A 72,089-nucleotide genomic window follows, 5' to 3' on the forward strand; every position below is an offset into this window, starting at 1 on the left:
ATAAAACATGTTAGAATGTGTCCAAAGTTGTATTGGCCTCAAATGAGTACACAATTATAGAGAATCATGAAGGACGTACAATCCTTAATTAATGTATATGTACAAATCTCCATCAAGCATCTTTCAAGTAAACTTCCATTACATACTTTGTCTCAAGATCATGAATGGTGCTTAAAATCGTGTTACATGACTTGATATAAAAAGCTACATGGTTTTGTTGTATTTATATTAAACCTTAAAGTTTTGTAAACAGCCCTTGTATTTAAATCAAAGGAGTCCCCTTAGAGTAGGATGCACCCCGACTCAGATTTTAGTCCAATGAAATACCACAAAAAGTATACCAAAGTTTAAGAAAACTCTTGCCACAAAGGTTTAAGGTTGTCAGTGTGAACATAACTTACTTTAATAAACTCATTAAAAAACTTTTATAATCTTCTTATATTCAAATTAAATGAGACCCCTTAGACTAGGATGGACTCCGACTTAAGATCCACTCCTTCAAAATACCACAAAAAGTACAATATAGTTTAAGACAACTCTTACCATTAAGATTTAAAGTTGTTGAGCACATAAAATTTAATAAATTAGTTAAGAGACTTTCTTCTTCTATTCAAATCAAAGGATCCTCCTTAGAGTAGGATGCACTTTTACTTATGATCCACTCCAACAAAATACGATAAAATAGACACTAAAGTTTAAGAGAACTCTTGCCAGAAGAGTTTAATATTATCGTGAACATAAACTTTAACGCTTTATTAAGTGCAAATTTAAATACATTGGAAAATGTCTTGAGATATTAGCAGTATTGTAACATAATGATTTCCCTCCTTTGGAAAAATACCTTATAATAAACACTGTCAATAAGGGTTCACATCTATACATTTCTTTGCTTGTAGTTCTAAATTTCCAAGTACTACATTAGTTCAAAGTTATTGATCCTATGTAAGCTATTATCATTTTCAAAACACCTCCTCGATCAATTCATAAGCCTAGAAAAACCTGCATATTACACAAGTCGCTTGAGTTAGAATACAGATACATTATATTACATTGTCTATTGCGGTGGAAATTTGAAATAGAGTGGTACCTTTGTGTTACTTGTTGATATTCAAGAGACCATAATCGTTTAGAAATTTATTACTAAATTCCTTTGTAGATTGAGCCTTCATGCTAGTTCCTCTTTTGCAACCCAACCTTTTAACTAGTGAAATAAATTGTGGTGCCTTCATGCTTGAAATGTGTGGATGTTTGTTTAGTAGGATATCTCATATTTCATCTTTTGTGTGTTGAAATGAACTACAGCTGAGGTTTTGCATACTCCTTGCACCAATCTTAGCTCCTTTATCACCTCTTCGACCCACTAGTATCAACCAAATTTGCTTATTCATTACCCTAAAAAATGTCATATATTTGCTTTTGCAAGAGGAAGTCTACATGTGTTGAATCTTAATTGTGAACACATTATAATCTTTCCAATAATCAACAACACCATTAAGAAGGTTAAACCATTCATGGTCATTTGACACTAGGAGTTGGCCATAACGATTAATATTAGTCACTCTACGTACATCCTCAGCATCATTAAGCCACATGAAGTAAGGCACTAATTCCCCTAGAAGAATGTTGTCATTCTTCTTAACTATATCAAACTTAGATGGGAAGATGTAATTACTACTGAGAGTATCACTTATTTATATGGAAAGTCATTAACAAGAATGGTCCTCCTAGCCATATCACATTCAAAGGTTTTAGACATTCTCTCTAATGGCTTAAACATCACCTCGACACCTAGACTGCCTGGCCTAAATAATTTCTTTTTATCATAAGTGTAACAAGCCTATTAACCCCAAATGGAAAAAAGAAAATATTTTCCTTATTTTTTTTGCAAAGCTCTCACCATTTGAATACCATGATCCTCCATTGCTGTTGACTAGAACTCAAGATGACATCTTTCAAAAAGGGTTTCCAAAAATTTTATACATCCAGGTTGGAGTATAAAATATCTCTTTGGAGCATACATAGTGGATTGATGCAACATTGATGGTTAAATATAACATTTCATTAGCAATCCATTCAAATCCAACACCACTGTCAACATTGATTTCTTAGACATGTCTTGTATTGTACAACTCTCATTATCGCCTATAATCAACTCCTCCACAATTTTAGTAGCATTTTCATATGTAGGAATATTGTTGAAGCTTTTTAGCATTGATCTTTCATCATCATGAATGTCTGATATTTTTGTTCAATTCAAATGTTTATAATGTTCATATCATTTGCAACATTAAAATACACCAGTGACACTTCATTATCACTCTTGAGGTTGTACGACCGTGGCTTGAGGTGCTAAAAAGGGCACGGCCGTGTCTTTAGGATGGAATGCCCATGTCTTTAAGATGCAGCGACCGTGTCTTTAGGTTGGTACGGACGTGGCTTGATGATTTTTGGTTTTTTTTTGGTACCCTATAAACAAAAGGGGGTGTCATAAAAGGGTTGATTGTTTTGATTCCTACTTGCCTTTTTGGAAAAATGCCAATATCTCCCTAATTTAAAAGTCAAAAAATATCCCCCCAAAAGGGGGTGTCATAAAAGGGTTGATTGTTTTGATTCCTACTTGTCTTTTTGGAAAAATGCCAATATCTCCCTAATTTAAAAGTAAAACAATATCCCCCCTAAACAAGGAAATTTGAATTTTCCTCTAGACTAAAAAAAAATGACTCACACCTTAAGCGTCTCACACCTTAAGGCCTCACACGTGGGAAAAACAAAAAGCCCACACCTTAAGCATCACGCCTTAAGGCTTCATGTGCGCAAAAACAAAATGGCTCACGCCTTAAGGGTCTCACACCTTGCGGCCTCACGTGCAAGAAAAAAAATGGCTCAAGCCTTAAGGGTCTCATGCCTTGAGGGTTCATGGCATGAAACCCTTAAGCATCTCATGGCGTGAAAGAGTCCCTGTGCCAAAAAAAAAATCAAATTTAATAAAATGCATGGTATGTTGAAGACTTTGGAAAACATCCCTATTTGGAGGCGTGTATCTCCTAAAACGTGAATCCAATGAAGGTACTTTAATGCTCATCAAAAAGTCGACATTGAGCTCTTCAAAATTGTTCTTGACCATGCAAGGTCAAAATTGATCGTTTTGGCCACCGACTAGCAGCCTCAAAATTCGACCTAGAAATCGCCCGAAACAGCACGAAAATGATTGCGGACCATATTCGGGCTACTTTTTGAGGGTCTAGATGACAAAATCACGAAAGGCTCAGAGAGACAAAGTTGTTGTACTCCAAAAGTACTACAACTCTCTCATACAGAGTTTTTTCAAATTCCTTTTGGAACACCTTCATAAGCGGGCTGCCTGCGAAACAAAAAATATTCCCCAAAAAAATATCGTGTTCTGAAAGTGATGGAAAATAGGTTTGAATTCTGTAACCTTGATCCTAAGATCAGAATCAAGGGTCTTAACTTAATTTCAGATTCGGTGGGTGATTTGAGTGAATTTTTTTGAATTGGTCACGTCGTCTTTTCTTGAAACTGACGAAGGAGTTATGTCTTGGTCATAGTCTGATTCAGGGTTTGATTCTGGAAAGGTTCTCCTGAACTATCTTTCTCGAAGGGTAATATTTCATTTACTACTTTACTGAATTTCATTCATTGAGTATTTTGCTTAACTGACTAATCATGAATTCCTATGACGAATAAATTAATCATTTATCTAAAATTCTGACTTCGATAGTTTTTTTGAATTTTCTCATTACTATCCTAGAGAATATGAAACGGTAGAATTTTCTCTCACAGAGTATTTACTTATTCACTTACCAATATTCATGGGATTTGAACATAGGATTAAAGAGAACTCTTATTTTGATATAAAAAATCTGTATGCATCTATTTATGCATAAAATCCAACTTCTATGGAAATCACACTTTTATATAAAAGAAAATCCTTTTATGCCTCTATTTATGTAAAAAAATAAAATTTGATGAAAGTAACACTTTTATAATAAAAAGAATCTTTTATGCATCATTTTATGCATGAAAATCAATATTGATGAAAGTAACACTTTTATAATAAAAAAAATTCTTTTATGCATCTATTTATACATAAAAATAAATGTTGATGAAAGTAACACTTTATAATTTAAAAAAATTCTTTTATGCATCATTTTATGCAAAAAAATTAATTTTGGTGAAAGTAACACTTTTATATTTAAAAAATTTCTTTTATACATCATTTTATGCATGAAAATCAATATTGATGAAAGTAACACTTTTATAACTTTAAAAAAAATTATGCATCTATTTATACATAAAAATCAATTTTGATGAAAGTAAAACTTTTATAATAAAAAAAATCTTTTATGCATCATTTTATGCATAAAAATCAATATTGGTGAAAGTAACACTTTTATAATAAAAATTTTTATTTCCATTATGCATCTTTCTATGCATAGAATTTAATTCTAATGAAAATCACACTTTTCTAATAATAAAAAATATCCAATATGCATCTTTCCATGCATAGAATTTAAATATAATGAAAATCACTCTTTTATAATAAAAACATAACCAATATGCATCTTTCTATGCATAGAATTTAAATTTTAATGGAAATAACACTTTTATAATAAAAATATTTTCATTATGCATTTTTTTATGCCTAGAATAAAAATTACACTTTTAGAATACACAAATGGTGGGGATTACTCTTTTTGAATAATAAAAGATAAAACTTATTTCACAAAATTTAAGAAAATTTCACCATAACCTCCTTTGTATGGCTGACCATTTTTCAATTTTTTATATCCTCAAGTTACTTAAAAATTATCCCAAATGGTTTAAAGAATTCTAAACTAATCAAATTCCACTTTTTAAAGAGAAACAATATGAAAATTTTAATTCTAATAATTTGATTACTTATCTAGGATAAAGAAAGACTAAATTTAAGAATGAAGAGAGGGGAAAAGCCTTTCCAACAAGGCATAACATCATTTTTTCATTTTAAAGAAAACAAAAATTAGAAAACCATTAAAAGAAATAAAGAAAAAGTAGGATTTCTAGCTTACTTGAATTTCTGTGAGCTTTCCTTTGACTTGATGGTTTGAGGGATCTACTCTTGTTTGCAACAAGAGTGGCCACCAATTCTTTTGAAGAGGGAAAGGTCAAAAACTAATGAATTATCAATAAATTCATTGTTTTTGGCTTCTCGGGTGGAGTAGAGTAACAGTGCATAAAACACTATTAAGCTTCTACAAAGGAAGAGGCTTCTATTTATAGGAAAAGTGAGCTTCAAACCAAGCAAACTGATTCTAGAAATTTCCAAATCAATTTGGTCAATTTTTGACCATTTTTGGGTCAGTTTAGCTTACTTTTTGGAACGAGACTTGAATTAGGAGAGAGGAGAGATGAAATATCTCAATATTTGAGAATTCAAAACTCCACCACAAATGTGAAATAGGCGCCCTCCTTCATGAGGGGGAATCCCCACTCTTGGAGGTGTCAAAATTTTATTTTTTTAGTATTTTCTTTGGTCCTTAGTCCACTCTTCATCTTATGTGAGTATTTACTCATTTTTGGGGGGATTTTCTTTATTTCTTCAATTTATCTCCTCCATACATTCGGATGAATTTGATTGGCCCCTCAGAACCTTAATTTAAAATTTTCAGAAAATCTGGACCCTTAGGATAAGGCCTTTTGAACAGATTATAATGCACCTTTTGAAAATCTTTTTGAACTTCTATTTCGAGGAATTTATTTTAATAAGAAGAGATATTTTTTCATCCAAAATATCTAAAATCTGAATAATCTCTCTCTAGAACATTTTCTCTCTCTAAGCCAAAATAGGTAGAAACAAGATCTTTTATTATTCTAAAGAGGGAATTGATTAGAGGGGGAAGATAATGGACATCTTGAGGGGCTGGGGAGGAATCTTACACATGCACATACACACATAAACCTTGGCAGCACCAATGCTGTCCACATAGCCCAAAATTTTTATGTGTGGCAATAGCTTCTCGTACTCAAAAACACTGTTTACAAATGCTGAAAACAACCTGGCGCCACTTACAAATTCTGCAAAATGCGTCCAAAATAGTCCTCCACTTTTCTGAAACATTTATTTTGTTCGTATTATGCATACAAGATCATCCACATAGCATTTGAGCTCAACTATGTGCAAACAGCCCACTTTGCCTTGTTGTGATGGGTTTTTTTCGAGCCTTCCAATCTTTCAAAACACTGGGAAATGATCATATCAAGTGTTGATGATATGCAGTAACATCCATACATCCTCCATGTGTAGCATGTAAACATCATTCAAGTTTATTACATGCTAAACACATGCCAATTGGTGTACTCTATTTTGATAAAAACCTTTAAACAATGATTTACAGTCACTAATCCCACTCTAATCACTTCAAATGAGATCCAAATTTAGCTCCTAGGAATTCAATAGCTCCATATGATATTGCTCCACCTCTGTGGTGTAAGAGGAATTAATCCAATTTTGAGTAGTGAGTGAGTAGTTGCCAAATCGCTAAGCTCTGGTCTGCTAATTACAAGCTTAATCCTTTGTTAATCTACTCCAAATCATCTCCAATCTTTTTTTATCACAAATTAACTCTTGGAAGGCTTCTCCAAGCTCACATACACACAATTGTTGAGCTTCATATGTATCCAACCACATAATATAGCTTTGGGAGGCATCAAACAAGTGCAAAATGGTTAAAATCTACTCCTAGAACCTATATTTCCAGCGCCATTTGCTCCTATGGGAGTTTGGAGAGTTGCTAATCACCAATGAGATCATATATGGCTTAGCAATGGTCCTAGGTATGCTCCCCACACATCAATGCTTGCAATTTGCATATAAATGGGCTCCAGTGGCTTCGATTTTGAGCATGGATCCTCTATTTTTGTGAGGCTTCCAAAATAGTGATTTATCCTCTTTTGCAATGCATCAAATGGCTTTAAATTGATGGTTGTGCTTGCTCCCGAGTTGCTATTACATATCACAATGCCACATACATGTGTCCTTCACCTAATACATGCATTTTCCTCTTTCCAATCAAGCCCTCAAGCTTTCCATTAAAGCTTGCAAAAAAACCAAAATTTTCACTTACTTTGGGCAACTCACATCCTACTTTGCTTGTGTCAAATCACCTGCAATCCACTCAAGGGGGTTTAGCTTTGATTACCCGTGGTTCTTAGCTTTCAGATGGATGTGCTCCTAGCTTCTCTTTGCTCCAAGCTCCAAGCTCCAAGCTCCAATGGATAGCTCCAAAACAGAATTTTTCCCTCTTCTTTACTCACCACAAAACCCTAATAGAGAGCACCACGCTCTGATACCATGATAAAATACTGATAAAGAGAGAGAGTACACACACAAGAGAGAAAATCCTTATCCATTAATGTAACCCTAAGCAAAGAGGGAAGCCATATCTACTCTCACACAATGCATCATAGAAGAGAACTACACACCACACACTAAATGTGTTGTGTTCACACACCAAATAACCCTAGTCGCCGAAGATACCCACACGTATGTCGGGGATGATATTGGAACAAGGAGTAAGAGTTGTTTTCTGAATTCGGGCATGGATCTGGTTGATTGAACTTGCTTGTCCTCAACGGATGAGTCCATGGCTCTTTTATATGGATCCGTTTGTTGATCTTGCTGATCTTCAACGGAGATTCCATTTTTGAATTTGGGTATGGATCTGGTTGATTGAACTTGCTTGTCCTCAACGGATGAGTCCATGGCTCTTTTATATGGATCCGTTTGTTGATCTTGCTGATCTTCAACGGAGATTCCATTTTTGATCTGTGAATATATTAACAGTTATTATGAGCTAGGAACTATCAAAAAGGCCCCTGAGTGGACAAGTGGTGAGCGTTCTGGTTGCCAATGATGCCATAGGTACACCGATGAAGGAATGATTGAAAATAAGGATTCAACCAGAGATTTTGAGGATTATGATCAGTGACACAACGGTTTCATTAAAAGATTATTTTTAGAAGATGATGATTCTGTGAAAATGGCAATTTCACATTGGGTGTGTAAGTGGTGTGATTAGTTTTAAGTTTGCATGAATATCCGGCTACTAGGGACCTAGGAACTCTTTCCCTGGTACCCGGGACAAAACCTAACCAAATTCTTAATTGGTTCCCATCACTATAGTGGTTCGGCGGTTGGCTAATCCATGGGACTGGATGGGTTCGGGTGGACTGATGGATCCCTAAAATGAGACTCAATTCTGTTATGGTACGATAGATGAAGTAAATCCCGTAAAAAAATTATTCTATGGCAAAGAATCAACGGCTGTGCCTCTCAATGAGGAAAAAAGCGTTGGTCTGTATGATCGAAGTGCAAACTTTTCCTTGATGTGACTTTGATACTACGGGTTTGGTCAGATCAGTTCAGTTAGTTAAGGCTTTTGACTACATTAGAGAAAAATTTATCCTGGAGGAATAATCCATGCTTTCTGGGCAAGGGAAGTTTTTTCGAGTTTGGTTTTGGAAGAACCGATGGATTAGTCTCTTGTCTAGATATCTGTGGGCGAGGCCCTGAGTATTGCACCCTACCCCACACAAGAAGTGCTACTTTCGCTGCTAGCACCCCTGAATTCGTTGCGCGGTGGGGATAGGGATCTTACAGCTAGTATCAGAGCAAATTGGCTTGTAAGGATCAATCGAGAAGCCAAAAATGTCAAAAATTTATGAAGAAGTAAACGGTTATAATTGTGTGAAAAAATTCATACGAATTAATATTCAAACTGAAATTTGTAAATTGGTAATTGGGTCTTCAGATGGAAGTACCGCAATTGTATGGAATTATTGACTTGCTTAAGTCCTAGACATGATGGTATTTCCCTTATAGTTCTAAAGGACCATGACTACCCGTATATACCGAGGGTATAACTGTAGCTCTTTATTGGCAGTATATACGAGTAAATCTAAGACTTGAAATTATAAGCATTAATACTATCCAGATGATGAATTGGAATGTGGTTGATATGATTTTAAATTCTGGTTGAGAACTTATGAGTTGATTTGGATTCTATTTGAAAAATGAAGATTCTTGAATTTTGGTTGAAATGTATTAAACTAAGCAAAACCACAATGAGGATGAATGGGACGAGTCCCTGTGATGATGTTCATAACTCGAATGACGTTAATGACTTCAACAAATCAATATGAGATTAGTGGATTGTGCTGACAGATTTGCTACTGTTAACACTTGACCCAGTGGATCAAGTTAAGGGATGTCAAATTAAAAATCTGTATAATTGAAAATTTCCATGAAGGACTGTTCAGATAGAAAATTCGGTATAGTGGACCATTATCGTGATAAGGATTTGAATGATACAATCTCAGTGAATTATTATCTGATAATGAGTTTTATATAAGGGATCTTTATCCCAAGATTCTGTTGGGTTCACCAGACTATAAGGAACCCCAAAATCAGTTGGAGCTTAAGTAAAAAAGTTCTTATCTAATTTTGCAAGATGAGGACATCTCGCGTTTTTTAAGTGGGGTAGGATGTAAGATTCCTCCCTCCGGCTTTTGAGGTGTGCAGGTGTAAAAACCTCCCCTTCTGATCTTATAATTATTCCACTCTCTAAAATAAAAGAAAGATCCTATTTTTTCCTGTTTTGGCCTAGAGAGAGAAAATGTCTAGAGGGAGATAATTCAAAATTGAGATATTTCTTAATATAAAAATCCTCCTAGTATCTGAAATGGTTTCCCCTGAAATAGATATTTAAAAAGAAATTTTCAATGTGCAATTGGAATAAATTGAAATCAGGTAAAAAGGACCTTAGCCTAAGGGCCCAGATTTTTTAAAATTTTTGAATTAAGGTTCCTATGGACCAATTAGATTAATCCAAATGTAGGGAGGAGATAATTTAAAGAATAAAAGGAAATCCCCCAAAAATGAGTAAATAATCACATAAGATGAAGAGTTGACTAAGAACAAGGTTATTAGTTAAAAAAGAAGAGAGATGAACATTTTTGACACCTCAGTGTGGGGAAATTTTCCTCAAGAAGGAGGCACCTATTTCACATGTGTGGTTGAGTTTTAAACTCACAAATAATGATATATTTTCATCTCTCCTCTCTCCTGCTTCAACTAGATCCAAAAAGTAAGCTAAACTAACCTAAAAATGGTCAAAAGTTGACCAAACTGATCTGGAAAATTCTAGAATCAGTTTTCTTGGTTAGAGGATCACTTTCTCATATAAATGAAGCCTCCCCCTTTGTAAATGGTTAATAGTGTTTTATGCACTGTTACTCTACTCCTCCCTAGAGCCAAAAAAGTGAATTTATTGATAATTCATTAGTTTTTGACCATTTCCTCTTCAAAAGAATTGGTGGCCACTCTTGTTGCAAACAAGAGTGGATTCTTCAAACCATCAAGCCAAAGGAAAGCTCACAAAAATTCATGTAAGCCAGAAATCCTACTTTTTCTTTATTCCATTTAATGGTTTTCTAATTTCTTTTTTCTTTAAAATGAAAAATGGTGCTATGCCTTGTTGGAAAGGCTTTCCCCCTCTCTTCATTCTTAAATTCAGCCTTTCTTTATCCTAGATGTGTAATCAAATTGTTAGAATTAAACTTCTCATATGGTTTCTCTTTAAAAAGTGGAATTTGATTAGTTTAGAATGCTTTAAACCATTTGGGATAATTTCTAAGTAACTTGAGAATGAAAAAAAATGAAACATGGTCAGCCATACAAAGGAGGTTATGGTATAATTTTTCTTAAATTTTTTGAAATAAGTTTTAGCTTTTATTATTCAAAAAGAGTAATCCCCACCGCTCGTGTATTCTAAAAGTGTTATTTTTATTTTGTGCATAGAAAAATGCATATTAGAAATATTTTTATAATAAAAATATTATTTTCATTAGAATTAATTTCTATGCATAGAAGGATGCATATTGGGAATATTTTGATTATAAAAGTGTTACTTTCATCAAAATTGACTTTTATGAATAAATAGATGCATAAAAGAGTTTTTTTAGTATAAAAGTGTTACTTTCATTAAAATTGAATTTATGCATAAATAGATGCATAAAAGAGTTTTTTTATTAAAAAAGCGTTACTTTCATCAAATTTTGATTTTATGCATAGAAAGATGCATAAAGAAATTTATTTTTATTTCAAAACAGTTATTCCTATTAATTTTGATTTTATGCATAGAAAGATGCATAAAGAAGAAATATATTTTTATTTCAAAAGAGTTATTCTCATCTATTTTGATTTTATGCATAGAAAGATGCATGAAGAGATTTATTTTTATTTAAAAAGAGTTATTCTCATTAAAATTGAATTTATGCATAGAAAGATGCATACAAGAATTTTTTTTATTTCAAAAGTGTTATTCTCCTTAAAATTGAATTTATGCATAAATAGATGCATAAAAGATTTTTTTTATTATAAAAGCGTTACTTTCATCAAATTTTGATTTTATGCATAGAAAGATACATAAAGAAATTTATTTTTATTGCAAAAGAGTTATTCTCATCAATTTTGATTTTATACATAGAAAGATGCATAAAGAAATTTATTTTGATTCTCATCAATTTTGTTTTTTTGCATAGAAAGATGCATTTATTGTCATCAATTTTGAGTTTATGCATAGAAAGATGCATAAAGAATTTTATTTTTATTTCAAAAGAGTTATTCTCATTAAAATTGAATTTATGCATAGAGAGATGCATAAAAGATTTATTTTTATTTCGAAAGTGTTACTCTCCTTAAAATTGAATTTATGCATAAACGGATTTTTATAAAAGTGTTATTCTCCACTAAAGTTGTTCTTATGCCTAAATAGATGCGTAAAGAATCTTTATATCAAAAATAAGAATTCTCTTACATTCTATAAATAGATGTGATAAGATGTGATATGAATCAGATAGATGGGGAATGAATGGATGGATGGATGTGATGAGAATAGAAGTAATGAGAATGAGAGGTAAATAGATGTGATGAGATGGGATGTGAATCAGATAGATGGGAAAGAATGGATGGATGGATGTGATGAGAATAGAAGTGATGAGAATGAGAGGTAAATAGATGTGATGAGATGGGATGCGAATCAGATAGATGGGAAAGAATGGATGGATGGATGTGATGAGAATAGAAGTGATGAGAATGAGAGAGGTAAATAGATGTGATGATATGTGATGCGAGTCAGATAGATGGGAAAGAATGGATGGATGGATGTGATGAGAATAGAAGTGATGAGAATGAAAGGTAAATAGATGTGATGATATGTGATGCGAATCAGATAGATGGACAAATGAATGGATGGATGGATGCAATCAGAATAGGAGTGACGAGAATGTGAGGTGAATAGATGTGATTAGATGTAATGCGAATCAGATAGATGGGAAAGAATGGATGGATGGATGTGATGAGAATAGAAGTGATGAGAACGAAAGGTAAATAGATATGATGATATGTGATGTGAATCAGATAAATGTGAATGAATAGATTAGATGTGATGTCATGTGAATCAAGATGGATGGATGTGATGAGAATAGAAGTGATGAGAATGAAAGGTAAATAGATATGATGATATGTGATGTGAATCAGATAAATGTGAATGAATAGATTAGATGTGATGTCATGTGAATCAGGATGTAAATGAATGATATAGGATGTGAATGAATGTGATATCATGTGAATCGGGATGTGAATGAATGATAAGGATTGTGAATGAATGTGTTAGCATGTGAATTGGGATGTGAATGAATGAGATGTGATGTGAAATAGATGTGATAAGATGCAATGTAAGCTGGATAGATGTTAATGTTTGCGAAGTGATGAGATGTATGGGTAGATGCAAGTAGATGTGATCTGATGAGGATAAATGAGGAAATAAGTGATGAGATAGAAAAAGTCTTAGATGTGATTAGATGAGAATGGGAATACTTATGAAATGAATGTGGATTGATGTGGATTGATGTGTGCGTAATGTGGATTGACGTGTGGATTGATGTGGATGGATGAGTGGATAATGTGGATTGATGTGGATGATGTGGATGGATGTATGGATGATATGGATTGATGTGTGGGTAATGTGGATTGACATGAATAGATGTATGGATGATGTGGATTGATGTGTGGATAATGTGAATTGATGTATGGATGATGTGGATTGACGTGTGGATTGATGTGGATGGATGTATGGAAGATGTGGATGGATGTGTGGATAATGTGGATTGATGTGGATGGATGTATGGATGATGTGGATTGGTGTGCATGATGTGGATGGATGTATGGATGATGTGGATTGATGTGTGGATAATGCTATTGGATGTGATTTGATGTGGGAATGATGTGATGTGATAGGGATCGATGAAAAAAAAATTATGAAGATGAGAAAAGATGGGGACTAATGTGAAAGGATGTAGAGTGATGAGAAAAAATGGAAATATCGTTGGAACTATATTTGTAAGTGAAATCTGTTTTTAAATGACTCTTTTATGTCAAGAATGGTGGGGAAGCATTTTGACCGTCTTGTGAATGAGGTCGTGGAGACCTATCTGTTAAAATTGTAACTGTTGTTGAGACGAAGACTTAACGAAGGACGTCTCACGTAGCAAGGTCTCGGTCGAGGTCTTGACCAGCCTCGGTTTGATTTAAATGGTGAGCTTCTGGTACAATGGATGAGGGACCAAGGAAGCGGCCTATGAGTGAAGCGCTAGGTGACCTGTGAAGGATCCTAGAGGGTGCTGACCATACGGTGCTCGAGCTCTGGGTCGCCGAAGATACCCACACGTATGTCAGGGAAGATATTGGAACAAGGAGTAAGAGTTGTTTTCTGAATTCGGGCATGGATCTCGTTGATTGACCTTGTTGGTCCTCAACGGATGAGTCCATGGCTCTTTTATATGGATCCGTTGATTGATCTTACTGATCTTCAATGGAGATTCCATTTTTGATATGTGAATATATTTTCAGTTACTATGAGCTAGGAACTATCGAAAAGGCCCCTGAGTGGACAGGTGCTGAGTGTTCTGGTTGCCAATGATGCCATAGGTACACGGATGAAGGAATGATTGGAAATAAGGATTCAACAGGATATTTTGAGGATTATGATCAGTGACACAATGGTTTCATTAAAAGATTGTTTTTAGAAGATGCTGATTATGTGAAAAAGGCAATTTCATATTGGGTGTGTAAGTGGTGTGACTAGTTTTTTAAGTTTGCATGAATATCCGACTAGGGGGCCTGAGAACTCTTTTCCCTGGCACGCGGGACAAGACCTAACCAAATTCTTAATTGGATCCCATCACTACAGTGGCTGGGCGGTTGGCTAACCCACAGGACTCGATGGGGTTAGGCTGAACTGATGGATCCCTAAAATGAGACTCAATTCTATTATGGTATGATAGATGAAGTAAATCCCGGATAAAAATTGTTCTACAGAAAAGAATCAATGGTTGTGCCTCTCAATGAGGAAAAAAGTGTTGGTCTCTATGATCCAAGTGCAATCTTTTCCTTGATCTAACTTTGATACTATGGGTTTGGTCAGATCAGTTCAGTTAGTTAAGGCTTTTGACTACGTTAGAGAAAAATTTATCCTAGAGGAAACGCCTGTGCTTTTCGGGCAAGGAAAGTTTTTTCGGGTTCGATTCTGGAAGAACCGATGGATTAGTCTCTTGTCCGGATATCTGTGGGCGAGGCCCCGAGTGTGGGTCCCTACCCCGTGCAAGAAGTGCTACTTCCACTGCTAACACCCCTGAATTCATTGCGCAGTGGGGACAGGGATCTTACAGCTGGTATCAAAGCAAATTAGCTTATGAGGATCAACCGAGAAGCCAAAAATGTCAAAATTTTTTGAAGAAGCAGTAAAAGGTTATAATTGTGTGAAAAATTTCATACTAATTGATATTCAAACTGAAACATCGGGATCTTTATCCCAGGGTTCTGTTGGATTCACCATACTATAAAAGGAACCCCAGAATCAATTGGATCTTAAGGAAAAAAGGTTCTTCTCTAATTTTGCAAGATGAGGACATCTCGCGTTTTTTAAGTGGGGTAGGATGTAAGATTCCTCCCTATGGCTTTTGAGGTGTGCAGGTGTAAAAACCTCCCCTTCTGATCTTATAATTATTCCCCTCTCTGAAATAAAAGAAAGATCCTGTTTTCCCCTGTTTTGGCCTAGAGAGAGAAACCCCTTAAAGCAAGCACCAAGAGCTTGGAGCTTAAAGCATTATATGGTTTAAAGCAGGCACCAAGAGCTTGGAGTGACAAAATAAGCAAGTATCTTATGAGCATTGGTTTTCATGTGGGAAACTCAGATTCTTCACTTTATGTGAAGAAGACACAGAATGGATTGGTTGTGATAGTCATTTATGTGGATAACTTGATTGTGACAGGTGATCATGGGAAAGACATTGAAGTTGTAACATTGTTGCAAGAAAAATAGGTAACTGACGAGGGTTACCTAAAAACATTCCCTCCCAAAATGTGTGAAATCTCAAAAATGGCTTAAAAACATGGTTTTTTGAAAACACATTTAGAATTCCATGTATAAATTTAAAAATTACATTAATTTTGCTAATTTTTTCAAGATTGAGAACACGTGTGACCTTCATAGATTTATAAACTGTTGTTGTTTGTGACATAAAAATAAACTTGACTTACAAAATGACATAGGAGTCTACATAACTTAAAGAAATATCAATCTTTTCTAAATAAAATTTTATTTTTTAATCAACTTTCTTGGGAAAAATTTTACCACTATGCATACACTATGCATAAATATTCACATTATTTGATAAGTACTCAAAAAATATTAGAATACATAACAATATAAGCTCTATAATTTGTGAAAAAATCTACAAACATCCTTGAGTCTATTTCCAGACCCAAATAGTAAATCCTTTAGTATATACTTAGCTTAATAGTTTGCATGACATAATTATTTACTCTATTATTTATCAGCAGCAGATAATAGTGGGCATGATATAAAACCAATGCTAAGAGTTTAAAGAGGTCAACTTATAGGTGTGCAAAGGTAGACTTGTATTCATATATATATGTAGAAGATGGTAACTATGGAGGCTTTGAGTAAACCTAAGCATGTTAAAAGAGTAGAAAATCAAAATATTTTTTCGGTAGGACAATCTTAGAGGCATACATCATATAGCCTGTGGTGTGAATTTCCACCCACATAGGCATTTGTTTTCAAGAAGGTAATTTTTGTTATGCAATATGGATAAGGGTGGCGGGAAGAAATTGTAGCCTATATCATGTACATATGTGGTGGTGGCAAAAATTTATAGTATGCATATGTTGATGTTTGATCCAGATAGCCATTATCATGAATGTAGGTGATGGTATATCTAAGAGTAGTGTAGGGATGAGCTCTAGTTATAATTATTTAAAGGACATACGAAGGATGTTGAGAGATGGTATGTCTAAGGGTAGTGTAGAATGAACTCTAGTTATATTTATTTGGAGGACATGCAAAGGATGCTGAGAGATGCAATCTTCGCTCGACATTGTCTTTGTGTACAAAGAGAAAAGAGAGGAGCTTAGGGCTTCTAGAGTGGTGGAAGAGAAGAGCTTGGTGCTTTCACGATGATGGTAGATTCAAGGTCCCCTATGTGCTGGAGAGCATACTACTACACATAGGCATGGCAAACTACAAAACATTTAGACACAAGATAAAGTATTTGATTTGAAGTAACAAGATCATACCTTCTCATTTTCATCAGCAACAAGAAGTTCATCTTTCCAAAGATTTATTCCTCTCCCCTCCAGTCCAGCCTCTTCTTTAAGCTTTCCCTTGTATAGTGCTGAGAGATTCATAGCTTCCTGTGTGAGCTGGAAGGTAGCTTCATCTAGCTCTTGGAACTTTTCAGCCTCCTTGAAACAAATAGTAAGGGCCTCTGCAGGATCAAAAGTTGTTTCCAAAGCCAGTAGTGAATGGTCATCCTCTATGCCAACCTCCTTGTCAAGCCTTGAAGCTTGGGCAATAAGGGAAATGGCATAGTCCTCCCTCAAATTGAACATACACTCTATATCATGGAGGAAAACATAATCTTTACCACCAATCAAGACACCTGGAAGCATGGGCACTGCATAGTTGCTGCTCTGAACATCAAAATCTTCAATTGGCTGTGCTGCCCTAAGAGTTTCAGTCCTCAGTTGAACAAGGTCAAGAGCAGTCACTTGCAGCCCCTCATCCTGGAGGTTGATATCTTCTTCCTGCTCTGCCACTTCTGTTGCCACAGGAACATCCTCTTTCTCCTCTACAGATGTGTCTTCTTCTTCAGTCTCCTGCCCTTGCTCTTCTAGAGAGTGCTGATGGAAGACAATGTACATAAGGAATGCCATGGTTTCCTCAAGCACTCTACACTTTCTGGTGTGCAAGTTACAGCTGAATTTATATTCCTCAGGCAGGCTGTCAAATCTTCTATTCATATGGTACCTCAGCCTGTCTCAGTGGAGACAATATGATTTATATGCACAAAAACCTTTTCACCTTCCACAATTCTTCCTGCCTCTGTCAGTTGTTTGAAGGTATCCCAATGGTCTGAAAGAAAATTTCTGTGATGCTCCAGTACAGAGCTCATAGTGAAATCCCTGTTGAAAATATTGTGGTATATGTGGAAGTTCCTCTGAGCCTTGCACTTGTGAAGAAAGTCAAATAGGAGCAAATCTGGAGATTTGTCCTCTTTTGGTTCCTTTTGTTTTGAAAGGGAAGACTCACCTTTCTGCTCCAGTCTCTTGCTTTTACCTGAACAAAAATTTATATATCATGAATTCTATATGCTAACATATGCAATCAGGGAATGTATAGGATATCACCAAACAACTCTCTTCATGACCACACATGAATCACCTGGTGATTGCTGTGGTCTAATTATAGTAGCAAAAAAGTTGGGACCTGAGAATCAACTGTTCCAAAGCAAAAACTTTTCTCATCATCAAGGAAGATATCCCCAAGGCCAAAGAAAGCAAAACAATGAGGAAGAAGTGAAAACCAAAAGGGACACAGGAATATGCAAGAAAACGCGCTGCAGGGCCATTTGGAAAATGTCAAGTGCTCTCCTCGCATTTTGTTGCAAATTCTCCAGTTCTATTGACATCCATCTCCAATCAAATGCTAGGATCATCTTACAGTGTCCTGGACAGTAGATGATACTAGGGAGAATTCCCCAGGGCCAAAGAGAGCAAAACAATGAGGAAGAAATGAAAACCAAAACTAATATAAGAATTTGTAGGAAAACGCGATATATAGGGCCATTTGGAAAATGTAAAGCACTCTCCTTGCATTTTGTTGCAAACTTCTAAGTCCTATTGATATCCATCTCCAATCAAATCCTAGGGTGATGTATCAGATTCCTGGGCAGTAAGATTCAAGTATTCTATGGATGGAAGAAATATATATCAAAAAACATTGAAAAGAATATAGATCTCTGACCTTTCTTTTCCATTTCCATGCTGTTGGAGTTGCACTGGTGATTCTTCTGCTCTCTTCCAGAGTTGAGCTGCAGCCTAGGTAACCTGGAGATCTAGCAGTGGTAGTAGTTTTTAGGCAGGTTGCAGTGTGGATGGAGTGTGTTGGGTAGGAAGTGATCAGAGGGGGAAGGAAAAGGATGATGGGAGGATGCTGGCAGGGATGAAAGATGGGGAGGGAAGAGTGTTAATGGATCTGATTATGAAATCATGATTGGCACAAGTTCCAAGGCAGAAAGTGCCATTCACACCTGCCAAGTTTCAAACTCCAAAAGATCTGGGTCCCATCCACAGGTGTGAAAAAATGACTACATTCCACACGTGTGGTATTTATTAGCTACTTTGTTTGTATTTTGCAATAATCTTTTCCCTCTTGTTTAATCTCTCCTATCTAGGCCCTCCCCTCTCAGCTCTCTTGCCTCTCTATCTCCCTACTCTGCACCATCAGCATCCTGACCAGTAGCACAGGTTCATCCCCAGCACAGGGTACTCATCACCAGCACAGCACACCTACAGATAGCTTCCAGGTCAGTAAGACACTCTATATCTTTTTCTTCTTGTTTAATAGTATATTAGGATAAGGTACTGAGTGATGTGATGTAGCTTAGATATTATGATAAATATTATATGCATTCCTTAGAATTTTTCCACTGCAACTACAAGCGGGAAGACTTTTGAATTGGGCTTGTTGAGTAAGAGATTGATCACTTTTTGCCTTCTATAGACTCAATCTATCTTGCACCAAGTTGCAAACACAGTGAAATGACTGAAGGCATGCTCCAGTATGCTGCCTCATGAATTTGTAGGAAAATGCGAGGAGAAGGCTTTAGGAATTTCAAACAGCCCAAATCGCATTTTGTTGCAAATATAAAACTGTTGCTTCATCCACCCCTATTATTGTGATTTTGTGTCTTTCTAGGCTATTCAAGGCTGTACACTCCTTGCATAAACTCAATCCATATTGTTTTTAGTTGTAAAGACAAAGAATTCACTGTAGGAATGTAATAGCATGGTACTTCAGGTATTTGCAGGAAAACGCGAGGGGGAGTTGTTAGGAATTTCAAATTGTCAAAATCGCGTTTTGTTGCAAATTCATAAATGTTGCTTCATCCACCCCTGTCATTGCCTTCTTGTATCATTCCATGTTCTCCATGGCTGTAATCTCTTTCCATTGCTTTGTATGCAGCTTTTCAGAGTGATGGCAAGAACCAAGTCAACTGCAAGGAGGGCTGGCAAGGGCTGGCAAGGAGGGCTGGCAAGGGGCCAGGGCTTGCAGCACAGCAGCAGCTGGGGCAGCTAGTGTGCCTCCACCAAAGGGAAGAGTTGCACATGGAAGGAAGGGGAAGCCAATGAGCTTGCTCCAGCAAAAGTCCAAGAGATTGAAACATGGTGCAGGTGTGCTAAAGGAGATCAGGAAGCAACAGAAAGCTATAGGCTTTGCAATCCCCAAGGTACATTTTCAGAGACTAGTGAGAGACTAGTGAGAGACATATGTGATAGCTGGCACCTTGGTTTCAGGTGGAACAGGACTGGCATTTGTGAGGTGAAAGAAAGAAAAAAGAACACTGCCTCTATAGCCCGTCACCTCCCAAACTTGGAATACAACACATGAACGGAGGCACCACCAGCCACCACCGGCTGGAACAGTTCTCACACTTCACCACCCACCCACGCTAGAATGACAGCATAAAACAAGGGCACCATACACAAAGCAAGCACCTAGTAATATATTCCCAGTTACAACATTTCATACAAGCTTCTCCCGACACAGAAGCCTTACTCACACAACCATAAACAAAACACTCAGACCTGTCTCACTGCTTGAGGATACACCACATCCCCAATCACCCGAACCTCTCGCCTGCCTGCTGTACCAACCACACCACAATGAACCCGGCCACTCACTCTCTTCAGAGGGCGCCCCACCAGCTAATCCTCAACTCTCTACAGCCCATCACTTCTGCATGTGTCGCCAACAGCAGCTACCCAAACACCTCTCTCTCTCTTTCTGTCTCCGTCTCTGTGCTGATCCTCTGTCAGCTACTTCAAACCCTTCCTCTTGCATCTTATCTGCAGTGCTTGTGGCCCACACCAGCCCACGCGCACGATCACTTGTCCACAGCCCTGTCTCCAGCACCTACCTGTGCTCCCACTTCCGGCTTCACCTACGCGGCCCTCTCTGCCTCTGCGTCGAAGCCCTCTTCACTTACTTGCCAGCCTATCTTCCAGTCGACTAGCAGCCCTCCACACCTTCAAATCAACCTGGTCTTCGCCTGCACAGCAAGTACATCACTTGCTCCTTTACTCCCCAGCTCCTCTGTCGCCAGCCCATTGCCCTTCACCAAGGTGGCTTCTCTCAGCAGCCCACCACTCAGTCACCAAGGACCTTCTTCTCTCGCACCTGCAGCAGCTGCGCTGCCTTTTTACGTGCCAGCTGCCAGCCTGCATCTCTTCGACCAGCACCTCCAGCTCACCCTTTGGCGCCTTCTGTGTTACCCACTGCAGCACCTTCCCTCGACGTGCTGTCTCTGTCAGCAGCTGCGCATCATCCGCCAGCCTGCTAAACCCAACTCCTCTGTCGCCAGCCCGTAATATCACAAGGCGACTCCCTCTTGCGCGCCTGGCTGCACACGCCCAAAACTGCTCTTTGCAAGGCTTCTCTTTCGCCAGCAATATCACTAGCTCTCTCTAGTTCCTTCATGACTGTCGCCAGCCTGAACCTTTAACGCCAGCAGCTCGCCCTCACAAAACCAAGGCGGCTCTCACGTCGGCCCTCCAGCAGCCACACTCTGCGCCCTAGCGCTTCCCTTGGCTTTGTCTTGCAGCTGCGCCAGAGAGAAAAAATCAACAAGGCGACCTTCATCTTTTTCTATCTCCTCGGCCGACTCCCATGCTTCGCCAGGCTTTCGCCAACCTTCCAGAGAGTACCATTTGTTGCGCTGGTCGTTAAATAAGCCTCCAAGTGGCTTTTCTTTGGTTGGCCACATCATTATCATTTATTCTTTCATTTTGCTTAAAACCTAATGGATGGCCACCCTTTATGCTTTCATACTCATGTCCTTTGCTACCTTGGCCACATCAATAGTTGCTTCCCATGCTTTCCACATATTCAAATGCAACTTAGTGCCCATTGTATTTGGGACCCGTACACAAATTCAGAGCCATCAAGTGGCTGATATCACATCCAACGGACCTCGTTCCGGACAGGCCTGCAACAAGCCTAAAATAAAAGCCATCCACCCTGTACACCTGGCAACGCCCTCCAAACCAAACTCTCCACACACGCCATGCATCCATATATACACGAGCCCAAAATACTTCTCAGAAAAACACCTGACACCATTCTTTCCTTATAGGAAATGGCAAAGGATTACTTAGAGAAATATTTTGAAGATGCAATGCTGGTAGCAGCCCATGCTCACAGGGTAACTCTGATGCCCAAAGACTTCAACACTTTGTCCAGAGTGAGATGGAGGTATGACAAGCTGGTCCATCCTGTGGAATGGCAGGACATAAAAATGAGAGACATATTATTAATTCCACCTACAAGAAAGTTGAAGGTAGATGAGGTTAAGGTTGTTGAAGTAACCCACTCAAAGAGCACCAGAGGGAAAGTTGCTTATGAGGAGTCACTCAAGCAGCAAATAAAAGAATCTAAATCTGCTATAGATGTGGAGACTGTATAGATGGAGTTGCAGATACAGAGAAGGTTGCAGGAGCTGGGCCCTAACATAGTTGTCCATATTGCGGATGAAACTTCAAAGAATAATTTTGACTTGACAAAACCATGCTTGGCAGCATTGGCTCATAAGAATGAGTATTGCTCAGATACTATCAATCTTGCAATGCTCTAGTAAGTGTCTTTTATTTTACATTTGTTTGCAAAACAATCCTTATTGTACCTCCTCCTTTACACCCTACCGTAATTATTGTTTGGTCCAATGTAGCATGATGAGAAGCTGGCTTAACCACGTTGTACAGCATACAATTCATATTATTGATCCTGCCATTTCCCTCAAATTAAGAGATCTAAAGGAAACTCCCATGGATATTTCCAATTGGTTCAAACACTGCGATTTTGATGTGGTCGATATTTTGCTACTTCCATACCATAACAAGTATGTGGGTGACTGCTTCTTTTGGGATTTTTCTTCAAGAGATTGAGAACTCTTGTAGCCTTTGATTTCTTAATGCTTTTTTCCTTATGCAATGATCACTGGAGCTTTGCTTCTATTGACATCCAGCAGAAGCAATGCCTTTTATTCAACTCTCTTAGAAACACACACAGAGAGCTGAAATTATAAGTGGCGTGTGTGCTATTTTTAACTTTAAACTTCATTTTTAGAGGTAGAAAGTCGTTCCCTCTATTGATGTCTATTTCATGCTATGCCTTTGAGCTTATTGAATAATTTTGTTTTGTTCAGATATTAACAGTTTCTAACATATCTTTCCAACTGTCCAGACATCACAACAAGATGATTCAAGTAGCTGTAGTAGCTGGAGAGTGCTGATTAGTGCCAAATATATACTTTCAAGCTATTTTGAGATAGGACAGCCAGAGCTTGTAAGAAAAAATAATTTTCATTTAGCTTCAAAATAATTGATATTGGTAAAAAGTGTTCTAAATTATCATATCTCATCGCAGATGAGAGAAGATTGCTTCAGCTCGAACTATGTATATAGTTTCAAAGCTGATAAAATTTGGAAGTTTTTGAAGTATGCCTTCCCCAAACCTATTATACCAGCTACTGTCGAGTTGGGTGAGAGCTATAAAGTCCGAGAAGGTGTCATACACCTTGATGACACAGATGATGCTGATGTGGTGCCACAGGAACAAGGACCTAGTGCTGATGAGGAGAAGCCACAAGAACAAGGACCTACTCTGCTGATGTTATTGAGGAGAAGATGGAGCAGCAGCAAGCAGATGCTCCAGGGACAGTAGAGGAGACAATGGAGCAGCACCAAAGAGACTGTACACGACAGGATGGAGCAGCACAAAATAGATTCTCCAAAAAAAGATGATACGGTGAGCTTGGACCATGTAGAGCAGCCTCTCGATCAGCCTATAGATAAATCAAAAATGGTTGTCAAGAATATGTTCTACATATATAATTAAACACTTCTATACAAAATTTTACTTTATTGAATATAATACCTTTGTTTATGGAGTTTGTGTTATCCTAATTTTCAAATTTTCAATGTCTTTGCATTTTATTGAACTCTCTCTTCTTTTGAGCACCTGCAAAAAAGCAATATGAAACAATAGGGTAAAGTAAACTAAGAGCAGTGCTTAATGAGACTAGAATAAGTCAGATGGTATACCTTCTTATTGTTGTAGATAAATAAAAAGTCCTTTGAAATAGAACCTTCTGTCTCAAACAAAATGTCATTACGCAATTGAGCTAGGGAGCAACATTGTCTTAATGAGATATTGACTAGCACATCACCATTCTCAACAACATCAATATCAAGAAGTTTATTTTCTGCACCAAAAGAATCTTCATCTTGATCCATTGGGACTAGTTTTGTACCTAGCATTCGACTGCGCTTATAATAAAAAGAAAAAATAACATTTTGTGATGCAACCACGTACTTCAGTTGCATAGAAGGTTGGACAACCTCACAAAACACTGAACTACATGTCTTCTTATCCCAACCTTTATCCAAAAATTGTGGCATGCATGCTAGACTTGTTGCTTTACCTCTGAACATTGTTTTTGAAACCTTCACTGGAAAGGTATTAAACAAGTCTACAAAAACTGTGAGAGGCATGCATAAAGAAATTTTTATTATCCTTGTGGCAATATTGGGCCTCAAAGCTTTCTGTACTTCTTTGAAAAGCTTGGCCCTATATGCCTTTGTAACACTAAAATGTGGGAGAGGCCAATCCACTGAATTCCATGCCGGAAGGTCTTGTTTTCTTAACACACCATGTGTGTTAGCATTGTCCAGCAACAACTGATAAAAATGATCAGTAGAAAATATACCCGATTGAGCTAGCTCTGTTGCACATCGACCTTGGTATTGTTGTTCTCCCATCGATCCATGCAAAACATCTATAAATCCCAAAATACAATCGATGTTTTGCCATGTCTCATACGATGAAGGGTATAAATCTGAAATAAAATAACAAAAGAATATCAATAAGCAAAGAAAGAAAGCTTTATCTTTAAAATCCATACACCTCATAAAGAACAAAACTACAATAGAAAAATATACAATTAGGCCTGTGTTTGCAGAAGATCATTTGGATAGTCTCGCAAGACAAGTTCTTTATGCATGTACACATGCTGAATCAAAACTTCTTTCACCGATATCTTCCCTCTGGTGATTTTAAAATCTCGTACTCTTCCCTTCCATGACGCCAAGAAAATGTTTTTTGTCTGGGGTCTCTTTCTTTTGCTAGGTTGCAATGAGCACCTATGCTCCTTTTGAAACACTAAACCTTTCCCAAGTTCCTTCCGTTTTGACTGTACTTGAATTTTGTACCGAAGAAATAGAAGAAGCAGGTCGATGGGGTAAAGATGTATGGTATAATTCTGCCTTCATAGCATTATCATCCACAGAGCATCTTCCACAAGAATGGCCATAGTTTTTATTCACCATGGAGACCTTCTGAATCTGTAACCATAGCAAAGTAATGTAAACAAGATAACAAAGTGAAGTTTCAAGAAAGAGAAAGTGGGCAGATAGAAAGAAACATCTTACTCTAAGCCAAACAGGATCAAGGGAGCAGTTTTGGAAAAGAAGAGGCTGCTGCACAATGAGGCAGTGGTGTAGAATGGTAGACCTTTCGAAGGAAAGGTAGCACAACATTTCCAAGTTCAAAGGAAGGTGGAAGCGTGAAGGCCCTTGTCAGAGAAAATGTCAGACTAGATTCTATCTTCATGTCCAAAGATCTTGTGAGAATAAAAAACCAATCTCCACATTAATGTAGCACGCTTGTACCTACATAAAATATTGTTTCTTTTATCTATTTTCTCTTATTTTTGTGAATTTCCAACGTTACGTTGGCCCTCTGTTGATTGGTTGGAGAGCTTATTTTTCCAAACCGTAAAAGGCCCCAAAATGAGCTCCCTTTTTTCCTAATGGATACTGTATCTCAATGTGTTCATATATGAGCATGAAACACAGGGTTCTTGGCGATGGCGATGCAACTTTGATTGTGACACTAAAGAAGAGTAGATCCAGTAGAAGGACAACCAAGCTCCTCCAATAATCTCCGCAACCTAATCGCCTCACATGCAACATAACAAATCGCATGATAGTATGCCTTTGTAGAGAAAAGCGCCATAGTAGGCTGCATTTATTGCTCCATGAAATGGCTCCAGACCCGAGTGAAACAAAACAATGAGTGGTCAAACGCCGAGTATCTAGATCTCCAGCCCAATCTGAATTAGACCATCCAACAAGAGTGCATCCTTGGCCATAGAAGATGCAAAAGTCCAGAGTGCCACGCAAGTACCGAAGAACTCTAAGAGCACACCACCAACTCTGTTGACGGGGTTTTTTTTTTGGAAAAAAGATCCTTTCATTAGTTATATAAAAATGCCCGTAGGGCTACAAAAGATCTCTCCTGCTCATAAGAGAAACAGAGCAGTGAATATAGCATGGCAGCCCGAGAGACTCTCCCTAGGTGCTGCAAAATACAAGCATTAGTACAAAGGACTGAGAGGCTAAATCATACAATAGGGGGGGAAGAGCCAAACATGTGGCCTGTAGTGCCAATGGGGGGATCGCATATGTAAGGTGTAGAAGGGGCCACAGCGCCAAGTGGTGTGAAAGGCCTGGCACCGCAAGATCGCCTCATCCGAGTCTCCTCGGCGGATGCGGTCATACTGTCCTCGCAGGGTGTGGATCAACTCCTGCCAAATCCCCCGTACAGTCTCTACTGGTGGCTCCAATCTCCCCTCAAAGGCCGTAAAGCCCCGGGCCCTCCAGGTGAACCAGATGGTGAGGCTGCTGAGGAGCTCCCATCGTAAATCCCTCTCCTGTGTCTAGCTGGCGGATGAGAAATCCGGTGTGCCGGAACCAGGCGAGGCTAGTCCCTAATAAATCTGATGGCCTGACTGCCCTGCTCCATCTCATAGCCCATAGCAGGCCTTGACGAAGTCGACCAAGCAGCGGCACCCCACGTAAACATACCCTCTGGAGAGAGGGGAGCCAGAATACACAGCATTCGCAGCCAAATCTGCTGCGCCTGAGGGCAATCCCAAAGGCAATGTCTCTGTGTCTCCATAGGGTGGCCGCATCGCAGGCCGCCGGAAGACCGCTGTAAATAAGCCAAGTGCCAACTGCTGAGCCCTTGTGGGCAACCAGCCACTGAAAAGTCGAGATCCTGTGGGCCTGTCGACTAGCCCTGAGCCCAAAAATCCTCCAAGAACTCCTGTGAGAGTCCCTGTAGCCGCCAATGCCCCGCTGCTGCTGGAGAGACCGTCCTCCTCGCCGTCAAGATATGCCGCCCCAGCCGAACAGTATACTGGAAAAAGGTAATCTCTGTGGCCTCAAGGGATGCATAAGGATCATGCCACTCGTACTCCCTGGGGTCTCACTGTAGTCGGGCCAAGGGGCGTGCTGCATATGCCCATATGCACCAATCCGGGAGCACATCAGCAAGGTCAGGGTCAATATGCCACTTTCGAGAAGCGACGGCCACTACCCAAATCCTCTCAAAGGTGCACTCTGCAACCAAAGGCGACTCCACCTCCACTCTCTGTAGTTTGCCCTCATCCTGAATCTCATAGTAGAGGCAACTGCCATCCTCAGTGCAAGCTTTGACAGCAATTAGGATCTCCAACTATGTAAAGGCTCCCATCCACCGTGGGGCCACTGGCTCGAGAGGCGTGAACCACTCCTCTGTGAGTGCCTCCTGAATATCATCCCTCATAATCAACCCCCCTCTGAAGTGACTCAGCCTCTCCACCTGGATCTCCTCTGGGAGACTGCAAAAGGCCTGCCAGTCTCCAAAACTACGAGCTGGGCCCGCTAAAGGCCCCCAGGCTAGACGAGGCCGAGAACCCAGCATATGACCCTGCTCTGTGCGAACCGTTGGGCTCTAGATGAGCGGCTGTCTGGCCCGCTCCTCAACACAAGAAGGAGGTCACTGAGAGAGCCCCGGTCTCAGCAGCTCCCAAGCTCTCAGGATACTCAAAGCAAATCTGTCCTCCCATCCTCTACTACTGAGGCCTGTCCGCCTCATCTCTATGAAGATCCAGTGAATCTCTGGTGCCCAAGTGCCCCCTGCTGGGGGCGCTCGAGCCTGCAGCAGCCGCTGCAAGAGGAGCTCTTTCCAAGGCTCAGCGCCTGGAAGCAACCCCCCGAACAATAAGCTTCCCCAATAAGGCTCTACTCTGATCGACTAGATCTATAATGCCCAAACCTCCCTGAGCCAGCGAAAGTGTAATAACTACCCATGCAACCTTTGCCCGAGCTGGCTGACCGTCCTGCCCAGACCACAGAAAGTTCCTGATCAGCTCTGTAACTGGCTGATGCAAGAGCTCGAGAAGATCGAGCAAGACGTAATGTACCACATGGTCGCTAACAGCACCTGATTTGCCACCACCACCCTCCCAGCCAAGGATAGTCGAGCTGTACTCCAATACAAAAGCTTCTTCCGAATGCTCAGAAGAAGCGGGGCAATGTGCTGCTTAGGTGACAAATCTAGGCCAATCTGGCATCCCAAATACCGCACTGCTGTGCCTGGAGGAATCCATCTAAAACCGAGGTCCGGGCTCCATGCCGGAGTGGGAGCACTACTGATCCAAAAGGCCACTGTCTTGCACCAATTGATCAATGCTCCCGAAGCTGCACTAAAAACCTGGAGCGACTGCTCTACCCGAAGAAGATTGGCCTCTTGGCCATGCAAAAATAAGCCCGTGTCGTCTGCAAACTCAGCATCAAGCAGGTCCTCCCTCCGGACTAGGAGCTGAAGTCCTCTCAAACCAACCTCCTCTGCCGTCAAATACATGCTCATAGCCTCCGCAAAGAAAAGAAAAAGAAAAGGGGCAAGGGGACACCCCTGACGGACTGATCTGGTTAGCTCAAAACTCGGCCCCCGTCCTCCTGCAATCAACCACCTGGCTGCGAGTTGTGGAATACAGAGCCGCCACCCCTCTGATCCATCCTTGCTCAAAGCCCAGGCGAAGCATAGTGCCCTCTAAGAAACCCCAATCAACTCTATCGTATGCCTTCTCAAAATCGAGAAGCATCACGACCAAGTCCTCGCCAAGAAATCTAGCTCGGGCCGTCGCCTCCCAGAAAGTAAAGATGTTGTCAAGGATATTGCGCTCCTTGACAAATCCTGTCTGAGTAGCATGAATCAACTCCCCTAGGAAGGGCTGGATCCTCAAACTCAAGGCCTTTGCTAAGACCTTGTAGACAGTATTGAGGATCGTAATAGGCCTCCAATGTTGAATATCATCTGATACTCCCTCCCCCTTGGGGATAAGATAGATCAAGCCCTCTAAAAAGCTCTGTGGCATCACCCCAGTGTCCAAAACATGCAAGCCCCTGCGGAGGCATGGCCCCAAAAGGTCCCAATAGCGCATAAAAAAGGCCGGCGTCAGTCCGTCCTCCCCTGGGCAACTATGTCGCGGCAGGACCCTCAAGGCCTCGACAAGCTCAATCTCTGATAGAGGCGCACCTAGAACTGTACGCATACGGTGTCGTGAAGTGTGCGGGACAGCCAGGAAAGTACGAGACTTCTAGCTGTGAGAGTGAATGTCAAATCTATCAAGGAAACTCACGCACAAAACTTCCCAAGGAGTATTGAACATCACTATTTCCAATGACAAGTACATGTGTCGATTCACCTCAATACATCCTTGAATTCATCCTGATGATTGCACAAAATTGCATACCAAGTGTTTGTTCCTTTACTCACTGACTTCTTTCTTGAAATCCTTTGAACCATTCACATGTAGGCATAACAAGGCCTTCAAATTTTTCCAATATACATGTGGCCAGTTACATCCTTTACATCCAGTGCCATCAAAACCGTTATGTCAAGATTACCAAAGATGTCGTGAAGTGTGCGGTACAGCCAGGAAAGTACGAGACTTCTAGCTGTGAGAGTGAATGTCAAATCTATCAAGGAAACTCACGCACAAAACTTCCCAAGGAGTATTGAACATCACTATTTCCAATGACAAGTACATGTGTCGATTCACCTCAATACATCCTTGAATTCATCCTGATGATTGCACAAAATTGCATACCAAGTGTTTGTTCCTTTACTCACTGACTTCTTTCTTGAAATCCTTTGAACCATTCACATGTAGGCATAACAAGGCCTTCAAATTTTTCCAATATACATGTGGCCAGTTACATCCTTTACATCCAGTGCCATCAAAACCATTATGTCAAGATGCTCTTTTTCACCTGAAAACCTGCCTTAAAATTCTAACATCTCACAAGCAAAAGATAGCATTCGGCATAGCTTTAACATACTCGTAATTTCCAAAATTCATTTGAGTAGAAAGTAAAGCCAATTACCCTCGACTTCAATGTATTTTTCACAAAATCTCCGAGCTCAAAATCCTTTAGCTTTTTCCCAAAGTCTTTCCATACATTTCCAAATTCTTTTTGATATATGGGATATACGATTCTCTCAAATCGTATAGAGTGAGAGTAATTTTAAAGGAAATAAATAAAATCACTTAACTGAAGGTTTACGTGCATGGAATTTCTTGATTCATTTCACTAATCGCAAGCTGCACGTCACCGACTGTTCGATGAAGGACATGAGAAAAAAAACGAAGAGTATCTCCTTCTATAGTACTCAGGATTTCCTCCAAATCTAACACCTACAAGGCACAAACAGTTTATGTATTCTTGAAATAAAAAAGACTGGTCGATTGGACACTGGTTCTCCTTCTCTGCAGATTTTTTCCTCACTGGTTCTCGCCGCCGTCTGCCTCCGGTCTTTTCCTCTTTTTCCCGCGGGGAAATCGTGCTTACACCACCCTTTTGCAGCTATTCATCCGGAATTTTCCCATTTAAAAAGCTGCGCTCGAATCTTCTTTGCCCATTATCTAGTAAATTCTAATAAAAAGAAATACATTTCTTTTTTTTACTCCACGTATGCTGCCACCCACACTCTAATGCTTTCCATTGTTTTCCTTTTTAATGCCACGCAATGTGCCCCTTAGTGTAATACTCCTAACCTTAGCATTAAGGTAAGGTGCTCAATGCAAGGTAGTTCATCTAATTTTCATTCCCCGGCATTCAATAAGTTCCTCGACACTGCAATGTCCATTGAATCTCCATTACTTTTGATGCCTTCGTAATTTATAAATCATCATATCGGCCATGTGATTTATAGAATCCCCAATTGTTCATTCAAGTATTTTCCCATGTCTTCATAAATACATTCCTTTGTGCATTGGCATACCCTCATGTTTGCATTCCATAAGATTCACTGATTTGACCCAATCGATACCATTTAGCAGAACCATCACCCTCCACACTCATATACAAAAACTCCTAGATCTGGCTCAGCCTCAGCTTGTCTTATTGAACCTCATTTACAATATGAACATATGTACATGGCATCATATAATGACTCGTCATGGCACATAACCTCATGCATCTGGATGTGTATTTGATGGCCTCACATGCACGGTTTCACACCATAGACGTGCCATGGCACGACATCCACCCCCTCTAAACTTGCACATCCTCTGGTATGTGCCAAATCATCATCAAGATCTACATATAGCTGGATGTCGTCTTCATCTTCTGCATTGTCAGGAAGATCATCCTCTTCCTCTTCAACCATATCCATACTACCACTGTCAAGCCTCTCATCTTGAGTCTCCTGTGAGTCAAAAGGATCACTATCATGCCTTCTTTTAAATATCTTGATCCTTTTGCCTGCCACAAGATTCTTTATTTCTGTTCCATCAAGCTCACACAGAGTATACGTGGCATTTCCATGCGTATGCTTGACAATGTAAGAGCCAAACCATCTTTTTGCAAATTTTCTTTTAACAGTGAATTGGTTGTCAAGGCTACTATCATACATTAGAACCCAATCACCTTCTTCAATAGGTTTTGGCCGGAGTCTGTGTCTACTATCAAATCTTTCTTTATTTTTCAGCCTTGCATCTTTCAAGCGAGCTTTAGCAAGCTCTACATCTTCAGGCCTCCTCTCCAACTGTCTTATTCGCAATGCAAGGAGGTCATCTCTGCTCAATCCTTCCACCCAGGGCAATACATTCCAAGTTAGAATTACTTCTTCAACTAGCATCACTGGCTTCTGACCATACATCAATTCTGCAGGCATGTATCCTGTCACTGAGCTATGAGTTGTACGGTCAGCCCACAAGGCATATGGTAGCAGCTTTGGCCACTCTCTTATTCTTTCTCTACATGCCTTAGCCAAATCTTTAATGATTGGAGGATGTCCTCGCTCACTTTTTCCATTGCCCTCAGGATTGTAAGCACATGTTAGGGACAGTTTGATACCAATTCTAGAGAAGAATTCCCTTGCTTCTTCAACATCTAGCTCACCCCTATCAGCTGTTATTTTCCCAACACAACCATATCGGCAGATCACATCTTCCAAGAGAAATTTGCATACTGTTTCCGTACTCTTTGTTCTAAGAGCACGCCCTTCTACCTGATTTGTCAAATCTTCTCTTGCAAGTGCTATATACCGCATCTGCCAAATTCCCAAAGGCATTGTAACTAGATCCACTACCCATTTGTAGTGCATGGCAGGTGGGTAGGTTGGTTGCAAGCCATCACGATGCCGCACATTTGAGTACATTTGGCATACTATGCATGTTTCCACATATTGGGAAATATCCTTGTACATTCCTCTCCACCAATATTTTTCCTTTATTTTGGTAAAGGTGGCCCACACACTTCTATGCCCAGCCCAGAGACTCTCATGGAATTCTTTCACAAGCTTTCCTTGAGTCTCTTTATCACATATGACTCTCTGTGGCATAGCATTCCTCTGCTTAGGATGCTTCCAGAGATACCCATCCTTTAGGAAATAACCATATGCTTTTCTGCAGATTCTCTTAAATTTTGAGTCAGACCAATTTTCTTGCCTTGTCAGAGTACTCAAATATTGACCAATAAGCAACCAATCCCCTTCATATATTTCCTCAATAAAAGACTCAAGTGCATTTGATAGGCAAATATGATCCCCTTTTGCATATGCTGTAGTATAGAATTTTGTACCCACATCATCAATGTCACTAATCATTTCTTTCTCATCTTCATACCTGGCTCTTGATAGCATATCTGCAACTGGATTATCTTTTCCCGCAATATGCTCAAACTCAGAATTTAGTGACTTGATATAAGCAATCCACCTAAGCATAGCAATATCTGGAGTGGTACAACTTGCTATCATCCCAAGAAGTGGCAAGCAATCAGTTTCCACAAGTACAGATGTCCCAATAAGATATTCTTTTTCACATTTTAGAGCAGTGACTATCCCCCATAACTCTCTCTTGATCTGTGGATACTTTCGTTGCCGAAAGCTTAACACCTTTGCTCCAAATCTAATTACATACCTATGATCATCCTCATCATCTTGCCCTACTGCCCATCCTATCCCAGTAGGACTAGTATCAACTGTAACAATTACAGGCCTGCCACAGTCATAATCTGCCTTTCTCAAAATGGGTGATGATTGGAGCAAATATTTCATCTTCCGCATAGCTTTAATATGTACTGCACTCCACAAAAATTTTTGATTTTTCCTCAAAAGTTGATAAAGAGGATCTGCTACATGTGCATAATGTGGGATCCAAATAACATAAAAGACACATGCTCCAAGAAATCTCCTCAGCTCTGTAACATTAATGCATGTTTCCTTCATTCTTTGTATTGCATCTATCTTGGCTGGACAAGGACGGCGTCCACTAGTACTACAAAGATGTCCCACTATTAGCACTTCACCAACTCCAAACACTAATTTCAGCCCAGATAAAGTAAGATTCACTTCTTCAAGCCTGGATAGAATCATGTCACAATCCTTTATATGATTTGCCACAAACTTGTGGCACCCTTTTGAATCCAAATCCTCATCTTTGTCTTTCTCATCACAGCCCTTTATTGGCACATCATCCAAAAATGGCATAGTTTTTTGTGGTATGAAGTCTCGTAAGACTTTATTCATTCCATTCATCATATGTGCCACTGAGTTGGGGGCTCCCTGTGGTAAGGTACACATCCTTACTAAGTGTGTGTGGAGAGAAGAGAGATGAACATTTTTGACACCTCAGTGTGGGGAAATTTTCCTCAAGAAGGAGGCACCTATTTCACATGTGTGGTTGAGTTTTAAACTCACAAATAATGATATATTTTCATCTCTCCTCTCTCCTGCTTCAACTAGATCCAAAAAGTAAGCTAAACTAACCTAAAAATGGTCAAAAGTTGACCAAACTGATCTGGAAAATTCTAGAATCAGTTTTCTTGGTTAGAGGATCACTTTCTCATATAAATGAAGCCTCCCCCTTTGTAAATGGTTAATAGTGTTTTATGCACTGTTACTCTACTCCTCCCTAGAGCCAAAAAAGTGAATTTATTGATAATTCATTAGTTTTTGACCATTTCCTCTTCAAAAGAATTGGTGGCCACTCTTGTTGCAAACAAGAGTGGATTCTTCAAACCATCAAGCCAAAGGAAAGCTCACAAAAATTCATGTAAGCCAGAAATCCTACTTTTTCTTTATTCCATTTAATGGTTTTCTAATTTCTTTTTTCTTTAAAATGAAAAATGGTGCTATGCCTTGTTGGAAAGGCTTTCCCCCTCTCTTCATTCTTAAATTCAGCCTTTCTTTATCCTAGATGTGTAATCAAATTGTTAGAATTAAACTTCTCATATGGTTTCTCTTTAAAAAGTGGAATTTGATTAGTTTAGAATGCTTTAAACCATTTGGGATAATTTCTAAGTAACTTGAGAATGAAAAAAAATGAAACATGGTCAGCCATACAAAGGAGGTTATGGTATAATTTTTCTTAAATTTTTTGAAATAAGTTTTAGCTTTTATTATTCAAAAAGAGTAATCCCCACCGCTCGTGTATTCTAAAAGTGTTATTTTTATTTTGTGCATAGAAAAATGCATATTAGAAATATTTTTATAATAAAAATATTATTTTCATTAGAATTAATTTCTATGCATAGAAGGATGCATATTGGGAATATTTTGATTATAAAAGTGTTACTTTCATCAAAATTGACTTTTATGAATAAATAGATGCATAAAAGAGTTTTTTTAGTATAAAAGTGTTACTTTCATTAAAATTGAATTTATGCATAAATAGATGCATAAAAGAGTTTTTTTATTAAAAAAGCGTTACTTTCATCAAATTTTGATTTTATGCATAGAAAGATGCATAAAGAAATTTATTTTTATTTCAAAACAGTTATTCCTATTAATTTTGATTTTATGCATAGAAAGATGCATAAAGAAGAAATATATTTTTATTTCAAAAGAGTTATTCTCATCTATTTTGATTTTATGCATAGAAAGATGCATGAAGAGATTTATTTTTATTTAAAAAGAGTTATTCTCATTAAAATTGAATTTATGCATAGAAAGATGCATACAAGAATTTTTTTTATTTCAAAAGTGTTATTCTCCTTAAAATTGAATTTATGCATAAATAGATGCATAAAAGATTTTTTTATTATAAAAGCGTTACTTTCATCAAATTTTGATTTTATGCATAGAAAGATACATAAAGAAATTTATTTTTATTGCAAAAGAGTTATTCTCATCAATTTTGATTTTATACATAGAAAGATGCATAAAGAAATTTATTTTGATTCTCATCAATTTTGTTTTTTTGCATAGAAAGATGCATTTATTGTCATCAATTTTGAGTTTATGCATAGAAAGATGCATAAAGAATTTTATTTTTATTTCAAAAGAGTTATTCTCATTAAAATTGAATTTATGCATAGAGAGATGCATAAAAGATTTATTTTTATTTCGAAAGTGTTACTCTCCTTAAAATTGAATTTATGCATAAACGGATTTTTATAAAAGTGTTATTCTCCACTAAAGTTGTTCTTATGCCTAAATAGATGCGTAAAGAATCTTTATATCAAAAATAAGAATTCTCTTACATTCTATAAATAGATGTGATAAGATGTGATATGAATCAGATAGATGGGGAATGAATGGATGGATGGATGTGATGAGAATAGAAGTAATGAGAATGAGAGGTAAATAGATGTGATGAGATGGGATGTGAATCAGATAGATGGGAAAGAATGGATGGATGGATGTGATGAGAATAGAAGTGATGAGAATGAGAGGTAAATAGATGTGATGAGATGGGATGCGAATCAGATAGATGGGAAAGAATGGATGGATGGATGTGATGAGAATAGAAGTGATGAGAATGAGAGAGGTAAATAGATGTGATGATATGTGATGCGAGTCAGATAGATGGGAAAGAATGGATGGATGGATGTGATGAGAATAGAAGTGATGAGAATGAAAGGTAAATAGATGTGATGATATGTGATGCGAATCAGATAGATGGACAAATGAATGGATGGATGGATGCAATCAGAATAGGAGTGACGAGAATGTGAGGTGAATAGATGTGATTAGATGTAATGCGAATCAGATAGATGGGAAAGAATGGATGGATGGATGTGATGAGAATAGAAGTGATGAGAACGAAAGGTAAATAGATATGATGATATGTGATGTGAATCAGATAAATGTGAATGAATAGATTAGATGTGATGTCATGTGAATCAAGATGGATGGATGTGATGAGAATAGAAGTGATGAGAATGAAAGGTAAATAGATATGATGATATGTGATGTGAATCAGATAAATGTGAATGAATAGATTAGATGTGATGTCATGTGAATCAGGATGTAAATGAATGATATAGGATGTGAATGAATGTGATATCATGTGAATCGGGATGTGAATGAATGATAAGGATTGTGAATGAATGTGTTAGCATGTGAATTGGGATGTGAATGAATGAGATGTGATGTGAAATAGATGTGATAAGATGCAATGTAAGCTGGATAGATGTTAATGTTTGCGAAGTGATGAGATGTATGGGTAGATGCAAGTAGATGTGATCTGATGAGGATAAATGAGGAAATAAGTGATGAGATAGAAAAAGTCTTAGATGTGATTAGATGAGAATGGGAATACTTATGAAATGAATGTGGATTGATGTGGATTGATGTGTGCGTAATGTGGATTGACGTGTGGATTGATGTGGATGGATGAGTGGATAATGTGGATTGATGTGGATGATGTGGATGGATGTATGGATGATATGGATTGATGTGTGGGTAATGTGGATTGACATGAATAGATGTATGGATGATGTGGATTGATGTGTGGATAATGTGAATTGATGTATGGATGATGTGGATTGACGTGTGGATTGATGTGGATGGATGTATGGAAGATGTGGATGGATGTGTGGATAATGTGGATTGATGTGGATGGATGTATGGATGGATGTATGGATGATGTGGATTGGTGTGCATGATGTGGATGGATGTATGGATGATGTGGATTGATGTGTGGATAATGCTATTGGATGTGATTTGATGTGGGAATGATGTGATGTGATAGGGATCGATGAAAAAAAAATTATGAAGATGAGAAAAGATGGGGACTAATGTGAAAGGATGTAGAGTGATGAGAAAAAATGGAAATATCGTTGGAACTATATTTGTAAGTGAAATCTGTTTTTAAATGACTCTTTTATGTCAAGAATGGTGGGGAAGCATTTTGACCGTCTTGTGAATGAGGTCGTGGAGACCTATCTGTTAAAATTGTAACTGTTGTTGAGACGAAGACTTAACGAAGGACGTCTCACGTAGCAAGGTCTCGGTCGAGGTCTTGACCAGCCTCGGTTTGATTTAAATGGTGAGCTTCTGGTACAATGGATGAGGGACCAAGGAAGCGGCCTATGAGTGAAGCGCTAGGTGACCTGTGAAGGATCCTAGAGGGTGCTGACCATACGGTGCTCGAGCTCTGGGTCGCCGAAGATACCCACACGTATGTCAGGGAAGATATTGGAACAAGGAGTAAGAGTTGTTTTCTGAATTCGGGCATGGATCTCGTTGATTGACCTTGTTGGTCCTCAACGGATGAGTCCATGGCTCTTTTATATGGATCCGTTGATTGATCTTACTGATCTTCAATGGAGATTCCATTTTTGATATGTGAATATATTTCCAGTTACTATGAGCTAGGAACTATCGAAAAGGCCCCTGAGTGGACAGGTGCTGAGTGTTCTGGTTGCCAATGATGCCATAGGTACACGGATGAAGGAATGATTGGAAATAAGGATTCAACAGGATATTTTGAGGATTATGATCAGTGACACAATGGTTTCATTAAAAGATTGTTTTTAGAAGATGCTGATTATGTGAAAAAGGCAATTTCATATTGGGTGTGTAAGTGGTGTGACTAGTTTTTTAAGTTTGCATGAATATCCGACTAGGGGGCCTGAGAACTCTTTTCCCTGGCACGCGGGACAAGACCTAACCAAATTCTTAATTGGATCCCATCACTACAGTGGCTGGGCGGTTGGCTAACCCACAGGACTCGATGGGGTTAGGCTGAACTGATGGATCCCTAAAATGAGACTCAATTCTATTATGGTATGATAGATGAAGTAAATCCCGGATAAAAATTGTTCTACAGAAAAGAATCAATGGTTGTGCCTCTCAATGAGGAAAAAAGTGTTGGTCTCTATGATCCAAGTGCAATCTTTTCCTTGATCTAACTTTGATACTATGGGTTTGGTCAGATCAGTTCAGTTAGTTAAGGCTTTTGACTACGTTAGAGAAAAATTTATCCTAGAGGAAACGCCTGTGCTTTTCGGGCAAGGAAAGTTTTTTCGGGTTCGATTCTGGAAGAACCGATGGATTAGTCTCTTGTCCGGATATCTGTGGGCGAGGCCCCGAGTGTGGGTCCCTACCCCGTGCAAGAAGTGCTACTTCCACTGCTAACACCCCTGAATTCATTGCGCAGTGGGGACAGGGATCTTACAGCTGGTATCAAAGCAAATTAGCTTATGAGGATCAACCGAGAAGCCAAAAATGTCAAAATTTTTTGAAGAAGCAGTAAAAGGTTATAATTGTGTGAAAAATTTCATACTAATTGATATTCAAACTGAAACATCGGGATCTTTATCCCAGGGTTCTGTTGGATTCACCATACTATAAAAGGAACCCCAGAATCAATTGGATCTTAAGGAAAAAAGGTTCTTCTCTAATTTTGCAAGATGAGGACATCTCGCGTTTTTTAAGTGGGGTAGGATGTAAGATTCCTCCCTATGGCTTTTGAGGTGTGCAGGTGTAAAAACCTCCCCTTCTGATCTTATAATTATTCCCCTCTCTGAAATAAAAGAAAGATCCTGTTTTCCCCTGTTTTGGCCTAGAGAGAGAAACCCCTTAAAGCAAGCACCAAGAGCTTGGAGCTTAAAGCATTATATGGTTTAAAGCAGGCACCAAGAGCTTGGAGTGACAAAATAAGCAAGTATCTTATGAGCATTGGTTTTCATGTGGGAAACTCAGATTCTTCACTTTATGTGAAGAAGACACAGAATGGATTGGTTGTGATAGTCATTTATGTGGATAACTTGATTGTGACAGGTGATCATGGGAAAGACATTGAAGTTGTAACATTGTTGCAAGAAAAATAGGTAACTGACGAGGGTTACCTAAAAACATTCCCTCCCAAAATGTGTGAAATCTCAAAAATGGCTTAAAAACATGGTTTTTTGAAAACACATTTAGAATTCCATGTATAAATTTAAAAATTACATTAATTTTGCTAATTTTTTCAAGATTGAGAACACGTGTGACCTTCATAGATTTATAAACTGTTGTTGTTTGTGACATAAAAATAAACTTGACTTACAAAATGACATAGGAGTCTACATAACTTAAAGAAATATCAATCTTTTCTAAATAAAATTTTATTTTTTAATCAACTTTCTTGGGAAAAATTTTACCACTATGCATACACTATGCATAAATATTCACATTATTTGATAAGTACTCAAAAAATATTAGAATACATAACAATATAAGCTCTATAATTTGTGAAAAAATCTACAAACATCCTTGAGTCTATTTCCAGACCCAAATAGTAAATCCTTTAGTATATACTTAGCTTAATAGTTTGCATGACATAATTATTTACTCTATTATTTATCAGCAGCAGATAATAGTGGGCATGATATAAAACCAATGCTAAGAGTTTAAAGAGGTCAACTTATAGGTGTGCAAAGGTAGACTTGTATTCATATATATATGTAGAAGATGGTAACTATGGAGGCTTTGAGTAAACCTAAGCATGTTAAAAGAGTAGAAAATCAAAATATTTTTTCGGTAGGACAATCTTAGAGGCATACATCATATAGCCTGTGGTGTGAATTTCCACCCACATAGGCATTTGTTTTCAAGAAGGTAATTTTTGTTATGCAATATGGATAAGGGTGGCGGGAAGAAATTGTAGCCTATATCATGTACATATGTGGTGGTGGCAAAAATTTATAGTATGCATATGTTGATGTTTGATCCAGATAGCCATTATCATGAATGTAGGTGATGGTATATCTAAGAGTAGTGTAGGGATGAGCTCTAGTTATAATTATTTAAAGGACATACGAAGGATGTTGAGAGATGGTATGTCTAAGGGTAGTGTAGAATGAACTCTAGTTATATTTATTTGGAGGACATGCAAAGGATGCTGAGAGATGCAATCTTCGCTCGACATTGTCTTTGTGTACAAAGAGAAAAGAGAGGAGCTTAGGGCTTCTAGAGTGGTGGAAGAGAAGAGCTTGGTGCTTTCACGATGATGGTAGATTCAAGGTCCCCTATGTGCTGGAGAGCATACTACTACACATAGGCATGGCAAACTACAAAACATTTAGACACAAGATAAAGTATTTGATTTGAAGTAACAAGATCATACCTTCTCATTTTCATCAGCAACAAGAAGTTCATCTTTCCAAAGATTTATTCCTCTCCCCTCCAGTCCAGCCTCTTCTTTAAGCTTTCCCTTGTATAGTGCTGAGAGATTCATAGCTTCCTGTGTGAGCTGGAAGGTAGCTTCATCTAGCTCTTGGAACTTTTCAGCCTCCTTGAAACAAATAGTAAGGGCCTCTGCAGGATCAAAAGTTGTTTCCAAAGCCAGTAGTGAATGGTCATCCTCTATGCCAACCTCCTTGTCAAGCCTTGAAGCTTGGGCAATAAGGGAAATGGCATAGTCCTCCCTCAAATTGAACATACACTCTATATCATGGAGGAAAACATAATCTTTACCACCAATCAAGACACCTGGAAGCATGGGCACTGCATAGTTGCTGCTCTGAACATCAAAATCTTCAATTGGCTGTGCTGCCCTAAGAGTTTCAGTCCTCAGTTGAACAAGGTCAAGAGCAGTCACTTGCAGCCCCTCATCCTGGAGGTTGATATCTTCTTCCTGCTCTGCCACTTCTGTTGCCACAGGAACATCCTCTTTCTCCTCTACAGATGTGTCTTCTTCTTCAGTCTCCTGCCCTTGCTCTTCTAGAGAGTGCTGATGGAAGACAATGTACATAAGGAATGCCATGGTTTCCTCAAGCACTCTACACTTTCTGGTGTGCAAGTTACAGCTGAATTTATATTCCTCAGGCAGGCTGTCAAATCTTCTATTCATATGGTACCTCAGCCTGTCTCAGTGGAGACAATATGATTTATATGCACAAAAACCTTTTCACCTTCCACAATTCTTCCTGCCTCTGTCAGTTGTTTGAAGGTATCCCAATGGTCTGAAAGAAAATTTCTGTGATGCTCCAGTACAGAGCTCATAGTGAAATCCCTGTTGAAAATATTGTGGTATATGTGGAAGTTCCTCTGAGCCTTGCACTTGTGAAGAAAGTCAAATAGGAGCAAATCTGGAGATTTGTCCTCTTTTGGTTCCTTTTGTTTTGAAAGGGAAGACTCACCTTTCTGCTCCAGTCTCTTGCTTTTACCTGAACAAAAATTTATATATCATGAATTCTATATGCTAACATATGCAATCAGGGAATGTATAGGATATCACCAAACAACTCTCTTCATGACCACACATGAATCACCTGGTGATTGCTGTGGTCTAATTATAGTAGCAAAAAAGTTGGGACCTGAGAATCAACTGTTCCAAAGCAAAAACTTTTCTCATCATCAAGGAAGATATCCCCAAGGCCAAAGAAAGCAAAACAATGAGGAAGAAGTGAAAACCAAAAGGGACACAGGAATATGCAAGAAAACGCGCTGCAGGGCCATTTGGAAAATGTCAAGTGCTCTCCTCGCATTTTGTTGCAAATTCTCCAGTTCTATTGACATCCATCTCCAATCAAATGCTAGGATCATCTTACAGTGTCCTGGACAGTAGATGATACTAGGGAGAATTCCCCAGGGCCAAAGAGAGCAAAACAATGAGGAAGAAATGAAAACCAAAACTAATATAAGAATTTGTAGGAAAACGCGATATATAGGGCCATTTGGAAAATGTAAAGCACTCTCCTTGCATTTTGTTGCAAACTTCTAAGTCCTATTGATATCCATCTCCAATCAAATCCTAGGGTGATGTATCAGATTCCTGGGCAGTAAGATTCAAGTATTCTATGGATGGAAGAAATATATATCAAAAAACATTGAAAAGAATATAGATCTCTGACCTTTCTTTTCCATTTCCATGCTGTTGGAGTTGCACTGGTGATTCTTCTGCTCTCTTCCAGAGTTGAGCTGCAGCCTAGGTAACCTGGAGATCTAGCAGTGGTAGTAGTTTTTAGGCAGGTTGCAGTGTGGATGGAGTGTGTTGGGTAGGAAGTGATCAGAGGGGGAAGGAAAAGGATGATGGGAGGATGCTGGCAGGGATGAAAGATGGGGAGGGAAGAGTGTTAATGGATCTGATTATGAAATCATGATTGGCACAAGTTCCAAGGCAGAAAGTGCCATTCACACCTGCCAAGTTTCAAACTCCAAAAGATCTGGGTCCCATCCACAGGTGTGAAAAAATGACTACATTCCACACGTGTGGTATTTATTAGCTACTTTGTTTGTATTTTGCAATAATCTTTTCCCTCTTGTTTAATCTCTCCTATCTAGGCCCTCCCCTCTCAGCTCTCTTGCCTCTCTATCTCCCTACTCTGCACCATCAGCATCCTGACCAGTAGCACAGGTTCATCCCCAGCACAGGGTACTCATCACCAGCACAGCACACCTACAGATAGCTTCCAGGTCAGTAAGACACTCTATATCTTTTTCTTCTTGTTTAATAGTATATTAGGATAAGGTACTGAGTGATGTGATGTAGCTTAGATATTATGATAAATATTATATGCATTCCTTAGAATTTTTCCACTGCAACTACAAGCGGGAAGACTTTTGAATTGGGCTTGTTGAGTAAGAGATTGATCACTTTTTGCCTTCTATAGACTCAATCTATCTTGCACCAAGTTGCAAACACAGTGAAATGACTGAAGGCATGCTCCAGTATGCTGCCTCATGAATTTGTAGGAAAATGCGAGGAGAAGGCTTTAGGAATTTCAAACAGCCCAAATCGCATTTTGTTGCAAATATAAAACTGTTGCTTCATCCACCCCTATTATTGTGATTTTGTGTCTTTCTAGGCTATTCAAGGCTGTACACTCCTTGCATAAACTCAATCCATATTGTTTTTAGTTGTAAAGACAAAGAATTCACTGTAGGAATGTAATAGCATGGTACTTCAGGTATTTGCAGGAAAACGCGAGGGGGAGTTGTTAGGAATTTCAAATTGTCAAAATCGCGTTTTGTTGCAAATTCATAAATGTTGCTTCATCCACCCCTGTCATTGCCTTCTTGTATCATTCCATGTTCTCCATGGCTGTAATCTCTTTCCATTGCTTTGTATGCAGCTTTTCAGAGTGATGGCAAGAACCAAGTCAACTGCAAGGAGGGCTGGCAAGGGCTGGCAAGGAGGGCTGGCAAGGGGCCAGGGCTTGCAGCACAGCAGCAGCTGGGGCAGCTAGTGTGCCTCCACCAAAGGGAAGAGTTGCACATGGAAGGAAGGGGAAGCCAATGAGCTTGCTCCAGCAAAAGTCCAAGAGATTGAAACATGGTGCAGGTGTGCTAAAGGAGATCAGGAAGCAACAGAAAGCTATAGGCTTTGCAATCCCCAAGGTACATTTTCAGAGACTAGTGAGAGACTAGTGAGAGACATATGTGATAGCTGGCACCTTGGTTTCAGGTGGAACAGGACTGGCATTTGTGAGGTGAAAGAAAGAAAAAAGAACACTGCCTCTATAGCCCGTCACCTCCCAAACTTGGAATACAACACATGAACGGAGGCACCACCAGCCACCACCGGCTGGAACAGTTCTCACACTTCACCACCCACCCACGCTAGAATGACAGCATAAAACAAGGGCACCATACACAAAGCAAGCACCTAGTAATATATTCCCAGTTACAACATTTCATACAAGCTTCTCCCGACACAGAAGCCTTACTCACACAACCATAAACAAAACACTCAGACCTGTCTCACTGCTTGAGGATACACCACATCCCCAATCACCCGAACCTCTCGCCTGCCTGCTGTACCAACCACACCACAATGAACCCGGCCACTCACTCTCTTCAGAGGGCGCCCCACCAGCTAATCCTCAACTCTCTACAGCCCATCACTTCTGCATGTGTCGCCAACAGCAGCTACCCAAACACCTCTCTCTCTCTTTCTGTCTCCGTCTCTGTGCTGATCCTCTGTCAGCTACTTCAAACCCTTCCTCTTGCATCTTATCTGCAGTGCTTGTGGCCCACACCAGCCCACGCGCACGATCACTTGTCCACAGCCCTGTCTCCAGCACCTACCTGTGCTCCCACTTCCGGCTTCACCTACGCGGCCCTCTCTGCCTCTGCGTCGAAGCCCTCTTCACTTACTTGCCAGCCTATCTTCCAGTCGACTAGCAGCCCTCCACACCTTCAAATCAACCTGGTCTTCGCCTGCACAGCAAGTACATCACTTGCTCCTTTACTCCCCAGCTCCTCTGTCGCCAGCCCATTGCCCTTCACCAAGGTGGCTTCTCTCAGCAGCCCACCACTCAGTCACCAAGGACCTTCTTCTCTCGCACCTGCAGCAGCTGCGCTGCCTTTTTACGTGCCAGCTGCCAGCCTGCATCTCTTCGACCAGCACCTCCAGCTCACCCTTTGGCGCCTTCTGTGTTACCCACTGCAGCACCTTCCCTCGACGTGCTGTCTCTGTCAGCAGCTGCGCATCATCCGCCAGCCTGCTAAACCCAAATCCTCTGTCGCCAGCCCGTAATATCACAAGGCGACTCCCTCTTGCGCGCCTGGCTGCACACGCCCAAAACTGCTCTTTGCAAGGCTTCTCTTTCGCCAGCAATATCACTAGCTCTCTCTAGTCCCTTCATGACTGTCGCCAGCCTGAACCTTTAACGCCAGCAGCTCGCCCTCACAAAACCAAGGCGGCTCTCACGTCGGCCCTCCAGCAGCCACACTCTGCGCCCTAGCGCTTCCCTTGGCTTTGTCTTGCAGCTGCGCCAGAGAGAAAAAATCAACAAGGCGACCTTCATCTTTTTCTATCTCCTCGGCCGACTCCCATGCTTCGCCAGGCTTTCGCCAACCTTCCAGAGAGTACCATTTGTTGCGCTGGTCGTTAAATAAGCCTCCAAGTGGCTTTTCTTTGGTTGGCCACATCATTATCATTTATTCTTTCATTTTGCTTAAAACCTAATGGATGGCCACCCTTTATGCTTTCATACTCATGTCCTTTGCTACCTTGGCCACATCAATAGTTGCTTCCCATGCTTTCCACATATTCAAATGCAACTTAGTGCCCATTGTATTTGGGACCCGTACACAAATTCAGAGCCATCAAGTGGCTGATATCACATCCAACGGACCTCGTTCCGGACAGGCCTGCAACAAGCCTAAAATAAAAGCCATCCACCCTGTACACCTGGCAACGCCCTCCAAACCAAACTCTCCACACACGCCATGCATCCATATATACACGAGCCCAAAATACTTCTCAGAAAAACACCTGACACCATTCTTTCCTTATAGGAAATGGCAAAGGATTACTTAGAGAAATATTTTGAAGATGCAATGCTGGTAGCAGCCCATGCTCACAGGGTAACTCTGATGCCCAAAGACTTCAACACTTTGTCCAGAGTGAGATGGAAGTATGACAAGCTGGTCCATCCTGTGGAATGGCAGGACATAAAAATGAGAGACATATTATTAATTCCACCTACAAGAAAGTTGAAGGTAGATGAGGTTAAGGTTGTTGAAGTAACCCACTCAAAGAGCACCAGAGGGAAAGTTGCTTATGAGGAGTCACTCAAGCAGCAAATAAAAGAATCTAAATCTGCTATAGATGTGGAGACTGTATAGATGGAGTTGCAGATACAGAGAAGGTTGCAGGAGCTGGGCCCTAACATAGTTGTCCATATTGCGGATGAAACTTCAAAGAATAATTTTGACTTGACAAAACCATGCTTGGCAGCATTGGCTCATAAGAATGAGTATTGCTCAGATACTATCAATCTTGCAATGCTCTAGTAAGTGTCTTTTATTTTACATTTGTTTGCAAAACAATCCTTATTGTACCTCCTCCTTTACACCCTACCGTAATTATTGTTTGGTCCAATGTAGCATGATGAGAAGCTGGCTTAACCACGTTGTACAGCATACAATTCATATTATTGATCCTGCCATTTCCCTCAAATTAAGAGATCTAAAGGAAACTCCCATGGATATTTCCAATTGGTTCAAACACTGCGATTTTGATGTGGTCGATATTTTGCTACTTCCATACCATAACAAGTATGTGGGTGACTGCTTCTTTTGGGATTTTTCTTCAAGAGATTGAGAACTCTTGTAGCCTTTGATTTCTTAATGCTTTTTTCCTTATGCAATGATCACTGGAGCTTTGCTTCTATTGACATCCAGCAGAAGCAATGCCTTTTATTCAACTCTCTTAGAAACACACACAGAGAGCTGAAATTATAAGTGGCGTGTGTGCTATTTTTAACTTTAAACTTCATTTTTAGAGGTAGAAAGTCGTTCCCTCTATTGATGTCTATTTCATGCTATGCCTTTGAGCTTATTGAATAATTTTGTTTTGTTCAGATATTAACAGTTTCTAACATATCTTTCCAACTGTCCAGACATCACAACAAGATGATTCAAGTAGCTGTAGTAGCTGGAGAGTGCTGATTAGTGCCAAATATATACTTTCAAGCTATTTTGAGATAGGACAGCCAGAGCTTGTAAGAAAAAATAATTTTCATTTAGCTTCAAAATAATTGATATTGGTAAAAAGTGTTCTAAATTATCATATCTCATCGCAGATGAGAGAAGATTGCTTCAGCTCGAACTATGTATATAGTTTCAAAGCTGATAAAATTTGGAAGTTTTTGAAGTATGCCTTCCCCAAACCTATTATACCAGCTACTGTCGAGTTGGGTGAGAGCTATAAAGTCCGAGAAGGTGTCATACACCTTGATGACACAGATGATGCTGATGTGGTGCCACAGGAACAAGGACCTAGTGCTGATGAGGAGAAGCCACAAGAACAAGGACCTACTCTGCTGATGTTATTGAGGAGAAGATGGAGCAGCAGCAAGCAGATGCTCCAGGGACAGTAGAGGAGACAATGGAGCAGCACCAAAGAGACTGTACACGACAGGATGGAGCAGCACAAAATAGATTCTCCAAAAAAAGATGATACGGTGAGCTTGGACCATGTAGAGCAGCCTCTCGATCAGCCTATAGATAAATCAAAAATGGTTGTCAAGAATATGTTCTACATATATAATTAAACACTTCTATACAAAATTTTACTTTATTGAATATAATACCTTTGTTTATGGAGTTTGTGTTATCCTAATTTTCAAATTTTCAATGTCTTTGCATTTTATTGAACTCTCTCTTCTTTTGAGCACCTGCAAAAAAGCAATATGAAACAATAGGGTAAAGTAAACTAAGAGCAGTGCTTAATGAGACTAGAATAAGTCAGATGGTATACCTTCTTATTGTTGTAGATAAATAAAAAGTCCTTTGAAATAGAACCTTCTGTCTCAAACAAAATGTCATTACGCAATTGAGCTAGGGAGCAACATTGTCTTAATGAGATATTGACTAGCACATCACCATTCTCAACAACATCAATATCAAGAAGTTTATTTTCTGCACCAAAAGAATCTTCATCTTGATCCATTGGGACTAGTTTTGTACCTAGCATTCGACTGCGCTTATAATAAAAAGAAAAAATAACATTTTGTGATGCAACCACGTACTTCAGTTGCATAGAAGGTTGGACAACCTCACAAAACACTGAACTACATGTCTTCTTATCCCAACCTTTATCCAAAAATTGTGGCATGCATGCTAGACTTGTTGCTTTACCTCTGAACATTGTTTTTGAAACCTTCACTGGAAAGGTATTAAACAAGTCTACAAAAACTGTGAGAGGCATGCATAAAGAAATTTTTATTATCCTTGTGGCAATATTGGGCCTCAAAGCTTTCTGTACTTCTTTGAAAAGCTTGGCCCTATATGCCTTTGTAACACTAAAATGTGGGAGAGGCCAATCCACTGAATTCCATGCCGGAAGGTCTTGTTTTCTTAACACACCATGTGTGTTAGCATTGTCCAGCAACAACTGATAAAAATGATCAGTAGAAAATATACCCGATTGAGCTAGCTCTGTTGCACATCGACCTTGGTATTGTTGTTCTCCCATCGATCCATGCAAAACATCTATAAATCCCAAAATACAATCGATGTTTTGCCATGTCTCATACGATGAAGGGTATAAATCTGAAATAAAATAACAAAAGAATATCAATAAGCAAAGAAAGAAAGCTTTATCTTAAAAATCCATACACCTCATAAAGAACAAAACTACAATAGAAAAATATACAATTAGGCCTGTGTTTGCAGAAGATCATTTGGATAGTCTCGCAAGACAAGTTCTTTATGCATGTACACATGCTGAATCAAAACTTCTTTCACCGATATCTTCCCTCTGGTGATTTTAAAATCTCGTACTCTTCCCTTCCATGACGCCAAGAAAATGTTTTTTGTCTGGGGTCTCTTTCTTTTGCTAGGTTGCAATGAGCACCTATGCTCCTTTTGAAACACTAAACCTTTCCCAAGTTCCTTCCGTTTTGACTGTACTTGAATTTTGTACCGAAGAAATAGAAGAAGCAGGTCGATGGGGTAAAGATGTATGGTATAATTCTGCCTTCATAGCATTATCATCCACAGAGCATCTTCCACAAGAATGGCCATAGTTTTTATTCACCATGGAGACCTTCTGAATCTGTAACCATAGCAAAGTAATGTAAACAAGATAACAAAGTGAAGTTTCAAGAAAGAGAAAGTGGGCAGATAGAAAGAAACATCTTACTCTAAGCCAAACAGGATCAAGGGAGCAGTTTTGGAAAAGAAGAGGCTGCTGCACAATGAGGCAGTGGTGTAGAATGGTAGACCTTTCGAAGGAAAGGTAGCACAACATTTCCAAGTTCAAAGGAAGGTGGAAGCGTGAAGGCCCTTGTCAGAGAAAATGTCAGACTAGATTCTATCTTCATGTCCAAAGATCTTGTGAGAATAAAAAACCAATCTCCACATTAATGTAGCACGCTTGTACCTACATAAAATATTGTTTCTTTTATCTATTTTCTCTTATTTTTGTGAATTTCCAACGTTACGTTGGCCCTCTGTTGATTGGTTGGAGAGCTTATTTTTCCAAACCGTAAAAGGCCCCAAAATGAGCTCCCTTTTTTCCTAATGGATACTGTATCTCAATGTGTTCATATATGAGCATGAAACACAGGGTTCTTGGCGATGGCGATGCAACTTTGATTGTGACACTAAAGAAGAGTAGATCCAGTAGAAGGACAACCAAGCTCCTCCAATAATCTCCGCAACCTAATCGCCTCACATGCAACATAACAAATCGCATGATAGTATGCCTTTGTAGAGAAAAGCGCCATAGTAGGCTGCATTTATTGCTCCATGAAATGGCTCCAGACCCGAGTGAAACAAAACAATGAGTGGTCAAACGCCGAGTATCTAGATCTCCAGCCCAATCTGAATTAGACCATCCAACAAGAGTGCATCCTTGGCCATAGAAGATGCAAAAGTCCAGAGTGCCACGCAAGTACCGAAGAACTCTAAGAGCACACCACCAACTCTGTTGACGGGGTTTTTTTTTTGGAAAAAAGATCCTTTCATTAGTTATATAAAAATGCCCGTAGGGCTACAAAAGATCTCTCCTGCTCATAAGAGAAACAGAGCAGTGAATATAGCATGGCAGCCCGAGAGACTCTCCCTAGGTGCTGCAAAATACAAGCATTAGTACAAAGGACTGAGAGGCTAAATCATACAATAGGGGGGGAAGAGCCAAACATGTGGCCTGTAGTGCCAATGGGGGGATCGCATATGTAAGGTGTAGAAGGGGCCACAGCGCCAAGTGGTGTGAAAGGCCTGGCACCGCAAGATCGCCTCATCCGAGTCTCCTCGGCGGATGCGGTCATACTGTCCTCGCAGGGTGTGGATCAACTCCTGCCAAATCCCCCGTACAGTCTCTACTGGTGGCTCCAATCTCCCCTCAAAGGCCGTAAAGCCCCGGGCCCTCCAGGTGAACCAGATGGTGAGGCTGCTGAGGAGCTCCCATCGTAAATCCCTCTCCTGTGTCTAGCTGGCGGATGAGAAATCCGGTGTGCCGGAACCAGGCGAGGCTAGTCCCTAATAAATCTGATGGCCTGACTGCCCTGCTCCATCTCATAGCCCATAGCAGGCCTTGACGAAGTCGACCAAGCAGCGGCACCCCACGTAAACATACCCTCTGGAGAGAGGGGAGCCAGAATACACAGCATTCGCAGCCAAATCTGCTGCGCCTGAGGGCAATCCCAAAGGCAATGTCTCTGTGTCTCCATAGGGTGGCCGCATCGCAGGCCGCCGGAAGACCGCTGTAAATAAGCCAAGTGCCAACTGCTGAGCCCTTGTGGGCAACCAGCCACTGAAAAGTCGAGATCCTGTGGGCCTGTCGACTAGCCCTGAGCCCAAAAATCCTCCAAGAACTCCTGTGAGAGTCCCTGTAGCCGCCAATGCCCCGCTGCTGCTGGAGAGACCGTCCTCCTCGCCGTCAAGATATGCCGCCCCAGCCGAACAGTATACTGGAAAAAGGTAATCTCTGTGCCCTCAAGGGATGCATAAGGATCATGCCACTCGTACTCCCTGGGGTCTCACTGTAGTCGGGCCAAGGGGCGTGCTGCATATGCCCATATGCACCAATCCGGGAGCACATCAGCAAGGTCAGGGTCAATATGCCACTTTCGAGAAGCGACGGCCACTACCCAAATCCTCTCAAAGGTGCACTCTGCAACCAAAGGCGACTCCACCTCCACTCTCTGTAGTTTGCCCTCATCCTGAATCTCATAGTAGAGGCAACTGCCATCCTCAGTGCAAGCTTTGACAGCAATTAGGATCTCCAACTATGTAAAGGCTCCCATCCACCGTGGGGCCACTGGCTCGAGAGGCGTGAACCACTCCTCTGTGAGTGCCTCCTGAATATCATCCCTCATAATCAACCCCCCTCTGAAGTGACTCAGCCTCTCCACCTGGATCTCCTCTGGGAGACTGCAAAAGGCCTGCCAGTCTCCAAAACTACGAGCTGGGCCCGCTAAAGGCCCCCAGGCTAGACGAGGCCGAGAACCCAGCATATGACCCTGCTCTGTGCGAACCGTTGGGCTCTAGATGAGCGGCTGTCTGGCCCGCTCCTCAACACAAGAAGGAGGTCACTGAGAGAGCCCCGGTCTCAGCAGCTCCCAAGCTCTCAGGATACTCAAAGCAAATCTGTCCTCCCATCCTCTACTACTGAGGCCTGTCCGCCTCATCTCTATGAAGATCCAGTGAATCTCTGGTGCCCAAGTGCCCCCTGCTGGGGGCGCTCGAGCCTGCAGCAGCCGCTGCAAGAGGAGCTCTTTCCAAGGCTCAGCGCCTGGAAGCAACCCCCCGAACAATAAGCTTCCCCAATAAGGCTCTACTCTGATCGACTAGATCTATAATGCCCAAACCTCCCTGAGCCAGCGAAAGTGTAATAACTACCCATGCAACCTTTGCCCGAGCTGGCTGACCGTCCTGCCCAGACCACAGAAAGTTCCTGATCAGCTCTGTAACTGGCTGATGCAAGAGCTCGAGAAGATCGAGCAAGACGTAATGTACCACATGGTCGCTAACAGCACCTGATTTGCCACCACCACCCTCCCAGCCAAGGATAGTCGAGCTGTACTCCAATACAAAAGCTTCTTCCGAATGCTCAGAAGAAGCGGGGCAATCTGCTGCTTAGGTGACAAATCTAGGCCAATCTGGCATCCCAAATACCGCACTGCTGTGCCTGGAGGAATCCATCTAAAACCGAGGTCCGGGCTCCATGCCGGAGTGGGAGCACTACTGATCCAAAAGGCCACTGTCTTGCGCCAATTGATCAATGCTCCCGAAGCTGCACTAAAAACCTGGAGCGACTGCTCTACCCGAAGAAGATTGGCCTCTTGGCCATGCAAAAATAAGCCCGTGTCGTCTGCAAACTCAGCATCAAGCAGGTCCTCCCTCCGGACTAGGAGCTGAAGTCCTCTCAAACCAACCTCCTCTGCCGTCAAATACATGCTCATAGCCTCCGCAAAGAAAAGAAAAAGAAAAGGGGCAAGGGGACACCCCTGACGGACTGATCTGGTTAGCTCAAAACTCGGCCCCCGTCCTCCTGCAATCAACCACCTGGCTGCGAGTTGTGGAATACAGAGCCGCCACCCCTCTGATCCATCCTTGCTCAAAGCCCAGGCGAAGCATAGTGCCCTCTAAGAAACCCCAATCAACTCTATCGTATGCCTTCTCAAAATCGAGAAGCATCACGACCAAGTCCTCGCCAAGAAATCTAGCTCGGGCCGTCGCCTCCCAGAAAGTAAAGATGTTGTCAAGGATATTGCGCTCCTTGACAAATCCTGTCTGAGTAGCATGAATCAACTCCCCTAGGAAGGGCTGGATCCTCAAACTCAAGGCCTTTGCTAAGACCTTGTAGACAGTATTGAGGATCGTAATAGGCCTCCAATGTTGAATATCATCTGATACTCCCTCCCCCTTGGGGATAAGATAGATCAAGCCCTCTAAAAAGCTCTGTGGCATCACCCCAGTGTCCAAAACATGCAAGCCCCTGCGGAGGCATGGCCCCAAAAGGTCCCAATAGCGCATAAAAAAGGCCGGCGTCAGTCCGTCCTCCCCTGGGCAACTATGTCGCGGCAGGACCCTCAAGGCCTCGACAAGCTCAATCTCTGATAGAGGCGCACCTAGAACTGTACGCATACGGTGTCGTGAAGTGTGCGGGACAGCCAGGAAAGTACGAGACTTCTAGCTGTGAGAGTGAATGTCAAATCTATCAAGGAAACTCACGCACAAAACTTCCCAAGGAGTATTGAACATCACTATTTCCAATGACAAGTACATGTGTCGATTCACCTCAATACATCCTTGAATTCATCCTGATGATTGCACAAAATTGCATACCAAGTGTTTGTTCCTTTACTCACTGACTTCTTTCTTGAAATCCTTTGAACCATTCACATGTAGGCATAACAAGGCCTTCAAATTTTTCCAATATACATGTGGCCAGTTACATCCTTTACATCCAGTGCCATCAAAACCGTTATGTCAAGATTACCAAAGATGTCGTGAAGTGTGCGGTACAGCCAGGAAAGTACGAGACTTCTAGCTGTGAGAGTGAATGTCAAATCTATCAAGGAAACTCACGCACAAAACTTCCCAAGGAGTATTGAACATCACTATTTCCAATGACAAGTACATGTGTCGATTCACCTCAATACATCCTTGAATTCATCCTGATGATTGCACAAAATTGCATACCAAGTGTTTGTTCCTTTACTCACTGACTTCTTTCTTGAAATCCTTTGAACCATTCACATGTAGGCATAACAAGGCCTTCAAATTTTTCCAATATACATGTGGCCAGTTACATCCTTTACATCCAGTGCCATCAAAACCATTATGTCAAGATGCTCTTTTTCACCTGAAAACCTGCCTTAAAATTCTAACATCTCACAAGCAAAAGATAGCATTCGGCATAGCTTTAACATACTCGTAATTTCCAAAATTCATTTGAGTAGAAAGTAAAGCCAATTACCCTCGACTTCAATGTATTTTTCACAAAATCTCCGAGCTCAAAATCCTTTAGCTTTTTCCCAAAGTCTTTCCATACATTTCCAAATTCTTTTTGATATATGGGATATACGATTCTCTCAAATCGTATAGAGTGAGAGTAATTTTAAAGGAAATAAATAAAATCACTTAACTGAAGGTTTACGTGCATGGAATTTCTTGATTCATTTCACTAATCGCAAGCTGCACGTCACCGACTGTTCGATGAAGGACATGAGAAAAAAAACGAAGAGTATCTCCTTCTATAGTACTCAGGATTTCCTCCAAATCTAACACCTACAAGGCACAAACAGTTTATGTATTCTTGAAATAAAAAAGACTGGTCGATTGGACACTGGTTCTCCTTCTCTGCAGATTTTTTCCTCACTGGTTCTCGCCGCCGTCTGCCTCCGGTCTTTTCCTCTTTTTCCCGCGGGGAAATCGTGCTTACACCACCCTTTTGCAGCTATTCATCCGGAATTTTCCCATTTAAAAAGCTGCGCTCGAATCTTCTTTGCCCATTATCTAGTAAATTCTAATAAAAAGAAATACATTTCTTTTTTTTACTCCACGTATGCTGCCACCCACACTCTAATGCTTTCCATTGTTTTCCTTTTTAATGCCACGCAATGTGCCCCTTAGTGTAATACTCCTAACCTTAGCATTAAGGTAAGGTGCTCAATGCAAGGTAGTTCATCTAATTTTCATTCCCCGGCATTCAATAAGTTCCTCGACACTGCAATGTCCATTGAATCTCCATTACTTTTGATGCCTTCGTAATTTATAAATCATCATATCGGCCATGTGATTTATAGAATCCCCAATTGTTCATTCAAGTATTTTCCCATGTCTTCATAAATACATTCCTTTGTGCATTGGCATACCCTCATGTTTGCATTCCATAAGATTCACTGATTTGACCCAATCGATACCATTTAGCAGAACCATCACCCTCCACACTCATATACAAAAACTCCTAGATCTGGCTCAGCCTCAGCTTGTCTTATTGAACCTCATTTACAATATGAACATATGTACATGGCATCATATAATGACTCGTCATGGCACATAACCTCATGCATCTGGATGTGTATTTGATGGCCTCACATGCACGGTTTCACACCATAGACGTGCCATGGCACGACATCCACCCCCTCTAAACTTGCACATCCTCTGGTATGTGCCAAATCATCATCAAGATCTACATATAGCTGGATGTCGTCTTCATCTTCTGCATTGTCAGGAAGATCATCCTCTTCCTCTTCAACCATATCCATACTACCACTGTCAAGCCTCTCATCTTGAGTCTCCTGTGAGTCAAAAGGATCACTATCATGCCTTCTTTTAAATATCTTGATCCTTTTGCCTGCCACAAGATTCTTTATTTCTGTTCCATCAAGCTCACACAGAGTATACGTGGCATTTCCATGCGCATGCTTGACAATGTAAGAGCCAAACCATCTTTTTGCAAATTTTCTTTTAACAGTGAATTGGTTGTCAAGGCTACTATCATACATTAGAACCCAATCACCTTCTTCAATAGGTTTTGGCCGGAGTCTGTGTCTACTATCAAATCTTTCTTTATTTTTCAGCCTTGCATCTTTCAAGCGAGCTTTAGCAAGCTCTACATCTTCAGGCCTCCTCTCCAACTGTCTTATTCGCAATGCAAGGAGGTCATCTCTGCTCAATCCTTCCACCCAGGGCAATACATTCCAAGTTAGAATTACTTCTTCAACTAGCATCACTGGCTTCTGACCATACATCAATTCTGCAGGCATGTATCCTGTCACTGAGCTATGAGTTGTACGGTCAGCCCACAAGGCATATGGTAGCAGCTTTGGCCACTCTCTTATTCTTTCTCTACATGCCTTAGCCAAATCTTTAATGATTGGAGGATGTCCTCGCTCACTTTTTCCATTGCCCTCAGGATTGTAAGCACATGTTAGGGACAGTTTGATACCAATTCTAGAGAAGAATTCCCTTGCTTCTTCAACATCTAGCTCACCCCTATCAGCTGTTATTTTCCCAACACAACCATATCGGCAGATCACATCTTCCAAGAGAAATTTGCATACTGTTTCCGTACTCTTTGTTCTAAGAGCACGCCCTTCTACCTGATTTGTCAAATCTTCTCTTGCAAGTGCTATATACCGCATCTGCCAAATTCCCAAAGGCATTGTAACTAGATCCACTACCCATTTGTAGTGCATGGCAGGTGGGTAGGTTGGTTGCAAGCCATCACGATGCCGCACATTTGAGTACATTTGGCATACTATGCATGTTTCCACATATTGGGAAATATCCTTGTACATTCCTCTCCACCAATATTTTTCCTTTATTTTGGTAAAGGTGGCCCACACACTTCTATGCCCAGCCCAGAGACTCTCATGGAATTCTTTCACAAGCTTTCCTTGAGTCTCTTTATCACATATGACTCTCTGTGGCATAGCATTCCTCTGCTTAGGATGCTTCCAGAGATACCCATCCTTTAGGAAATAACCATATGCTTTTCTGCAGATTCTCTTAAATTTTGAGTCAGACCAATTTTCTTGCCTTGTCAGAGTACTCAAATATTGACCAATAAGCAACCAATCCCCTTCATATATTTCCTCAATAAAAGACTCAAGTGCATTTGATAGGCAAATATGATCCCCTTTTGCATATGCTGTAGTATAGAATTTTGTACCCACATCATCAATGTCACTAATCATTTCTTTCTCATCTTCATACCTGGCTCTTGATAGCATATCTGCAACTGGATTATCTTTTCCCGCAATATGCTCAAACTCAGAATTTAGTGACTTGATATAAGCAATCCACCTAAGCATAGCAATATCTGGAGTGGTACAACTTGCTATCATCCCAAGAAGTGGCAAGCAATCAGTTTCCACAAGTACAGATGTCCCAATAAGATATTCTTTTTCACATTTTAGAGCAGTGACTATCCCCCATAACTCTCTCTTGATCTGTGGATACTTTCGTTGCCGAAAGCTTAACACCTTTGCTCCAAATCTAATTACATACCTATGATCATCCTCATCATCTTGCCCTACTGCCCATCCTATCCCAGTAGGACTAGTATCAACTGTAACAATTACAGGCCTGCCACAGTCATAATCTGCCTTTCTCAAAATGGGTGATGATTGGAGCAAATATTTCATCTTCCGCATAGCTTTAATATGTACTGCACTCCACAAAAATTTTTGATTTTTCCTCAAAAGTTGATAAAGAGGATCTGCTACATGTGCATAATGTGGGATCCAAATAACATAAAAGACACATGCTCCAAGAAATCTCCTCAGCTCTGTAACATTAATGCATGTTTCCTTCATTCTTTGTATTGCATCTATCTTGGCTGGACAAGGACGGCGTCCACTAGTACTACAAAGATGTCCCACTATTAGCACTTCACCAACTCCAAACACTAATTTCAGCCCAGATAAAGTAAGATTCACTTCTTCAAGCCTGGATAGAATCATGTCACAATCCTTTATATGATTTGCCACAAACTTGTGGCACCCTTTTGAATCCAAATCCTCATCTTTGTCTTTCTCATCACAGCCCTTTATTGGCACATCATCCAAAAATGGCATAGTTTTTTGTGGTATGAAGTCTCGTAAGACTTTATTCATTCCATTCATCATATGTGCCACTGAGTTGGGGGCTCCCTGTGGTAAGGTACACATCCTTACTAATCCCAAAGGAGTTCTCATTGTGGTCAAGTCCGTGCTTTGAATATCCAACTGGAACTGATCATATCCCAAATACAGATCACCCATAGAGTATATAGCTTTCCCTGCAAATGCTTCTCCAAACTCATCCACAATTGGACCTGCTCCCACATTCCTGATTGTGACTTTGTTTACAGGTTGCATGTCTTGAATAAAGCGCAATGTCCCATTTTTCTTTGGTACAGTAAACCATCTGTTGGAATATGGGGCACATGAAGGCTCCAAGATTCCCATCCTAATCTTTTCCTTTAGTAATTCCATCAACTTTGGCAAGAGAGCCTTTGGTACTGGAATTGGCCGCCGCAGGTTCCAGGGTACATGTGGAACAGTAAAGATCACCATTGGTGCTGTTACACTTGGATCAACACAGCCTATCTCATGCGGCTGAAAAGCAAAAGCTTTCCCATGTTTTACAAGCATCTCCTCAAAGCATTCCCTTTCAACTGGCAACAGAAAATCCTTCTCACCAATCTTCAGCTCTTTTAGAGTTTCTTGAGTAAATTTATGCCCAATTTTCTTCGGATCTCTAAGATTTGGCTGCATAGAAGCTTCATCTATCTTCTCCTTGCTTCCCGGTGGCAAGGGCAAGGCAACTGGTTTCACCTTCTTTGCAACCGTTTTGTACTTTGTATCAACATGAGCATCCATCTCACAATTCATGTTTTTACATTCCACCCCCTCAAATTCCTGGATTATATCATACATCTCCACAGATGACACCTTTATCATTTCACTTCCACCCTGTAAGCATGCTCTTCCCATATCAAAAAGCACATCCATAGTATCTACACATGACACCTCATCAAGCACCCCTGAAATAAACTCATTCTTCCCCAAAAGACCACACTGCTCAAAACTTTTTTGTTCTTTTTGTATATATTTTCGCATGTCACGCTTCAAATCCTTGCTTTTTACAAAAACCAGTGACCCATAGCTAGAGAATCCCTGAAAATTTGCTGGAAAACTATTTACATTGATTGAGTCCTGCGAGAACTCATTTTTCTTTGTACCATTGGAATCCCGCCTTACAATGGCACCTGGCCAAAATCCCTCATCTCCCTGTAATTCATGAATTCTCTATTTATCTTTGGAAGTGACTGTGCTCGAAGAGACTCACGATTCCTTTCATGGTTAATACAAACTGTCAAAAACTGAACAGCTTTTTTGCCATCTTTACTCCTTATTCTTGCATATGCTGAACCATCATCCAAAACCTTTGTTTCCATCCTTACAGCTGTAATGTAGGGCTGCCCAAGAATGAGGGGATACGATGACATCTCCTGAACAAAGAAATTATGATCATCCTTCACATCCCCTATAGTTACCCTTACATTTGGACATGCTGCATAAAGCTCTCCAGATGAGTTATTAGCTGCTTTAATCATCCACCCATGATCCACATCCATTGGCCACTTACATTTGTTGTAGAGATTTTTAGCCATAAGATTTATTTCAGACCCATGATCAATTAGAGCGACATATGGCTCTTCCAAATCACCTATCTTGACAAGGGTTTCAGTGGTTGCTCTTGCCCAATGGCTCCTGGAGTAATGACTCTTTGTAAGAACTTTTTTTTCATCATCCTCTTCCACAAAGCGCACTTGTCGTGCCCCATCAGCAGAGTGATTACATTCCACCACACTTTCTCTCTCTTCCTTTTTCTGTACCTGTACTCCATGAGTCTTGGAAGTGCTTGCCTCCCCTTGTGATGGAATAGATTCAATTATGGACTGTCTTTTCCTTCGTATAATATCAATTATCTCATCATGAAATTCTTTCTTTGCAATCCCCAAGACTTCCCCTAGTGTGAATTCCACCCTACTGTTTAGAATCCTCTCTTCAAGCACCTTTTTGAGATCTGTTGCAACTTCAATATCAGATTGAAGCTTGTAGAGTGGACTTTTCCCTTTACCCTTCTCCTTCATTTTTGCTGGCACTTCTTCCATTGAAACATCCTGTGGAGGTCTGCTATGCTGTGGAGGCATATGTGATGGCCCAGGATCCTTCTTTTCACTTCCACGTGTAACTCTTTTTGATGGCCCTCCTTCCTCATTTTGCCTTTTACGCTTCTCCTCTACCTGTGCCTCATTATTTTGGCATTTGGCAATATAGGCATGAATGGATAAAGAATCCACAGGCTCCTCCTAGCCAGTCTCAAGACGTATACAATCACCTGCCTCATGCAAAGCTTGCTTTGACACTTTCTTTGACGCAATTAATTCCATTGTTGATGGCCAAAAATCCTCATTCTCATAATCCTCATCATTCTCAAATCCCTGCTTTAGTTGACCAACCTTTAATCCATAGGTTGCTGCCTCAACCATAGAAATGGCATGACTAGCAGCCATATCCTCTACCAGCTTTTTCATCCCTCCTTTTCCAAAGTTTGTACTCAATGGAAGACCAGTCTCTGTAAGATGGATTTTCCCATCTTTGAAAAACACAAGTTTATTTTTAAGAGCTTCTTTATAGCTAGCACAATCCTTCTTTGCATGCTTTGGGTCATCACACCATATGCATCTATATGTAAACCCTTCTTTGCTTTGAGGCCTTTGCATAGAAGCCTGCCCCAATGGTAGACCTTTTTCTTCAATCCTGGATATCTTCAATTTTAAGTCACGCATACCCTTGATAAGCTCATCCATCGGCCCATCTATCTTTGGAATTGTAGCAGCTGGTTTGGATAGATTCTCAGGGGTGACAGCAGTTATGGGGGTTGCAGAGCCCATCACCATTTTATCCCTCCTCCGCTGCCACTTTGCTAACATAGTGACTGCATCCTCAACATCATTCCAATCACTCTTTAATCCCTGCTCTGTATCCTTATCCTCAAGGAGGATTTCCAATTTCTCCTGGAGATCTTTCCCAGCTGCTTGCAAGAAGAGCTCTGTTTTTTCTCTGTCCAAAGTTGCACGCTCTATCCTTGACAACTAGGCATAACGCTTCTCAAACTCTCTTAGCAATTTTGTGGCAGAAATTCCCATTTTAGATTTTGTGACCCATTCTAAGAAAGTTCGTTTGGTCACTCGCTCAGAATCCTCCATAAAATATTCATCCTTTAAAGCAAGCTTGAACTCCTCCCAATTTCTGCCACCATGTGCTGTCTGCAATCCTCTTATGCGTTCTCTTATTTCAGGAACACATACCAGCTCGAAACTTCGAACCATATCTTCCTCAGTCACCCTGTTTAGCTCCATCTCCTTTATATAATTGCGCAGGTACTTTGTAATGTCCTTCCCATCAAATTGATCCATCTTTTTCACAATTCATTGTAATGCTTTGGTCGTGGAAATTTGTCCTCTTTCAGCAGCTTGTTGTTGTTGCATGTACATGGTAAACATCTGAAACATCTGCATAACTCCGGGGTCAAAATGAACCCCCTGACCCTCAGAATTCTCAGCCATAGCTTCCCTGTATATTTCACCACACTCTCACCCCAGCACTTTCACGTCGGGTTCACCAAAGATGTCGTGAAGTGTGCGGTACAGCCAGGAAAGTACGAGACTTCTAGCTGTGAGAGTGAATGTCAAATCTATCAAGGAAACTCACGCACAAAACTTCCAAGGAGTATTGAACATCACTATTTCCAATGACAAGTACATGTGTCGATTCACCTCAATACATCCTTGAATTCATCCTGATGATTGCACAAAATTGCATACCAAGTGTTTGTTCCTTTACTCACTGAATTCTTTCTTGAAATCCTTTGAACCATTCACATGTAGGCATAACAAGGCCTTCAAATTTTTCCAATATACATGTGGCCAGTTACATCCTTTACATCCAGTGCCATCTCAAAACCATTATGTCAAGATTACCAAAGATGTCGTGAAGTGTGCGGTACAGCCAGGAAAGTACGAGACTTCTAGCTGTGAGAGTGAATGTCAAATCTATCAAGGAAACTCACGCACAAAACTTCCAAGGAGTATTGAACATCACTATTTCCAATGACAAGTACATGTGTCGATTCACCTCAATACATCCTTGAATTCATCCTGATGATTGCACAAAATTGCATACCAAGTGTTTGTTCCTTTACTCACTGAATTCTTTCTTGAAATCCTTTGAACCATTCACATGTAGGCATAACAAGGCCTTCAAATTTTTCCAATATACATGTGGCCAGTTACATCCTTTACATCCAGTGCCATCTCAAAACCATTATGTCAAGATTACCAAAGATGTCGTGAAGTGTGCGGTACAGCCAGGAAAGTACGAGACTTCTAGCTGTGAGAGTGAATGTCAAATCTATCAAGGAAACTCACGCACAAAACTTCCCAAGGAGTATTGAACATCACTATTTCCAATGACAAGTACATGTGTCGATTCACCTCAATACATCCTTGAATTCATCCGGATGATTGCACAAAATTGCATACCAAGTGTTTGTTCCTTTACTCACTGACTTCTTTCTTGAAATCCTTTGAACCATTCACATGTAGGCATAACAAGGCCTTCAAATTTTTCCAATATACATGTGGCCAGTTACATCCTTTACATCCAGTGCCGTCAAAACCATTATGTCAAGATGCTCTTTTTCACCTGAAAACCTGCCTTAAAATTCTAACATCTCACAAGCAAAAGATAGCATTCGGCATAGCTTCAACATACTCGTAATTTCCAAAATTCATTTGAGTAGAAAGTAAAGCCAATTACCCTCGACTTCAATGTATTTTTCACAAAATCTCCGAGCTCAAAATCCTTTAGCTTTTTCCCAAAGTCTTTCCATACATTTCCAAATTCTTTTTGATATATGGGATATACGATTCTCTCAAATCGTATAGAGTGAGAGTAATTTTAAAGGAAATAAATAAAATCACTTAACTGAAGGTTTATGTGCATGGAATTTCTTGATTCATTTCACTAATCGCAAGCTGCACGTCGCCGACTGTTCGATGAAGGACATGAGAAAAAAAACGAAGAGTATCTCCTTCTATAGTACTCAGGATTTCCTCCAAATCTAACACCTACAAGGCACAAACAGTTTATGTATTCTTGAAATAAAAAAGACTGGTCGATTGGACACTGGTTCTCCTTCTCTGCAGATTTTTTCCTCACTGGTTCTCGCCGCCGTCTGCCTCCGGTCTTTTCCTCTTTTTCCCGCGGGGAAATCGTGCTTACACCACCCTTTTGCAGCTATTCATCCGGAATTTTTCCATTTAAAAAGCTGCGCTCGAATCTTCTTTGCCCATTATCTAGTAAATTCTAATAAAAAGAAATACATTTCTTTTTTTTACTCCACGTATGCTGCCACCCACACTCTAATGCTTTCCATTGTTTTCCTTTTTAATGCCACGCAATGTGCCCCTTAGTGTAATACTCCTAACCTTAGCATTAAGGTAAGGTGCTCAATGCAAGGTAGTTCATCTAATTTTCATTCCCCGGCATTCAATAAGTTCCTCGACACTGCAATGTCCATTGAATCTCCATTACTTTTGATGCCTTCGTAATTTATAAATCATCATATCGGCCATGTGATTTATAGAATCCCCAATTGTTCATTCAAGTATTTTCCCATGTCTTCATAAATACATTCCTTTGTGCATTGGCATACCCTCATGTTTGCATTCCATAAGATTCACTGATTTGACCCAATCGATACCATTTAGCAGAACCATCACCCTCCACACTCATATACAAAAACTCCTAGATCTGGCTCAGCCTCAGCTTGTCTTATTGAACCTCATTTACAATATGAACATATGTACATGGCATCATATAATGACTCGTCATGGCACATAACCTCATGCATCTGGATGTGTATTTGATGGCCTCACATGCACGGTTTCACACCATAGACGTGCCATGGCACGACAACGGTCTGTGACCCTCCTCTACACATGGGCCCACACAGTTTGTCTGCAAACATCTCGATCCTCAGTGGCTGGCTCCGCTGAAAGCAGGTCTCTATAGAATGCAGTGGCAATGGCTCTGATCTCCCCAAGCTCAGTAGCTACTAATCCATCCGTTCTACCAAGCTAGCGGACTCCTGCTCACGCATGACGGGGTCTAGTGATCTCAAAAAACTCTCCAGTCACTCTATCACCAAGCTGTGTCCACTGAGAGGCCTGATGACGATAGTAAAACTCATGTCTCTGCTCCTCTACCTCTCCAACCTCCTGGCATGCCTAGCTCAGCTGGGACGCCACCTCACATGCAGGCTGCTGCTCCTGAAGGCACTATAGCGAAGCAAGGCTACGTCTCATCAGCCGATGCTCCTGCTCGCAAATCTCTCCCAGCCGTGTCAAAGCTGCAACGTGCAGAAAAGAGCTAAGATCGATGAGTCCCTGGGCACACTGGCCCGCTGCATCCTGGTGAGAGCACTGACTATCATGCCAGATCCTCTCAATGTCCTCAGCAAGACTGGGATCTGTAAGTACCCTCTCTGGGATCCTCAACTGCAAGCTGGGCTCCCGTGTCCTCTCCTCCAAATGTCAAGATAACTGGCGCATGATCTGAAAATGAGGTGCCAGCGAGAATGCCGACGGATCCCCCTCGCTCCCCTAACCAGTCGCCCACATAAAAGCGATCAATCCGTGATAGATTAGTCCCTCCCTGTCGGTGATCCGACCGAGAGAAACTAAGACTGTCCTGAGACCAGGAGAAATCCCCATGCTGCCATGCATTAGTGATCCTCAGTGACATGCAAAACCGGTCCCAAGTTGCAAGCTCCGTGCCGTGCACTGTAACATGACTGCCTCCCACCCTATCTGTCGGGTCCTCAAGCATGTTGAAGTCTCCCCCGACACACCAATGTGCGGCCTCTGGCAATGCATCCGTAACCTGGGTCCAGAACTCTGCTCTGGCACTAGCATGATTGGGTGCATAGACGTTGAGCATGCCCAATAGCTCATCATACATCCTCAGAATACCACGATAGCGTATAAAATGTGCTCGGCCAAGGCCCTATACATTCCATGAGATGATCCTCATGGATGCCCTGCTGAGGTGGATGCTGTCTCAGCCGTACGGCGGGCCTTCGCAAGCGGCTTGGATGGAGAGTAGTCCCCATCCGAGCGGCTGCGAATCTACCCACCCGGTGTACTGCAAGAATCCTGGATCAGGCGCCAGTGGCTGTGGCCCATGGCGATTGCCTCTCGCTCTGATAGAGCAACCTCGTGTATACACACATATCTAGGGTCGCGTGCTAAGTCTGCCACTATGCGAACGACCAAATGCCGAATCCCTGAGGTATCCACACTCCCGGGATTTAAGAAAAAATGAGCCAACTTCCAAAGTCGGCCTATCACATCTGTCACCTCTAGATCGCTCATGTGATGAGAAAACTCAACTGCCTGAGTCTTCAAAGTGTGGAGAGCGAGCTCGAGAGTCCACTCCTGGTCGCAAGGGCCACATAGAGGGAACGAGAAGGCCACCGCTGAGTCTAGTGCCTCCTCCCCATGGGCCGGAGGTATCACTACATGAACTCGGATGGGTGCTGGCTCATGGGGGCCCTCTGCTCCAAAAAGCCGTGTGAAGGCATAATCAAAAGCCTCCGAGCACGCTGTCTAATGCCAAGGCGACTCAGCCGACTGCGGATAGATGAAATCCATGAAGCCCGAATCGGCATAGTAGGTCTCCTCTGTGATGCTCGAGCAAGGTCAGTGCTCATCGCCCTTCGGACTGCAGGTGAATGCCAGGGGACTGCCAGGGTGAAGGGGGAGGGAGGGGGGCGAGGGGGGTGGAGAGGGAGCCACTGCCGAAACCGGAGCAGGGACAGGAGGAGGCGATGGTGGAAACGAGGCGGTGGGAGGGGACGGGGGTGGGGGGGTGAAGGAGGGGGTGCTGGCATCTCCTGGTCCTCAGTCATCACTGTGGGGGTCTCCTCTTGGAGGGGAGAAAAGATGTTCCTCACGGGAACCCAGTGAGGCTGAGACTGTGGCTGCTGCTCTGCGGTCTCTGGTGGGCGTGCTGCTGTGGCTGTCTCCCTTGGTGGCGCCCCTATCCAGGCTGCCACTCTGAGGTCTCTATGGCCTGAGCAGGTGTCCCGGAGGTAGCCGGCCAAGCCGAATCTATGGGCGGGCCATCAGTAGCCTGCTGCTGCTGTGGTGAGGGTCGGGGTCTCTTGCGAGGGCAAGCCTTGGCCAGATGGTCGACCTGCTTGCAAATGAAGCACTGATTCGGGAGCCCCGAGAACTCCACTCTCTGGTCTATCCATCCCCCCCTATCCTAGGTAGCTGAATGACCTTAGGAAGGGAGGAGATGTCAGACACCAACACTCTGACCGAAGGTAGCCCAGCTGCTCTGGCCACCACTGAAGCTGCTAAGGGGCCAGTCTCTAGTACCGAGCCCACCAATGCTCCGAGCCTGGAGAGGAGCGGAAGATACTCCTGGCGGAGTCCAGGGAAGCAAACTGTAACATGGAAAAGACGCTCTCCCTGCTCCGCCCGCTGCTGGGTCAAATCCATGCTGCCAAGGTCCGAAGAAAGCCCGAGCACCCCTGATGTCAAGGGGACTCATGGCAAGGACCTTGGCAATGCTCTAGGCGGCCTCGAACTCGATCTGGTAATGTCCCCGGCCCAGTAGCTGTACGTCTAGGATCTTGCCCACATCTGCAAGAAGGCGGGCCTGAAGAAGATCCCTGATCTCCCCTCTGCTGGGGCGAGTGCCGACTATACGGCAAATGGTGGAATGAGCCTGGAGGCGTTCCACCTCTGCGGTGAGGCTCGCTTCCTCTTCTGGCGAAAGAGAAAGCCTGATGGGGGCGGGCGAGGGGGCTGTGGATGAGTCCCTCTGAGGCGGGGTGGGAGGAGCCTCCATCTGAGTCTGAAGCTGCGGGGAAGGCGAGGCGAAGGCGGGATCCTGCTAGAACCGAGTTGCACACAGAGAGGCGGAAGACGGAGCAAGAAAAAGGAGGGGGGGAGAAGCTCGGGGGGTCACTCACAAAAAAATGTGAATATCACGTGCGTTCAACAGAAGCGTAATTTTAATTTATGAAACTTACAGAAATATGTTTACATAAGGGTATGATTTAAAATTTTTTAAAAAAAATTTCCAGATTCATAAAGAAAAGGGGATATTATATAGATTAAAAAATTCACAAATAAGGGATTTAAAATATAGGCCTTGAACGCACGCGATAGGGATATTTTACATATAGTGACCCCCCCGAGGGGAGAAGGTGAAGGAAAAACCCTAGGGGGGGAGGGCGCGAGCTGCGCGCAAGAGGGAGGGGAGGAAAGCGAGCCGGCAGAGGGGATGGGGCGCTGCAGAGGGGAGGAGGGCGCGAAGAAAAGGGGGGGGGCGTGAAGGTGAGGAAGGGCGGCGAGCAGAGCAGGGCGGCGGCAGCGAAGGCAGGCGAGAGGGGACGCAACAGCGAATGCAGGCGGGGGGGCTAATGGATAGGCGACGGGCAATGTTGGGTGCAGCAGCGAAGGCAGGCGGGGGGTCAAGGGGAGGCGCGAGGAGCGAGGGGAGGCGAGGGGGCGAACAGGCAGGGAGGGCGATGGGCGCAACTGTGCAGGCAACGCGAGCAAGGAGGGGGGCGGGAGCTTCAGTGAGCAGTCGTCTTCCTATAATCCTCTGTTGAGGGGGTTTGGATGAGAAATAACTCAATAAACTGCGTGCTGCTGCGAAACATATGTCTAGTCAGGAGTAGGTCAACCAAACCAAACAACCGACGAGAACCCGATACTGTCCTCCCTCAGTCCTTGGAGAAGCATCAAGTAGAGAAAGCTTCTCACTAGTATCCATAGGAGAAGATACTGGTTTGCATCCAGTCATTTGAAATCTATCAAGAATATCCCGTGTGTATTTCTGCTGATAGAAAAAAGTTCCCTTCGAGGTCTGTTAAATCTCAAAGCCAAGAAAATAATGCAGAATGCTAAGATCTGTCATCTCAAACTCTATCTCCAAAGCATCCATGACTGAACGGATCCTCACATAATAAGAACCTGTAAAAAGATGAGGTCATCAACATAGACCACAATGATAACAATCAACCCCCTCTTACAGGGAGTCCAAGATAGTGCTCTAAACAAGTTGATCGCTCTGCTTTCTTTTGGTTCTTTTTTTGCTCTTTGGCATGCTCGGTTTGGCCATTTGAGCTATCAGCAAGTTCTACAGCAAGCTTCTAAGGATGGGTTGGTTGAGGGTTTATCGACCATCAAGGCTCCATCTTCTGCTTGTTCCTCTTGTTTACAAGGGAAGGAACACCGAGCCACCTTTCTGAAGGAGGCAACACATTAGGACCTCAATGGAGTCTTCTTGGGCCCTTTTATTTGGCAGTTTAAGGGAGTCAAATCTTTTCTCTTAAAAAGAAACATTTTCTAATTTGAAGCTTCAAAACGGCTACTTTATTCGAATTTGAATTTTGGGGAAAAAATAGAATTTAAAATCTAGCTGATAAAACCATATCATGTAACATATCTATGGAAATCTCTTGATGCGTAGATCACGGATCTGTAATCTCCGCTCAAATCGGAGCTTGTATGTAGAAGTTATTGTTAAGATTCTAGAAATGGGATTGATCATGGTGAAGGACATAGATTAAGCAACATAATTAAGGTGGATTAAACCACACTAAAAACTCCATGACTAGAGAGAGAGAGATTGCACACTCAACACTATTCCCTTGTATTGCATATCACAATGAACCATACAATGATATAGGCTCTCTAGCCTTATCCCACTTTACATGTCATCATCCATGTGGCAACTCCTTTTCCATTTCTTTTGGTCAACTCTCACACACCATGCAATATTACATGTGGCATTCCTATCTCACCACAATATCTTGCACCTCTAGGGTGCTTTCCCACATACACACATACACACAATATCTTGCACCTCTAGGGTGCTTTCCCACACAACACAACACCACGATTATATCTCTCAACACCCCCTCTTAATCGAGGTGTTTCACAACTCACCCATCACCCATATCAATGTAGCATTGCACAAACACAATCGCTACCTTTCAACACTCCCCCTCAATGATACATTGGAGTGTCCATCAACCAAACATGTGTGCCCGTGTCTACAATCTTAGACACCTAGTCCATTTTGAGCCGACTCATCGCTCACAGCGGAACCACTGAGTCCGATTTGAACATGGAAGTTCGGGTGGGATCCAACCCATGCGTATGCACCTCACACGTGCATCGCTTATGCACACATCACTCAACTACCATTTTTGAGCTTCTCGGTGAGCTCCGGCATGGTTACCCTCATACCATGGGTGATTATAAAAAATTCTGTTTTGAGCACGCATGCTCGTGGACGATTCCATCATCATATTTGGGTGAAAAATAAAATTACAAATCCATTGGTCGCAACCCGACAGGGGACCCTCGATGTGTGTTTAAACATCTTCAAAAAAAAACTTTGGAAATTATTTGTGTGTGAATGTGTTCTCAAATAATGCCTTTCAAAAGCATGTGAACAAGGCTTTATAATTTTCATATAATGCCTTTTAAAATAAATGTTGTGGTGTTGTGTGAATGTACCCTTATTGCCAATAAGGGTTAAATTAATTTATTTTTTTTTAAAAAGGAAAATTTCTTTGTATGCGCGTTGAATGCGCTTTTGTGCGCCGTTTCGATTTTGCTGGAGTCTCGTCAGGTTCCCTGACACACACAGGGTCTTCTGCTCTTTCCTCTCGACTGCTTTTGCACAGCAGTTATGGCATTTTGTTTCTTTCGCCTGCTTCTCTCTCTGGCTGTTATCGCCCTTCCTCTTCTCCAGCTGCATGCTCTGCTCACTGAAGTCATCGCAGAGCAGCCCCCGCCGCCTTGTACTAGGCGTCAATCAGCCTGCTCTTCGGCTCCTGCTGTTGCGCTACTACCTGGTTGCCTCCTCTGAACTGCGCTACTACCTGGCTTCAGCTCGCTTGCTTGTTTTTGTCTGCTGCTGCGCTTGCCTGCTGCCTGCTGGTTTTCTGTACTTAATGCTACCTAGGCCAAGCTCCAATGCTGCTCTCTGCCTCTGGTGCGCTACCTTGCTCTGCTTTTCTCTCTTGCTTGATAATGCTGAGGACTGCTGATTCTACTCCTAGATGCTATCATGTGAAGCTTCTATCAGGTTTTATGGCAACCTTGTATTCTTGTTTCAAATCCCTTCTCTCCTCTTTAGCAATCCTCTCTTGGCTGCTACACATGTTTCACCTTTGACATGGCCACCATCAGCATGGCCACAATACCAATAAGCTCTCATATGAGCTTCAAAATTCCATAGCATCTCCCTTTGCTAATTTGCCTCTCCAAGACCTTCAAGTTAAGATCTTCAATAAGACCATCAATATGGCCATTGAGCTTCAATATGAACTCCAATATACATGCCCTTCTTTGTATGCATCCATTTCCAAGGATGCTTTTCCATTTTGGTTTCTCTCAAGAAACCAAGGTGCAAACCAATGTGAAAACTCTAAAAGCTTCCACCAAACATTGCCCATCTTCTATGAGCAAAACCATGAGCATCACTCTTTCCAATATGCTCAACTATGGACTACTTCTAAGCCCATAACCGCTTGTCCCTTCTTAGACAAGCATTGCACCTCTTACACTCTTTGCTTGGAAGCAAAGAACCTTGGGATTCTTCCATCCCATCAAGCAACCCTTATACATTGAGCATTTTTCCATGCTCAAACACAAAACTTTGAGGCAAAACTTCACAAAACCAACCTTCTTGAGGCATAATCAGCAGCATATCTTCTCTTGGCAGCTTTTCCTTGACGATGATGAAGACTCCATAGCCTTCATAATGCTGAAATCTCCATTTTTCAGCTTCCTTGATGATGATCAAGCTCTCTATGTTGCAAAACTCCATTTGCAACTCTCTTGGGCAGCTTCTATGCAACCTTCTTGTTGCAAATCTCCTCTCAAATCCTCACAAATGCAAATCTCCTCTCAAATCCTCATCACAAATGCAAATCCAAATGATAATATGAGTGTGCATAATTTTTTTTTATAATAAACTGAAAATATAATGCTTAATCAAAGAAACTCACAACCAAGCTAATATACATAATAAACACCATGACCAAGAGCCCATTTGGCTCTGATACCATGTTAAGATTCTAGAAATGGGATTGATCATGGTGAAGGACATAGATTAAGCAACATAATTAAGGTGGATTAAACACCATGACCAAGAGCCCATTTGGCTCTGATACCATGTTAAGATTCTAGAAATGGGATTGATCATGGTGAAGGACATAGATTAAGCAACATAATTAAGGTGGATTAAACCACACTAAAAACTCCATGACTAGAGAGAGAGAGATTGCACACTCAACACTATTCCCTTGTATTGCATATCACAATGAACCATACAATGATATAGGCTCTCTAGCCTTATCCCACTTTACATGTCATCATCCATGTGGCAACTCCTTTTCCACTTCTTTTGGTCAACTCTCACACACCATGCAATATTACATGTGGCCTTCCTATCTCACCACAATATCTTGCACCTCTAGGGTGCTTTCCCACATACACACATACACACAATATCTTGCACCTCTAGGGTGCTTTCCCACACAACACAACACCACGATTATATCTCTCAACAGTTATGGAGGTCCGAAAATTGTAAAACTGCCCCCCCTTTTTTGGGGGAAAAAGTGCACCCTTTGACCACTCTTACATCTCTCTTAATCACGAATGGTTTTTGCTTACATGGCAGGCTCCTATTTGTCAAAAAGTTAAACGTTTCCATAACCTCATGGCAAATTAAAGGGCCCAAAAAGACTCCATTGAGTTCCTAATGCATATCTTTGACATCACCTGGTCTTGTTCATGCAGACTTATGTGGTCCTATGAGTACGATGTCTTTGAGTAATGCATTGTACATGCTTGTGGAAAAAAATGATAGAAATGAAGTGGTGGATCCTATATTAATAGATTTTCAGGGAGGACACAACTGTGGCATAGGAAGAACACAACCATGGCAAACTCAAAGGTACCATTGTGTCTTCATCTGGGTACGAGTGTGGCTTCAGGTTGTTACAAACCACTTGGGTTCTCATAGCCACACTAACTTTGAAAAATTTCTTCATGCATGATTCTTGCAGGCATCACATAAAAATACCCTTCCAAGGGATTATTGCCAATGTGGATTAAGGTTGTGAGGGTGCCTAAACATTGAACTGACTATGAGGCCACTATCATGACTCTTGTTGGGGTGTCTTTTAATGAGGGCCTCCAGAGGGAGAGCCATGTGTCATAGGACATCAAGTTGTTCTTAGCCCCTATATCAGAAAGAACCAATTTATAGGTGAATGTTGTCGAGGTGGTCATTCCTAACCACAACCAAGCATGTTTCACTTCCCAATCGTCTTCTTTGAGATATACTACTTGGGACGTGTTGACCACTATGTTTTTTCCTTGAAGTTTTGCTTGGCACTCTTTGGCCTCTTGTTGGGTTTGCTACCATTAAAGTATTCCTTGGCGACTTCTGTATTAGAAGGCAAGGCGGGTGAAGTGGTGGTCCTCCTCCACTTTGGCCGCCTTTGTTAAAGGTTATGATTTTTGGGTTTAGGTAAGGGAGAAGAAATGGAAGGCTTGCTTTGCTTCAGTTTGGACACCTGGAGCTAGTGCTGAAGCTCAGGGAGAGAGGCTAAGGTGTTGGTGTGGCGAGGGTGAGCTCATGATCCTCCACTGCCTGTTGGAGGTGTTGATTAGCTAAGGTGGCCTGGTGGAGGCCCTCCTGGATCTACTAT

This window comes from Cibotium barometz, chromosome 39 (genome assembly GCF_041138505.1).
Source record: "Cibotium barometz isolate CiBa-2024 chromosome 39, ASM4113850v1, whole genome shotgun sequence".
NCBI classification, from domain to species: Eukaryota; Viridiplantae; Streptophyta; class Polypodiopsida; order Cyatheales; family Cibotiaceae; genus Cibotium; species Cibotium barometz.